The sequence below is a fragment of the Atractosteus spatula genome, chromosome 26, assembly GCF_055471065.1.
Source record: "Atractosteus spatula isolate fAtrSpa1 chromosome 26, fAtrSpa1.hap1, whole genome shotgun sequence".
In the NCBI taxonomy this organism is placed as follows: domain Eukaryota; kingdom Metazoa; phylum Chordata; class Actinopteri; order Semionotiformes; family Lepisosteidae; genus Atractosteus; species Atractosteus spatula.
Genome location: NC_142731.1, coordinates 5,485,925 through 5,551,445, shown reverse-complemented (window position 1 = coordinate 5,551,445; position 65,521 = coordinate 5,485,925). Strand labels below are relative to the sequence as shown.

At 44.4% G+C, this 65,521-nt stretch overlaps 1 protein-coding gene across 1 annotated transcript; it reads right to left on the bottom strand.

The window, feature by feature from the left end:
* Positions 1 to 13,237: 13,237 nt before the first annotated feature.
* On the bottom strand, positions 13,238 to 45,385 carry kcnh4a (potassium voltage-gated channel, subfamily H (eag-related), member 4a). Its single transcript, XM_088905950.1, has 17 exons — positions 45,322 to 45,385; positions 44,642 to 44,709; positions 43,250 to 43,580; positions 42,256 to 42,387; positions 41,512 to 41,642; positions 30,357 to 30,600; positions 29,545 to 29,702; positions 28,255 to 28,462; positions 25,370 to 25,564; positions 24,636 to 24,835; positions 23,542 to 23,791; positions 22,449 to 22,663; positions 20,249 to 20,287; positions 17,906 to 18,279; positions 17,023 to 17,255; positions 16,017 to 16,093; positions 13,238 to 14,395 (listed from the first exon to the last, which is right to left on the bottom strand). The coding sequence occupies exons 1-17, from the start codon at positions 45,383 to 45,385 to the stop codon at positions 13,238 to 13,240; spliced, it is 4,077 nt and encodes a 1,358-aa protein (XP_088762076.1).
* Positions 45,386 to 65,521: the final 20,136 nt, after the last annotated feature.

Genomic DNA, 65,521 nt, shown 5'->3' with positions numbered 1-65,521 from the left:
CTCACTTTATTCACTGTTGAAGAGCAGCTCCCACCTACGTGAAGCGCGGCAGCCCCTCTGCGCAGCAGATCAGGTGGGGGAGTGAGAAAATGCTGCAGTAATTGAATTAAGAAACAACATCAAGCAGGCCTGCTCAAGATAAGAGTGCAATTTTCATAGAGTAGGTGGAGCTCCACCTACTGGTCCGCGAACGACACCTGCAGCAGCAGCAGCCTGGATTTCCTCTCTCTGCTTCGACTCCAGGATCTGACAAAGCCAGACCACAAGGTGGTACTACAACCGCCGGCAAGGTAAAATAGGAATTTTTACTATCACAATCACAAAGTGGAACTGGCAGGCCAGTAGACCAAGAGCCTTTTTGATGATGGTGGTGGTCTTTTTCAGAGTCACTTAAAAGTACCTCTTTGGTACCTCTGTGAAACTCTGTTTTTAGGTCTAACTAAAGATGTCAGTTGCTCCCTTAAAAAAAAAACCAAAACGTAACATGAATCTAATGAAATTCTGGGATTTCAGAATGTTAAAATTTTGAAACAGGACTGGGATCGTCAACAAAAAAAAACACATGTTAAGACTGTGTTGGTTTCAGTAAAATCTAAAGCTGTGAGGCTGGAGCAGGCTTGTCATGGTCTGGCTTCTTGCCAGACTCCCGAATAATGATACTGTAGAAGATCTCAGTGTTGGCAAATACTTTCACACAAAACATGTAGTAATAATAATAATAATAATAATAATTACTTACACTTATATAGCGCTTTTCTGGACACTCCACTCAGAGCTCTTTACACGTAATGGGGATCCCCTGCACCACCACCAGTGTGCAGTGAGAGTTTTGGGAGTGAAGCAGCCCTCCTCCTTGCAGAATTTTTTTGAAAAAGGATTAAGATAAGATCACTTTATTAGCCACATACGATTTCTTGCAGTAGGAATTAATCTTTTTCACAGACCCCAGCTTGCTCTCCATGAGACACACAGACAGAGAGAGAAGCTGGGGGTCAGAGCGCAGGGTCAGCCATTTATACAGCACCCTTGGAGCAGTTGGGGTTCAGGGCCTTGCTCAGGGGCCCAACAGAGTAGGATTCCTCTGCCAGCTATGGGATTTGAACTGGCAACCTTTCAGCCACAGGCGCAGATCCTTAGCCACAGAGCCACCGCTCCGCCCATAAACAGGTGGATAAAAAAATAAATTGGATCCTTTTTCACATTCTTAATTCTGAATATCAGCTTCTTCCCTCTGGCAAATGTAGATCGAATAGATACAAATATTCATTTTTTCCCTTATCTATTAGACAGTAAGTATAAACCGATTAGGCTGTAACAGACTTCAGTATCTACAATACGTCATGACTATGCTGTAATAGTTTGTGTAATGTTAGATGTAAATCGACATGATGTGTAATTTTTTGTGATGTATTCAGACGTAAGCACTGCGTGTCCCCAAAAAGTCACCCCTAGGGGACAATACATTTAATCTGATCAACGGTTAATACGTCCCGGCTTGGTAACATCACACCAGATGTCTCTGCAAGGCTGTGTTCCCCTTATTGAACAGCAGAGGGCGTGCTACCATTACTAACCTCAGTCGATTGAGGCCTTACAATTACCCATTTTCAAAAACCGTTTTTGTACATTTTTACTAAAGCTGAACGATAGGAAGAAACTGGGAAGAGAAAATTCATTTAACAAAAGATAGTATTGTGTGTCAACAGTTGAAGCAATTAGTACCAGTTAAAGTGCAAAATTAGTACCAGTTAAAGTGTTTCAATTGTGCAGTAATTTTGCAGAAGGCTTTTCAAGAACCAAGGTCGCTGACCCCTCTTGATCTGAGGAGTATAAGACCACATGTAAATGCTGCATGAGTCTGTACAATCAGGGACATTTTCAGAGGGTTTCTAGGCATGAAAAGGTAGCAAACATGACACTACCTACCCTCCCAGCTCGGCGTGTGAAGGGCCATGCGGGTGAGGAAGATTACAATGTTATTGTGTGTGTAGCTGGACAAAGATGAGTGTAGATTCTGCCAGACCTTCATACTGCAAAAATTCAACAGCGAAAAATTAAAACAAATACCATGAGCCGGGCCCACCATGACACATCAGCAAAGAAATTCTATGCCTGCATTAAAAAATATCGCATGTGTGTTTAAATCCTTTAGAGGCAGTTAATGCATTCATCAGAATGGGGCAGAAAGGCTGTGGTCTCAGCTGAGGCCTGAGTTATGTGGCAGTGGTGCATTAGAGGGCAGTGTTCACCTAGGGACTGTGCCTCATGTTCTGCACAGATTGTCAGCCAGGGAATCGTTAAGGGCAGCTCCAGGATATGCCGGATGGTGTTGAGCAGCCCATTTATCACGGCCAGTGTGTGCAAGAGAAAGCTAACCTGCTCCACGATTTACTGCACACCTGCTAATACAACATTATGTTCTTTTGTAATCTGGGCTTTAGCCAGTAAGCACATGCCAACAGAGTGTCCTGTTCACCTCAAGCATGCAAATTCTGTCCGCAGCATCTCAGAATCTCAGAAAGCAGCTCCTTTTCTTAAATGAGCTTAAAATGAAAAAAATCTCTCCACGTCGTTGTAATGATTTTAAGAATTGATCATAAACAACTGCATCCCAGCAATTGTTCCTGTTGATTTGTTTCTGTGCAGCTTGTAGCATATGGACACACAGGGGTGTCAGTGTGGCTAATTGTGCTATATCGTCTGCTTTGGTGTAGAGTTTAGGTGAATACAAGTACTACACAGCCCCCATCATTTCCTGTGTTGTTTGTTGCAGCCCTATTAAACTGGACCCTATTACTGTCAGTCTGGCAGATGGTTCGAGTAACAGAGCAAAACGTCATTGCTCTCATGGCCATTCATCCATTTATGCAAAAAAAAGATTTCCATAATGAGCTCCAGAGTTCTATGTAACACAAATCTCCACTCATCTCACTTTTGAGAATTAGCACGCACAAAACTGTGTTAACAATGTGATACAACCAAGGCAGATTTGCTTGGTAATTCTGCACCTGTACACTTACCTCTATTTTCCTTTACATGTTTTTTACGACAAAACATAAATTCATTACAAATACTGCAATTCGCCAAAGGTGGTCACTGTGTGTGAATGTGTATTATCGCAAGTCATAGTGTTGTCGTAGTCCAGCATAGCCAAAAAAAAAACTTTAAGATGGGTGTAAGCAAACCTGGAGAAGAACAGTGAGCTCAACACACCAGCGCTTATCATTTGCCTGTACAGTGTGTTATTCAACTGCCACATTAAGCTCAATTTTCAAAGATCCCTGCATATCCACCTCCTCAACCTGGTTTGTCTAATCTGTTCCATGCATTGCTAATTTGCTGTGTAACAAAAAACATTTTTTACCATTACTGCAGAATTGGGCTTCTCAAATGTTTTGAGGTATGATCTTCTCTTCTGCCTCTCGGGATGAGATGTGGGAGAGATTGATTACAAAACTGCTTCAGTTTATGTGTTTTTTTTTTTTTTTGGTGCTTCATAAGGTATCATACCAGACAGACCAGGTTCCGTGGTTTTACTGCAGGCCAGAGGTGTCCCTCATCTAAAGCATTGCAGGCCTGCAAGTGGCCAGTAGCCTGCAGGGGGCGCTGTGATACTGAGAGCTCTGGCCAACTATGCCCACCCTACTCTTGGTGGTGCTCAGTCAATAATACGCCAGTGACATGACCCAGGCTTGAACGCATGATCAGAGAGTTCAACCCGCGCTTCTGGTGAGTGCCTTTAAGAGCTGAGCCACTGGGGAGGCCTCCCTAAATCTCTGGTCTACTGAGACCTCACTTACTCCGTCTCTTCTTTTCTGGCTCTTCTGGTTATTCGCAATCTCAGTCCCATCGGTCCCTGCTGTGGCGAGGTCATGCTACATGCGAGTCTGTGCTGTGGCAGCAAGGCCCCCAGAGGGTAGCCTGTGCCTGTGAGTGTGGTGGTGGTGTCGTCATGTGCTCAGGTGCTCCCTTGTTGGCTAATTGGCCATGTCAGACTGGTGCGGCGCAGGGGGTGGGAACAGAGGCGGGGGGCTGACACTTCGCTGGAAGACTGAGCTTCATTAGCCACATGGACTCCCTCAAGACTCTGCTCAACACCCATCTAAGGAAAGCAAAACACAAGCACAATGCACAGCACACAGCATTTTAGAGTGGTGTCTCCTCCATTGCAGGAGTTCAAGGGGAAATGATGAGACTTTTGGAGCCGAGATGCATGTAAGGGAGGGTGGGACAGGCAGAGATCGTCCAAGCTGACCTCCTTCTCACTGATCCCCTTTACTGTTGGTAGGTGAGGTTCTAAAGGATGCACTGTACCTGAGCAAAATCAGAAGACGCATCAGCCTGGAGTGTTTGTTCCTTTAGAGATCTTAGCATGTCACTGTAATTATATCCTAATTATAAGCCAAAGTCAAACCCTACAGTTCTGTTAGTATATGAAGTATACCTAAGACATGTAATTTATCAGTCAGGTAACAAAACACAATCTGCAAGTCTTAACTACGCACACTAATTTGAACTCTTTAGACAAATCGCACCCAGATAATTTTATAAGACAGAACATCTGAGATCCTGCAGTGCCAAAAATAAAATTTTGCAACAGCAGCAGGAAACCAAAGAAAGGCAGGTGATTGTGTGAGCACAGCGCTCACCTGCCCACACTCTGCTCCTCCACTTCCAATCAGAGCATGCCTGCCCTGGGGGACTGCAGAGATCGGCCGAAATGGATGATCTGTGTCATCTGCAGCTAAAAACACAGCCCCCAGGGGACGTGCGCAGCAGGATGCTTCCGTTTATAAACTGCTGCTGCAAAAGGTAGAAAAATGTTACGCAACTGCAGGGTTTTAGAAATGCAGTACAGAAGCTGCCTGCCATTGTGGTGCTACTTTTAATGCACCTTGCAGAATTAATTTAGGCATAGTTTCCTTACGTTAAGAAAGGTAGTATACCTGTTGTCTGAATCATGCAGTGACAAGTTTAGCTGACTGAAAGGGTTTGACATTTTTGGACATCTGGGCATCAGAATAAGCATTCTGGGTGGGGGTTTAAAACCTTCCTATATCATAGTATAGCCTCTTGCTTTCTGTTGTGTTTAAATGTACAGTAGGTTATGTCTTAGACGTGACATTTATGCCAACAGAAAAGGTTCAGTGGAGCTGTATTTGGATTATAAAAAGCCCTTGAAAATAACCATTTCAGAGCAGACAATTGAGTTTGTTCTGCTCTCTCGACGGCCAGCCAACTAACTTCTGCAGTGCACTGAACTGCACTGCGACATCCTACATCCCAGCACACTGCTCACATAGTCATTTAGAAAGCTTTCTCTCCCACTGCTCTACACATAATAGGATGAAAGACATTATGACAACACATGACAGCATCCAGACTGAAAGAATTAAATAATTGTAGACCCAGAACGATGATCCTGCATAACGGACCCCCATTTCGTTTTTAAAGACACACACAGCTGTCCAGGTAGACACACCTGCAGGAATCCCCCCAGCCCAGGAGCAACAGACTAACAAGACAGCGGCTCCACAGACATTACAGTAAATACAGCAAGGTCCCATTTTCCTTCTGGCTCAACCTCTGTATGTCACAGAGCTCTGCGACCTTTTCACAGGCTAAAATCAATCATCTTTTTTTCCGGAGCACAATTTTTCTTTTTACAGGAGGACCACTGGGACTGGTGTCAGAATAGTTCCCAGGGGTGGAGAGTAATATAGCCAGAGGACGCTGTCATTCTTCTGTCTGTTGTGTGTGACAGTACAGAGAAAGGGTTTTGTGTGAATTATTTCTGTAGCACGGAGCAACTGGCGATGACAGTCCTACTGTTACACAGATTGTTTATGTGCTGCAGTACGTCAGGTCAGCTTTACTGGAGATGTAATGAGCCCAGTGAGAGACTTGCTGGACATCGGGAACCAAGAAGACTATGTGGGTTTATCCCGAATCATTCTGATGCCCTTAGAGAACAACTCTGGAGGGTCAGCAAAGTTCGGCCTCATCAAAACCCACAGTAGATCCATGAATGTAACATGCTGAAGCTGACTTTTGGCCACCAGGTATTTCAGCAGTACTGCTGCAGTGCCCAAGATCGCTCCATTGCCACACTGAAGTCTGAAGCACTCTTATTTAACAGAGGGAGAGAAAATCTGCAAAGCAATGGAAACAGCTGATGCTTCTTAGTGTAAATTACAGGGAGCAGATGTTCACCCCCCCCCCCCCCCCAACTCTGCGGCTATGTAATTAAATCTGACATTCTCTCTCATTTTACCAAGGAGGCAGAAATTATAGATATGGAAATACTTTGCAGTTTGTACCGCTTGAGACCGATTGATGACAAATTGAGAACGGAGGTGTAGAGGGGGACTTCGGCAAACAATGGCTTGATCGGCAAGGGTCTCCCACCATTCCCAGTTCATGCTCCTCTGCTGTGGGGATTCGTGTATTAGACTTGTGCGCAAGAAGGGCAATTCCAGGCATCATGGTGTTGGAGTAGGCTGTGCTGTTACCTCCTGGCACTTTGTCTGGGCAGAGGTGTGAGTGTGGGGCTGGACTGCAGGCAGGGGGCATGGGGCAGAGGTGTGAGTGTGGGGCTGGACTGCAGGCAGGGGGCATGGGGCAGAGGTGTGAGTGTGGGGCTGGACTGCAGGCAGGGGGCATGGGGCAGAGGTGTGAGTGTGGAGCTGGGCTGCAGGCAGGAGGCTTAGGGCAGAGGTGTGAGTGTGGGGCTGGACTGCAGGCAGGGGGCTTAGGGCAGAGGTGTGAGTGTGGGGCTGGACTGCAGGCAGGAGGCTTAGGGCAGAGGTGTGAGTGTGGGGCTGGACTGCAGGCAGGAGGCTTAGGGCAGAGGTGTGAGTGTGGGGCTGGACTGCAGGCAGGGGGCATGGGGCAGAGGTGTGAGTGTGGGGCTGGACTGCAGGCAGGAGGCTTAGGGCAGAGGTGTGAGTGTGGGGCTGGACTGCAGGCAGGAGGCTTAGGGCAGAGGTGTGAGTGTGGGGCTGGACTGCAGGCAGGAGGCTTAGGGCAGAGGTGTGAGTGTGGGGCTGGACTGCAGGCAGGAGGCTTAGGGCAGAGGTGTGAGTGTGGGGCTGGACTGCAGGCAGGAGGCTTAGGGCAGAGGTGTGAGTGTGGGGCTGGACTGCAGGCAGGGGGCATGGGGCAGAGGTGTGAGTGTGGGGCTGGACTGCAGGCAGGAGGCTTAGGGCAGAGGTGTGAGTGTGGGGCTGGACTGCAGGCAGGAGGCTTAGGGCAGACGTGTGAGTGTGGGGCTGGACTGCAGGCAGGAGGCTTAGGGCAGAGGTGTGAGTGTGGGGCTGGACTGCAGGCAGGAGGCTTAGGGCAGAGGTGTGAGTGTGGGGCTGGACTGCAGGCAGGGGGCATGGGGCAGAGGTGTGAGTGTGGGGCTGGACTGCAGGCAGGAGGCTTAGGGCAGAGGTGTGAGTGTGGGGCTGGACTGCAGGCAGGAGGCTTAGGGCAGAGGTGTGAGTGTGGGGCTGGACTGCAGGCAGGAGGCTTAGGGCAGAGGTGTGAGTGTGGGGCTGGACTGCAGGCAGGGGGCATGGGGCAGAGGTGTGAGTGTGGGGCTGGACTGCAGGCAGGAGGCTTTGGACAGCAGTTTGAGTGTGGGGCTGGACTGCAGGCAGGAGGTTTTGGACAGCAGTTTGAGTGTGGGGCTGGACTGCTGGCAGGGGGCTTAGGGCAGAGGTACAAGTGTGGGGTTTGCCGAGGAAAAGAGAAACAAAATGGCTGACAGTTAAAATACGAGAGAGAGGGCTGGGACAGGCAGGGAAGAAAGCCAGGGGAAAAGTGTAGGCAGGACAGGGCTCAGACAGGTTCTCAGTCTTCAGATCTCAGGTTCCAAGTCACAGGACAGAGGTTTCTAGTCAATCCGGTTCGCTGGTAACTTGTCGGGACTGAGTCTAGCAGGAGCTCGGATGACAAAGCACCTTCCTTGTGGCGTTTCAGGAATTAAATAGCGAATCTGGACTTAACTAATTAGAGGACCGGGTGCTGGCTGGGCAGGGGGAAGAGGTGGCGGAATCAGAGCCCTGGGAGTAACCTGCTCACTGGTGGGAATGCCGCAGGGTCCTGTGGCAGCTGTGGGCTGCCAGCTGCTGTCCGTCTGGGTATGACGGAGCACAGACCATCAGCCCTGGGAAAAGGCTTGCCGACACTCCTCACGGGTCAGGCACGCGAGGCGCAACAGAGCAGCGTTGCAGGGGGACATGACGCTCGAGCAGCGGCACTGAAGGAGCTGCAGCCATCGGCCTGGAGGCGAGAGTATCGGGTCACATGGTGGGGGGAAAAAGCAACAGGCAGCAAGCAAGGTGGTGCTCAGGTGGCATTGTGATGGCACTGCCCACATCCACGCAACTTCCTGCGTCTTCCCAGGTTCCACAGACGGCTGGAAAAACCGACAGGGCTCTCTGTCCACTCTCTGCACTGCACTGTCCAGTCACAAAAACAGAGAAGCTCAGCTGACTAGATCCACTTGCGTAACACTATAGTCTCCACCATGTGGTACCAAACCCCAGGCTGCAGTCACAAAACTATGGTGCACCAGGCTACGCATTGCTAATTTTAAACCAAGGTCTTTGTTTTTAAAGGACGAAAAGCATTACAGAACATTCATACCTCCCACAGGGATTCCTGAATCAGCAGCCTGAAAGATTAATGTGATGCTTTAATACATAGGTGTCTTCAGTTACCCCTTTAAAGTATGAGTCAGGAGTTCCGCATGCATTTTAACGTGCACTTAACGTGTAACACGCGACATCAAAGTTACAAGTACCTGAAAATGATGAATTGTAATTAGAGGTTTTCATCTTCGAAGTTTACTTTGAAACAAATGAATTGTCTGGAAATTGGAAGGGATAACGAATCCTGTTTTTCCTTGATTGTGGCAGAAAAATTAGTGAGAGACAAATGTAAGTAACAAAGCAGAGTGTTTTTTTTTATTCAGACAGTTTGCTTACAAATTCATCAAATGACAATAAGGAAACAGTGGCCGTTGTATTTTCATGCTAATTGATCTTAAACCAATTTTCATTGTCGAAGTGCTGCTATTCAGCGCTGCCTGGAAATAGCTACCCTGCTGAAAAGAGATGATAAATTACCCCTAGACATTCTGGAGAAGCATCTATCCCAGCTGTAATATCTGCTTTGATTTGAACCAGGAAGAAAAGCTTTAATAGTCTGAAAATTTAAAGGGTTGTTGTTTCCCAACCCATCCAGAGATGACGCTGCTTGTATTCATGTGCAGTCAGATTCGTGACCATTCTGAATGGAGCCTCCATCTTTCACCCAATGGAAGTCTCTATGGAGCTGACAAATGGATCAGAAATACAAGCAAGCAACTGGAAAGCAGTCACAGTAGGTATCACAGTTGCATTCAGCAGGAAATACAAAATAACCACATATAGAAACAATCTTGCTATAAAAGTGCTTGTAGAAATGTGCCACCAAAAGAATACATTTAGGACAAAGCCTAAACCTGTTTCATCAAGGCTATAGGTTTGATTTTATGTTTGATGAATGTACTTTGGGGTGTACTTTAGGAACTTGTAGAATTCAGTAGCTACAGAAATGTACAGGAACTGATTAAGTATAGGTAAGCAACAAACCCAATTTCTTCAAAACAAAGAAGACGGGGCTGCTGTCTCCGTTCCTGACTTACACTGTTTTGGAAGAGGGGAGGAGGTGTGAACATTATATTTCTATGTCCATCCAAATCTCTTAGTACCTTTGCCAGAACCAACTTTGTGTCAGTTTTGAAAAGCACCTTGCATTGCACAAACCCTGTGTTTGTTCAGCATGGTTCATGGCCTGCAGAGCTGCCTTGTACACAAATTACAAAGTGTACGCTCTCCAAATTTCAATTAACTGTTAATTAACAAATGGGCCATTTGTAACCTTTCTTATGGTCCTATGTACTGTGCTGGGCTTCTTCATCCTGAAGTCGTCCAGGTTCTTTAGCAGTGTTCGTTGGGAAATAAAACATGTCTGTAGGGGTGAAAGCTCTGCCTATATTCAGATAGAAACAGACTGACTGAGCCATTATAAAGTGCTTTTCAATAAAGTCCAGGCTGTTTTCATTAATTCACTGCACGGTGGACAGTGTATCATTGTAGGTCAGCATGTCCCAGGATGACCACATGTCCTACTGTAGCACCACTCACGAGACGATGACCGCTGTGGAAGAGGTGGTGGATGGGAAAGTGACTAGCTCCTTTAACTCATGTGGTTTTAGGCATCTCTGAATTCAGAGTGACGCCTGTTTGTATTATAGACAAGAAAATCTCTTCCACTCATCTCTTCAATGAGGCTCCAATGGTGACATCACTGGTACCCACATGGTTAGAGCCTGTTCATACCATCATTGAGTGTTCACTCAACATTGCCTTCATATTTAGAAAGTTGAACATCAAAAATGGCCTAGATGACCAACAACCTAACTTGAGGTGAGCCAAATGACTTCTGGTTTGTAACCATCTTAAGTTCTTATGTAATGCAATCTGGAGTCCCTGAAGGAACAGGAGCCTTATCAGGCCAAACTTCTGGGTAGGCTCCAAATGCCTGGATGATAGCCAGCATCCACTGACTTTCAGAATGCAGCCATTACAAAGTGCATGTAAAAAACAGACAGGTATGCACCATTCCTTAATAGATGATTACAATTACACATAAATCAAATTACATACATTCCAGTATTTTCTATCCTATTGACCAGTTTCCCTGCCCAGTGAATTACAATTCACTGAATCTCAAATCCATGGTCATTCAAACGCTGAAATGATCCCTGTGTCTGCCTGTTGGAGTGTCTGCGCTAAGGAGCCCTGGATATTGGAAAATATTGTTTCTGACAACCTAAGGAAAATGTTCAATTGGGATTTTAATTTTTTCTGAGGCAAAAAACGTTTTAGAAAAATTGTATCTTTTTTCATCAATTGCAGTTTCAAATACAAAATTAAGCAACTGTATGCAAGTATTATATGGGCTTTGTATTTTAGTAATGTAATGGTGGCTTCTACTACATTAAAGCTATATATAGTTTGACAGGGTTACTCTATTGCCCTCTATTAAGAATGTAAATGTTTTTTTAAGTACTGTAAATGTTCAAGACAGCAGATATGAGTGTCGTTTTAAAATCATGTCCCGATAAACACAGGATTTTAAAACATCAGTTCTTCAACACACTGTATGTAATAATACGTGCTGTGCACTGACTAGACTTGCCCAGGGGAGAACAAAGCTTTGGGTCATTCTTGCTCCTAAACAATAAAAATGTTAATACTTTTCTACAGGAGATTAAAAAAGATAGGTATTCCGAGACACCTTGTGAGCTTGTTAAAATGAATGGGCTGACAGCTGAGCCCTGCAGATGTTATTAAGGAGTAGATTTTACATCTCTTAAAGCGAGAGAGACTCTTCTAATAAAGCCTAGACACTGCTCCATGAAATATCATCAGCACCCTTCAATTCTGTATATATTGAATTATTACACAATGTATACATAGCAATATGGGCTATTTAAAACCAAATACACCTACTGGCTGTTTCAGACAGATAAATTGGTTCAGCTTAAGGAGTAACTTACAAGCTAATAATTACTTGAAGGAGGTCACAGGTCAAAGACTTATCCTAGTTCAGTAACAGAAATAAGTTTGCATGCTACCATGCATAAACCTCACATGACCTTCTGCTTGCAGTATAAACTAGTCTGCAGAGATTCTTATCCTAAATCTTAAGTCATTCACAAGCATTAGTCAAAAGTATCTAATCCATTAATTCCCTAGCAATATAATCTAAAATAGAACAATGGCTTTTTACTTTGGGAATAGCTTGCAAGTATTTGTGGTTCAGGGATTTTTTTTGCAGGGTTGCGATAACCAAAAGAATGATTTAAAACATTTATCTTGTAGCAGCAAAACACATTCAAACAAATCCAAGCCGAAACGGACAGAATATAGCAAAAGCTGTATATTAGAAATAAACAGCAGCAAAACTGGGGAAAAGCGTGGTGCCTCAATATGGAATGACAAAGGATAACACAAACACTACAAAAAGCGGATTTGAAATTGTTCAAATCACAAAAAAGGAATGCTTGCAGATTACACAGCGTGCACCAAAATTACCTAAAAGTTATTAAATTGACTTACAGAAGCAATCTTCAAAGACTTATTTTGCAACCAGCTGTATATTTGACATTTGAGGCTACCATATCCCATATGGTTAACTGGCAACAAAACCTTGTCCCCAGTTTGCCTGCAAAGATGGTACAAACACATGCCAAGAAACATCTATTCAATAAAAAAAATGGTTATATCCCGAACATTCAGTGCATTGTTCGCGCTTCATAGAAAAGGTGTTTGATATATATTGGTTTAAAAAGATTGAAAAGGCATATCAGTTCTTTACAATACAGATAAAACTGGAGTTTCCAGTGCAGTTCCAAATATTCACTTATCATGCGTGTTGGTAAAACTCTTTAAACTATTACAGTGCCTTCAAGACATGTGCTTTCTTCGCAGGGCTGTGTTCAAATGTAAAATCATTTTAGTGTGCTGCCTTTTCCTTAGGAAAAATAATCAAAGTTCTTTACCACAAGTGAAGGTATGCCAGTATTAAACCTAAGCCTGCTCTAGCCTTTTCCTAAATCCAGAAAGCTATAGAATTCTAAAAGTTTTTGGAAACCTTCTCCTCTATTCCTTGTTTTGACACCTCTTGACACCAGGTTCATTAACCACAAAGACTGTGATCCGACCTTCCTTTACTTAGTACTGTAACTGCTTGTCTGTCAGGGTCATAGCAAATGTAATCAATGCAGCTACAGTATGTACTGTACATTTATACACTTGCAAAGACCTGGAGCATTACTACTTGGGTACATAGAAAACCCTGGAAGAGATCCATTTAGATGATCAGGAATACCTTCTTAGATGTTTCCTATTTCTTTAGTCTTTAGAGCTGGTTGTGTATGTCTGCTGTAGAAGAAAGACTCAGTGTGGATTTCATGCCCTTGCATAGAAAACTGCAATTCCATTAATCAAGGAATTGAGGTTATAATTTAATCAATACAGATGAGCGTAACAAGGAATGTGAACAACACAAATCCATCGGGAGAAAGCAAATTTCAGTGATCAGCCAGGATGGGGAAGCATCTTCGCACTCCCTCTTTCACTTTCTGGTCAGGTCCTCTACATTCCAGCCATGCTCCTTTCAAAGAACACGTGGCTTAGTCGGACATCTCTAAGCTCCAGAAGACTTCATTGTCCTGAGTCTGTGTTCCTATGCTGGATCTCCTGGATTCTGAGGCTTCCATGTCTATTCCTTCAGTGGCCCCTGACTTAGTGGACAGACATTCTAAACCAATGTGATCTGCACTCCCTGTGTCACAGAGGGGATGGCCAGAGTCTGAGGTCTCGGCCCCGGATACGTTCGAATCCTGAGAGCCCAAAGACGGTTTCCTGGAATTTTGGGAAGGTGCTGAGGCAGATGGGATGGGACCCCGTATTTCCATAGAGCCGACTTCAAGGACATGCAAGGGGCTGGAGCCAACCAGGTCGTTCTGCCTGGGACTAAGGGAGAGACACGCAAATTGTTCGTGCTTGGGGCCCGAGCTGGAATGCAGGTGGCTGGGGGACCCCGAGGTGTAATGATGAGTGTAACTGGGGGTAATCAGTGCCGAATGGACTGGAGTCGGGGTGTTGGACTTGGAGTAATTGTATTCAGGGTTGGGGGGCGCTGGCTGGCACAGGGTCGGGTGTGACTGGCTGAGATTCACCGAGGACCGCAGCTGTTGTCCGCTATGAGGTGAGGCACCACTGTAGCCAGCTTGGGGAGCTGTAGCAAATCCTGGAAAAACGGCACTAGGGTTCAGCAACGAAGGGCAGTTCTGGGGTTGTTGTGGAGCCGTGGTGCTTCCAGAGGCTTGGCACAAGTTCTGCTTGCCCTCTGCCCCTGGGTTCATAGTTCTGCCTGCATCTGCACAGCACCCCCCATGAAAACAGGCGGCCCGGGGACTGGAAGGAGGATGGAAGTGATCAACCAAGGGGAGGTAGTTCTCCATCTCCACCTGCTGCCCGCCCATGGTGGAACCGCGGCCGCCAGGGGCTCCACTGTAACTCCAAGGTTTGCCGTGGCTCAAGGGCTCCATGTTCACAGGCTCGTGATGCATGTGCATCCCCGCGGCCAGGCTGTACGGGACTCGGGGCTGCCACTCGCTGACTCCGATGCTGCTGCTGGAAGGAGGATTGGGGACCATTTGCACGCCGTAAGGGTACGAGGAGAGGGCTGAGGTGTAGTGCTGCACAGCCATGTGGGCCTGCAGGAAGTGCATCATGTGGTGGAGCTCCTTGGTGAGCTGGGAAACCTCCTGGTTGAGGTGGCTCATCTGCAAGGCATGGTCAAAAAAAGGTAAAGCATCAGGAATTATGAAACTAAGCAGGTGTGAGCCTGGCTAGTACCTGGAGGGGAGACCTCCTGGGACAGCTAAGGTTGCTGCCGGAAGAGGTGTTAAGGAGACCAGTAGTGAGCTTCACCTTGCAGTCTGTGTGGGTCCTAATGCCCCAGTATGGTGATGGGGACATTCTTTGGATCAGATTTTAAAACCAAGGTCCTGGCTCCCCATGGTCATTAAAAATCCCAGGGTGTTTCTTGAAAAGAGTAGGGTTGTTACCCCGGCATCCTGGACAAATTTCCCCCCAGGCCTTTACCAGTCATGGCCTCCTAATAATCACTCTGTTCTCCTCCCCACTGAGAGCTGATATGAGGTGAGCGGACTGGCAGATTGGTGGTGGAGGGGAGTCCCCAATACCTGTAAAGAGCGTGTGAGTGAAATGCCCAGCAGAGTTCTATATAAAGAATTATCTATCTGAGAAAGGGCCGTCTATTGACTTTTCCTTAAGGTGCCTCTGATGATAAATTCCAATCAATCTGCAATCCCCCCCCCCCCCATTCAAAGGTTGGAAACCGAGTCCAAAAAGCTCCCAGTCCAACTCTTCCCCATCCCCCTCTCCCCCAGGCTGGTGAAACACACCTCCTCTGTGCTGATTCTTAATTGCAGCAGCAGAGTCAGGTGTGCAAAGCCCTGCTGTCACACGGATTACAAATTACACAGAGCCTGTCCCATCTCTCCGCAGCTACAGACGTGGTCTCTTATTTTAGGCACACAGAACTCCCCAGAGGGAAACGGAAATACACTGGAACATAAATTCAAAAGGAATGAGGGGGATAGAGAGAGGAAAAAATAGCACTTATTTCACATTCCCTGATTCAGCAGATCACCTGGCTTGGCTGCTGTGCATTTGCATTGCAAGATGTTTTCATTCTCCCCATCCTAACAGAAAGTTTTGTCTCAGTTTAATTTTCTCTGCCCTAGTTTTTCATCTCCCCTCCAGTTCTGCTCCTGCATGCTCAGCATCCTCTTGGAAAACAGTTCCATTAGCAACCAAACCCAAGTGGTTTTCAAGTTTACAATAACGTTTCTTTGCATCATTCAGAACTAGAAGTCAGGAAAATACTGTGTGCATCCATCCATCCATTTTCTAACCACTTTATCCAACACAGGATCATGGGGGAGCCGGAGACTATCCCTTCAAGCAACAGGCAGAAGGCAGGAGACACCCTGCATTCTCACACTTACACCAGGACCAGTTTTCCCAGAAGCCAATTAACCTGCCATTATGTGTTTGGACTGTGGGAGAAAACTGCAGCACCTAGAGGAAGTATCATGCAAACACGGGGAGAACATACCAACTCCAGGCAGACAGCATCCCAGGTAGACCTGGGCCCCAGCGCTGCAAGGCAGCAATGCTAACCACTGCACCACTGTGTTGCCCTTGTGCATTCCTGCAACCCTTTCATTTTCAATGGGAATAAAAGCACTGAGGATGGAAAGGTGAAGAGGAGGTGTTAGCTTTTTCCCCATGGCTGTAGTGCTGCAGGACTGACTGGCTAAAGCCCAGCCTCCCCCCTCCCACACACACACACAGCTCTCTCTCGCTGCTCCTCACCTCCTGGTTGAGCCGGCTGATGCTCTGTCTCACCTCCTCCGTCTCCAGCAGCAGGGTGGCGCTCACGGGGCTGGCTTCTGCACAGTGGGAAGCAGACACGCAAGACGGTGAGAGGACGACACTGAGAAGGAACCTCTTCTCAGGGTCTGCTTGTCAGTGGGGAAAATCTGCTCCTCTCGCTTGCCAACGCATTGCACCCTTCCCACTGCCAGTTACAGGAACAGACTCCGTCACTGGCTGTCTGGTGTGAGGAGCACGAGACAGGCTCCGGAGCCACCTCCGGTTAACACTACGCCTGAGGTCTGCAATGGCCCGATATGATATTCAGCAGGGGCTACCCTACGTTTCAGCCATGCTGTGCGATATGATCATGGAAACTATTGGTGAGGCCCTGGAAAGGACAGGAGGACAAGTGCATTGGCATGAAACACTTTCCAGTGCCTTCATAGACTTGGATCATCACTAATAATTGACAACAATGTTAATTTTCTCCTGATTACCTGTACTGGTAGACTTGATTGCCATAGTGTTTTTAAAAAGCCACCCTTTTCAGTGATCTACGTAGTCTGTGTGCACTTACTGGTTAAATACATTACCTCTTAAAAGCGCTTTTCCCCAGAATCTTATTCATTTTCAAAAGTAATCCCTTACACGAGTACCTTGTATCTTTAATGGATTACTTTTTAAAAGTAGCTTTGCCCAATACTGAGGAGATCAGCACAGTGATTAGAGTTAAGGAATGCCTGTTTTCTCTTTCTACATTCTTTTTTCCACAAGAAAGCAATCAAGGAGGTTTTGTCCCTGAGAGAGAAGAATCTCAGCAGTTAGAGGAATGTCTTGCAGGTTCCCGCTGTCGATGGTTCTGGGCAGGGTCTGGGATCTTAAGGTCCAGATGGATTGAGCAGTTTTGTTGCCACAGTACTGCACATTTTGTTTCCTTCTTGGCCAGAAGGTTGTGTGATAAAGCGCTGCCAGAGAGAGTCACTGGCTGTCTGAAGCGACGAACCACGCCCACACACCCAGACCGCGGTTGGTCCCGAATTCAGATGGCCACGATCTGAAATTCTCTGGGCCCCAGGTACAGTATGGTGGAAGCAGAGGCTGCCCACGCCCACGTCCACCTCCACTATACCTTTAACAAAACTTTCCTCGCTGGCCTTTGCCTCGCTGTGCTGAACGTTAAAGTGAAACGTGTGTGCCTCTGACGTCCGTCCATTATCCTCAATTCCGTCGACGACTCTGAAAAGAAGATCAGGGACATCATAATTGAAGGAGAGCGTGCACAATTGAGGAGCCGTTATCTGATTCACCTGGCACGGACTTCAGGAAGGATGTGGGATCAGGAATTTGATTGAGTCTGCTGTTACATTATCGCTGCTATGAAATGGAAGTACTTCTTTTCTTACTTGTTGAAAATTGCAATTTGTGCTTAATTCACTGATATTGTATGCCCTCAAGCACTGCCAGTCTAGGCAAGCCTATTATCAAGACGTTGCACACTATAAAAGGTGCACAATTTTGCTTTCTGTAGGGGCTGTTAACTCTTCAGTGAGCTACATGCTCTATGTCAGCTTACTGCATTAACAAATGGAAGAATTGAAAAATAGTTTTATATGTCTCTTTTACAACAGATCACCATAGGACCAAACCACCTTTCAGAGAAATGGATTCATCAAGCTTATTCTGAGCTACTGCCCAGCAGACAGTATGTTTGGAAATGCGTCAGATCAGATCAGCTGAAGTTTGTTGAGAGCTGATGAGAGCTGAGAGCTTGTTTGTTGGAGTGCATTCAATTAGATGAAAATTATGGCATGTTTTCTGGAGAGAACAGTTTCTGGAGGTCTGTATGATTCCCTGGCCTCTTTGGTTTTGGTGGGGACCCCTCTCACCTGGGGCTGAGGTCAGGGGGGCCAAAGCAATTGAGCGAGGGGATGAGGAGCTTGGCAGGCTTGCGGCTGGCACAGGCCTCAGCGCTGGGGGCGGCGCACTGGGGCTCCTCTCTCTGGTGCTGTGGGGAGGGGCTCCTGCCCCGGCTGCCCCTAACCGGGGACCGGCAGCGCCGCAGGGCCGAAAACTGCCGCAGCTCGTCCCCCAGCAGGTTCCCCAGGGAGCCGCGGCGCACCGGGCTGCTCAGGCTGGGCAGCATGAGCTTCTTGCGGGACTTGGTGGCGGGCGAGAGGTGGAAATACTCCTCGGGCTCATCCTCATCCTCCACGATCAACGGCAGCTTGTGGTCAGAGGTAGAGACATTCTCCAGGCGGTTCTGGGAAAGAAAACAGCCCCATCAGACTCAAGCCCTGGCCACTGTGCAAACACAGGCATGGAAATATTGGTATGAAGGTAAACTAGATACAATGGGGACACCTGGCTAGTGTCAAGATTTCCAGCTTCATAGCAAGGCGATGTGTACTGAGAATTATTGGCTCTTCCATTTCATCTATCTATTCAAGCCCTACCTCCAATCGTGCCAAGACAATCATCCCAGACCCCTCTCATAAGGTGGGAGTTATGATTATTCATTTTACTTATTGCTTTATCCACTTGGATACATTTCCTGATTTTTGCTGTTTCCATAACCCCCAATTTGTAACGATATTGTTCTAAAAGAGCATCTTTAATTTCAGAAAGTGGTATTATTAAAAAGCAATTAACTACAGAACTGCCTTCTGTGATGGGAGAAAAAGGGTTGTTTTTGCAGAAGCAATAACTTCTTCAGTCCGTTTCCACACTTCACCTTCATGTAGGTGAGAAAGCACAGATAAGACTGCAGTGCATAGCACAGTAGTAGCATGTAGGACAAACGTGCAGCATGTATAACCCCTGAGGACAAAGAGTCTGGTATTAAGAGTGAGGAAAAAAAATCAGGAAGCACAAATTGTTACTGAGAACGTAAAGTAAGCACTGATAATTTCTTAGGCTCCTGAAGATTTGTTCGACAAGGCCTACGACCATATCTTCTCTCAAGTGGGACGGCGTTTTGAGCTCAATACAAAAAAAGAAAACCCAGTAAAGATGTTCTAGCTGTACAGCTCCTTTTCTCTTGATTTGGCACTTAATGGACTGTAATCCCCCACATCAATGGCCCACTCTTGTGAGACACTTCTTGTTATTGGCATAAGCCGGAAGGTAAAGTGCAGCACTTAGCTCCATTACTGCTATAAAGACATTCTTTGTAGGCTGAGTAATCTGATGCAAAGGCCCTTTCAGCCTGGAAACCCCCTGTGCTGGTGTGCTGACTGAAATAACTCCTGGTTAATTCTTTGTCATATGTTGGACTTGAGGTCCATTAGGCAACCTTTATAGGAAGAAAATCTGTACAGTCTGTTCTTAGTGTGTTCTGTCACAGGAGAGGAACCTTCAGCTTGGTGTCCATATGCAACTCAGCTTTAAAAATAAAAAGGCTGCGAAATGCTTCCTTTTGAAAGCAATGGCCCAGTCTGTCCACTTAGAAATCTCTGTGGTGCTATTTAAATAACTCCTATACCATAAAGTGTATGAGTGGTACTGTATATATAGATAAGAGAGAGGAAAGCATAACAAAGAACAAAGAAGCCATTGCATAAATGTCATAATGCAGAGAGGTATGTTAACACATGCTAAGGCCCATGACAAAGCATGGCACACCCACAGGTAAACTGCAAAATTACAGTACAGAGTTACTATGGCAAATTCTCATTAGATTGAATTCCAAAGGTAAAACCTTCCAATAAAAAACACCTGAAATTTTAAAATGATGCTTCAAGAGAAAAGAAAGCATCACCTGTACCGCAAGATTTTCCTGTCAGGTCTCTTTTCACTAGGTTAAAGTTTGAGCAAATATGTCACAAAATGTTTTGGAACTCATCTTGCAACCGTAAGTTGCAGTTGTCTTAGAGTAACAGTGAGGTGAGAATTGGGATTGGGCGTAGAGAAGCTGGGTTATTCCAAGGCACTTAATGCTTTTGAGCTTCTATTTTTTTTAAATGCAAGAATGAATATACCCAAGCTGAGAGACCTGAGATTACTTCACAACATGAAGATATGGGCTATCGAGTGGCACAAAAATGGTCTGAAGACAGGAGGGATTTGGGGACATGGTAATTTAATAATTTGTGTGTCTCCCAGCACTTATGGAAGCAGCTGTACTGACCGCATGTTGCAGAAGACAAGCCTACCAGCACTAGAAAGGAAAAAAATAATTGTGAAGTCTAAACTGGAATTTAATTGAAAAAAATTATTTAAAAAAACAGTACCTGAGAGAGTCTTGGAGATCGGGCAAATCTTGAGAGACCCTGAAAAACAAAAAAGTACCAGAAATAAAGGTCACATTGTGAATGTCTCAGGCATTAGTTATAAAAGATTGGTAAAACAAACAAGCAGTTGCACAAAATAAGGCAAAGGGGGGGCAGTTAAAAGGCCATTTTTCAACTACACAGCAATTACCGACATCATCAACTCTGGTACCTTGCTGTTGAGGTCCCATATATAAAACACTGAGCTCATCTTTCTTAAGTCCATTAAAGAACATTACCTGCATGGATGTAACCATCGTATGAAGTAATTATAGTTCTCAGAGCTGAGAAAGCTCGCTCAATTTTACATTTAGAAAAATAATTCTAAAATCAGCTGTTTTTAGCTCATTAAAAAATGAACTTGCATCACCCTTAAGGAAATGCAACTTTACAATAGTAACTGAGACAAAAACAATAAAAAATTGATGGATCTGTCATTCTCACAAGGAGAACATGATTTATTCAAGTAGGTAGTTGCTTAGATTGCAAAGGAACAGGTAAAGGCTTATTCCATGCTGAAAAGAAAAGAGACCCAACATTTCTCTTCAGACACACCTGAAGAAGGCTCCACAGCTGAAACGTTGCGTCTTTTTTCCTTTAGCTTTCAGCATGGAATAAACCTTTACCTGTTCCCATGATTTATTCAAGTATTCATAGGAACCGGGAGTTAAAATGCTAGATATTACCACATATTAATAATCAGGATAGGTGGAGGCTTGAATCGTTTCATTGCTTTATACAATGTCACACACTGATCTCTGCCAAATGAACACCCCAATGCAATGTGATTTCAGTGCACATTGCACTTGCTCTGTTCAGGATCCGACAGGAGGCAGGAGTGCTGTCTGAGAGGTGAATCACCCCTCCCCTCCCCACCCCACGGGCTGGGGGCCAGCACCCCTGGCATTGCACCTGGTCCTGAACTAGAGCCCAGTACCCACAATTAAAAGACCAGATTCCAGAGCCTAAAGATTGCACTTCTTAGCACTTTCAAAACCATTTAATTCATCTTGCGAGACAAGTTCAGTGCCTTTTCAGCTACCCATGCTTTCTCAAGTCCAAACACTGGGGGGTTATTGTGTACCTGTATGCTATAGAAAGTGAAAAATGATATAATCCACTCTTTGGATAAGGCTTATACTGTATATGAATGTTATTTGCACAAGCTGTCAGGTTGTGAACTATAAAATAATCATCAATCCGACAATCATCGTCAATTCATGGGAACACTTTCATAGTCAGACGAACATCTGGCAGATTAGCCACTTTGTAACCCTCTGTTGCAGCCATTTTCTCAGGAGACATGGGCTATTTATTCAAAACTTACTGAATGAAATAAATCAATTACAAGCACTCTCGATTTTTCATAAAGTTCTGCCCCTTCTGCAAAAAACAAGGCTTTTACGTACTTCCAACCCCCACACGGAAAGTAATATGTACTTTATCTGTGTCAGCCTATATAAAAGTGCTGTAAAGTCTGCCCAGCAGGTAGCACCATTGTGCTGCGATCTTTGAAACAGAATTTAGCTTACAAATTTCTATTGCAGTTTAGTAATGTCTTTACATTCTCTCCTGATTGGACGATTTTCTTTTTTGCTTCCCAGCCGCATCGCCTGCTGTCTTTCCCATATGCAGCTCTCCTCCAGGCAGGGTGTGCGTCACCGGGCGCGACCCAGCCCAGCGATTCAGCCCTCTGGTTTGCCCTCAGGAGACCCTCGGAGGGCGAGACTGGGGAAAACTCCCAAGAGTGCTCATTGACTTAATTTAAAGGAGTTAAAGGAACTTCATTATGGAGCTTCATCCAGCTCCCTCAGAAAACCCTTCAAACCCTGATGCATCACCTGTACCTTCAAACCCTGATGGATGAATGAATGGATTGATGGTTTGGGGAATGGATGGACAAACAGCATGATGAATGGATGAATAAATGGACAGATGACATGTTGAATAGATGGACAGACAGCATGATGAATGGATTAATAAATGGACAGATGACATGTTGAATGGATGGACAGACAGCATGATAAATGGATGGACAGATGTCTTGATGACTGACATGATCAGTTGACTAGATGGACAGATGGCTTGGGGAATGGATGGAGAAATGGATTGATGGATGTGTGGATCTCAGCCATGTGCAACAGGTCGAAGGAAGGCTCACCTCTGCCTTGCTGCCCTCCCGCAGGTTGTAGGTGAGGTTGTGGTGAATGTCGGCGGTGAACTTGCTGGCGTACTCTGGGTAGAGCTCCAGGACTTCACGCAGAGCCCGCAGGCTGATGTACTGCAGGTCGCAGTAGGTCAGTGCTTTCACATCTGCATTGGTCTTGATCACTTGCTCCTGGCCAGGCAGGTCTGCCCCAATCAAGTCACCTTTCCCTGTGGGGGGGGGGGAGCAGAACACAGGAGCTATAGCACACCCAAAACCAATAAGGTGTGCATTCCTTTTCATTGTGTCACCTAGTCTATATCACGTTTACCTGTAGTTTGATTTCTTAATGGACACAATTTCTGTTAATTCTGCATCGCCTCAATAGCAATTGCACAGTACAACATGCAAGGACATTAATCTGCTGGGACCTTCACATTCAGCTAAAATGGGAACAATACAACAAGTCATCATTTAAGATTGACGCTGGCTTTTAATTAAGTGGGAGAAGCATGGCGGGGTGCTTTTATCTGAAGGGTAAGTAATTAATATAAGTGTTATGTTATGCGTAGGGCCTAAGTGTTTAAGGTGCAGAATTAACTTAAGGTACTGCATTTGAAAAAACAAAACACAAACATGTTTCTTAATATGACTGGTTAAGTAACTGCATCAGACAAAAAAAAACGTGTAATTTTATGCTTATTGTATACTTTTGTTATTTTGGATTCCGCTTATAAAAATAACAGAAACTGACGCGATACAGCGATAATGTTATGCTCTTTAAAGCAACATAACACAACATAAGGAGTAGTGTTCTGTTTATTTCCACACACAACCAAAATGTAATCTTCCGAGTTCACAAATATTAAAACTCTTGCTGCTAGTGCTGAGCGATGACAGATGATAGCATCTGAAGTTCCCTGACAGTGGGGGCGTTTAACAACACAGTCATGTGCTCGGTGCATTGGAGGAAGCGACATGATCCTACCACCAGGTGGCACTACAGGACATTGGAAAAAAGAGGGAAGTGGTGCTTCAGCAGCCAGTCTGCTGTGTCCACATGACAGCCTTCCTGTCTTTGGTCCTAAACCTTTCAGGACCAACTCACCGAGGATGGCCAGGACCATGTTGTCCTTGAGCACCTCCAGAGAGCCGGAGCACACGAAGTAGTTGGCCTGCAGCGCGTCGCCGTGGCGGATGAGGTACTCCCCCGGGGCGCAGAAGGAGGTCTTGATGTGCAGGGAGAGCGAGCGCAGGCAGCCGCGGCTGGCGCTCTCGAACAGCGGCAGCTGCAGGATGTCCTTGTTCAGGTGCATGGCAATGTCGGCCCGCAGCTCGTCCGGGAAGTCGTGCAGAAGCTGGACACGGCCGGCCGGAGGGACAGGGGAGCAGAGGGGAGGGAGGAATAAAATGATAGTGTGTTCATGCACGACGGCTACCCCTCAGTCTCTAGTATCCCTGCAGTGTAGATTGTCCAAGTCAGGGGGTCTTTTAATTATTAGACCCACATTCTTGAGGAAGTGCCAGTGGGGTTGTTTGTCCCACACCCAATCTGCTGATTCCTTCACCCTCTGTCACCATGTTTTTGATATTGTCCAATTTTGTTCTTGCAGAGCGCAATAGTATGTGACCAAGCTGTTGGTTTTAGCACCTTACTGTTATAAACAAACACCAAAGTTGCTATGACATGATCAGAAGCTATTCGGCAGGGCTATACTGTCTATGACTGACTTGCTAAATACTCCAGTTCCATTTCCATATTCTGGCATACGTACATGCAAACACACAAACCAAGGACTTTCAAACCAACTACAGCAGATTGAATTATGCGTGACTCTCATCTTTGTTTCAGAAAACCTTTTCTGACTTTGCAAACTCCAGCCACAATCAAACGGGCCACAATGGCTATCAGTCCACACTCAAGGCTCTAGTCAGGGGATATATTATATACTACAGAAATGAAGCTGTATTGACCTTGGTGAGAATGAGTGTCAGTTGAAATAGGGTTTTATTGCTCATGTAATAAACAAATGTGATAAGTACCGCAGGGTGCTCAGTTAAAGCCGGGAGTTATGGAAGGAAGAGAGTGAGAGAATAGGCCTGTTTTGAGGTACTATTATGCATCATGTGGAATCAGAGAATCCATGGGGAGCCCCCTGATTGGTAGCGTAGGGGGAAAAGACGTCCCCCGCTTTCCCGTACCTCGTTGGCGTCGATGCCGTTGTTGACAGACCACGTGGTCTGGAAGTACTCCAGCATGCGCTGCTTGAGCTGCTGCGGCAGCCGGTGCACGCGGATGAAGTCCTTCAGGTCCTTCATGCGGGTGTGGTAGAGCGAGCGCCGCGAGTACATGCGCTGGATGATCGCCGTCACGTTGCCGAAGACCACCGCGTGCATCAGAGCTGGGGGTCAGAGGTCAGAGTTCAAGGAGGAGTTCGACGTCGGCTACTCATCTCAAATTTGTTCACATACAGCAGAAACGTTTACTCTTTTCCCTGTTACGCATATTTTTGCTTCTACAAAATCCATCACTTGTGTGCGATAGACGTCCTTGTTTCAGCCACCATATATTGCTTAACATAATTTGGAAATGATATAATAATAGGATTTTCTAATTGCTTTATCCAATACAGAGCCTATACAGGAGCTGGAGCCTATCCTGGCAAGCAACAGGCGAAAGGCAGGATACACCCTGGCCAGGATGTCAGTCCATCGCTGTGCACACACTCACACCAGGGCCAGTTTGTCTAGAAGCCAGTTAATCTACCAGTATACGTTTGGACTTTCGGAGGAAAAGCATGTGAACGCAGGGAGAACAGACAAACTCCACAGAGATAGCGATCAAGGGCCGTGACGCCCACCACTGCGCCACTGTGCCGCCCTGGAGTTTTTTTCATGCACGTCTCGATCAGCCAGGGGCAGTCCCTGTAACGCACCTCCGATGAGCATGGTGCAGATGGAGAAGATCTTCTCGGCGTCGGTGTTGGCGCAGACGTTTCCGAAGCCCACGCTGGTCAGGCTGCTCAGGGTGAAGTACAGCGAGGCGATGTAGGCGCTCCGAATGGACGGGCCTCCCAGGGTGCTGTTGATATAGGGAGTTTCCAGGCGCTTTCCCAATTCATGGAGCCATCCTAGAAAACATGTGTTAGCAGAGGCCAAGTCAGCGGGCGGTACCTTCGGCACTCTTGCCACTAATGGCACCCAAAGGGATTTTTAACGGGACGTGCAATAAGAGGCTGATAAGCCACAATGATATGGATTTAAAAACCATAAAAACTATACCCGTTTTGGATTTCTCTGCAGCACGCTAAATGAAAACTCTTTCATATGGGAAAAAAAGACTCACTTGGTTTATTCACTGCTTTGTTTTTTGCGGGGCAAGTGTATTGTTTTCATAGGCCAGCTTGCAATGCGGGCCGCCGGTTTCGCATTTCATACTGAAGTGTGAACTCGAACTTGGTGGACAAGACGGTGGTGGAAAGTTAGAAGGTTTGCTCATTTCAGCCCTTGTGGAGACCTGAATATGGAGTTGCTCAACATTACGTCCACTCTGTTTGTGCTCCGAGTGTGAGGATATAAATGATGTACTGCGATTAGCCACTCCTGTGAGATGGTGTGACTCAGAAGGAATTCGAGTAGCGCTGTGCAGCCTAAAACCCATGCATGGAAAAATTATACAGGAAGATATAGCTAAGGTGCCTATTAATTCCTCTTTTCTGAAAATGATTGACATCAAGAAAATATTGTCTGTGATAAACTGATGGTGCCCCTGATATTGTCAGAAAACAGAAGAGATTTGTAAAGATCATTGCAGAGCACACGGTGGATCCATGCCACATGGTAAAGTTTCATTGGATTATTCATCCGGAAAAGCTCTGTGCCAAGATTTTGAATTATGATCTTAACAATGTGATGACTACAGTGGTGAAAACAGTGAATTTTCTTGCTGCTTGATCTGCCTTAACACACAGGCAGTTTCAAACTCTGCCATGAGCCAGAGGTTAGAGCTAGCTAGCAAAAGGGAGAATGAGGGCGAGGATAAAAATAAATAGTAACATATTACTTTATTAATTTTGGATATTATTATATTTAATATTAAATTTTTATTAAATCAAAATGAACATACGACTATTTACAACATTAAAAAAGCAGAAATGGCACTCCAATCTGTAAAAACAAAGTGCATGAACTCATTCTCGGAACGCCCCTTCTGAAAGGTTGCTGACCCTTTGTCTAAATATGGGCCAGCTCAAAGAAAGTAAACTGTAATTACACTGTCTGACCACCAGGTGACAATATATGATATTAGAAAAAAGAGCTATGGCAAAGCAAAAGGAAAAGATGAGGTTATACTTTTAATTTGGGCAAATCAAGGATGTACCCTTCACAGCCAACAACCAGCGATGCGTGCACTGTAAGAGATCCACTCCACACGCTTGTTTTTTTAAATAATGTATTTTAACATTCAGATGCTGAGAGTGACTCATGGTTGTCAAACGCGCCCTTTAAGGAAGCTATCTGGCATTTTTTACGAGCCAAGATGGTAATGTAAATGCCAACATTTTTGTTTTTTTGCAGGGAAAAAAAATGTAGCATTTTTGTAGCAGATTGGGCTAAATCTTCAGCAAACGGCAAAGAAGGTAAGATGTGAGTAGCTGTTCAGCTGGTGTTTGAGATCACTTCTCATTAGACAGTTTGTTTAAGAGCCACACTGGCACATTGCCTTGCACATCTTTGCCAGAGTGTCAATGGATAAACCCAGCTGGGTACAGGTATAATTAAGCCCTTCTTAACGATGGATAAACATCCAGTGGGTTTAATTATTCTGTCTGACCTACATACCGATTGGAAAACAATACAAGATATCTGACAAGGCCCCCAGCACTTTGTATCTGAGTATGAGGAGATTACTTGTAATTGCAGAGTGCTGATGGTATGTAACAAGACTGTACAATTAGCAACTCTTTAGACTCGTGCAACAGCAAAGGTTAAGTCAATCACAGCTGGAGGAAAAGGGTACAACTCTCTTAACCTGCACTGAACTTCAAGAACCATGTGCAGTTATGCCATTGAATGAAAACTGACAACCCACACATTTAAATTTATAAACCCTGTAGGGCTGTGAAGAATTTACCAGTATCTTTCTGCCAGACAAAATCCGGATGCCCACCTTTTTGCTTGTCTTTTTCAAAAATAAATTCTTAAAATTGAAATGAAAAAACCAACACAAAGCACTATGAGACATTTCAATGTAATGCAATTCTATACGAGACATTTTGTTAGGATTAACGTAAGATCAGCGTAGTGAAGACATCTGCAAAAATTTCTCTTTAAGACAGCCAGAAATTGGTCACACTATTTATTAATGTCCAGAACAAAAAGAAATCAGAAAATATATCAACATCACTGTAAAAAGCACAAGTTAAATAAATATTGTCAATGTCCTCCGTGAGTGAAATTCATAGCATAATTGTCTCAAATGCAATAAGTCTCAGTGAGACTATAAATTTACTACCTTACCAGAAGTTGAGCTGTTTTGAACTGCAGAACTGAATGACTGCCTAGAAATGGGAGACACTGTCTATAGATAACATGCAGTATTTCGAAAATAATTATTAAATAAAATAATTACAATGATAAGGGCTCAGCTAGTAAAAGAGTCCTGCTCATCCTCATTCTCCCCATGCAGGGCAGAAGACGTAAAGATATTCAATGGAGGGAGATTCTGCCACTTTTGGGATATCTGACTCTGAAACAAAACTCTTAAAGAAATGAAAAAGACCAGCAAGGAATTGAGTGCCAGTGAGGGAAGTCTACTCACCGATGTCCCAGGTCGTGGGGTCGTGGTGCTCCATCTCCTTGCGACCAATCACGTACCAGATACAGGCCATCCAGTGGGCCAGCAGGGCGAACATGGACATGAGCAGCGTGAGCACCATGGCGCTGTACTGGGAATAGCGATCCAGCTTCTGCAGTAGCCGCAGCAAGCGCAGGAGCCGCACCGTCTTCAGCAGGTGGACCAGGGAAGTCTAGCAGGCAAGAGAGGAGCACACAGGACGCAGGTGGTGGGGGAACCATAATCCTCCTTACTCATATATGACACTCCACTCAAAGCGTTTTACTGGTAATGGAGACTCCCCTCCACCACCACCAGTGTGTACCACCCCACCTGCAAAATATGATGGCAGCCAGAGTGCACCAGTATGCTCACCAGGGGGTAGCACCCCTACGCCTGGGTAACACCCCTACTCTTTTCGAGAAACGCCCCAGGATTTTTAACAACCAAAGAGAGGCAGGACCTCGGTTTTACGTCTCATCCACAGGACTGCACCCTTTTCTACAGCACAGTATCCCCCTATACTGGGGCATTAGGACCACAGGGTGAGCGCCCCCTACTGGTCCAATTAACACCTCGTCTCCCATCCAGATACTGCCCACGCTCACACCTGCTGAGCTTCATTTCAGCAAGCGGATGTAGCGGTTTAGAGGCAAATATATAGCGAGAGGAAAAGCATGTATGGAAGTCCAAATCCATGTGTTTAAACAACTCTGGGTTTAAAATAGCGGGGGGGGGGGCATCTAAAGTTGGAAAAGGTGAAGAGCTGGAGAAAGAACACTTTAAAAGTACTTTTGCAAATCTGTGAATTCATGTGTCGCATAAATAGCAAAAAAATAAATCTCAGTACTAAAGGAAACTTTGATCCTTAAAGATATACAGAAAAACACGTCAGCAACAGTAAGCTGAGATTCAGATGGCGTTGACTTTTAACATGAAAAGAAACTGCTGAAATGCTAACTCTCCAATTTATAAAGGAAAGAGTCTGGATCTGCTGGAGCTCTTGAGAAATCTAACCATTCTCTGCGGCGAGTTACATCTCGAAAATGTGACAGCTTCAGTATCAGCGGCAGACAGACTACTCTTCCTTGAGTGTCTGGTTTGTCAATGTCTTCTATGGCATTGGTTTTAAAAAAGCTGCTGTGCAGGCTTTAACCCGAACCGTGCAAGACAAACTGAAGAGGAGACGAAGAGAACGACTAGACCGAGAGGAAGGGAAAGACTGACAAGAAGATGGTGGAGGACGCGTGCAGTTCTAGCTTGGCGAATACCTACCACAGTGATGTTAAAAGCGTACAGGAGGTCAAAGGGCAGGGCGGCGATGAGGTCCACAAAGAACCATGTGGCTGCGTAATGGATGCAGATGGATCGAGCATCATAGACCACCTGTCCAGACTGGCTCACGTAGGTAGTCCGGAAGTTCAGGATGATGTCTGCAGGAGAAAGGAACGATGATGATCGAAATTCCATCGCTTGCAGCTGAAGTCTTTGCCACATAACAGATAATGCTAGAAGTACAGTATATGTTTTTCCAGTTTGTCTGGAGTTCCTATTTCCTATTGCATCTACACAGTTGCCTTTTCTGCAGCAGCGAGATCCAAGACAAGGAAGGCTGGACCTGCCCTGAGCCTCAATCCACAGAATTTACTCTTTATTGTTTAGCTTTGTTAGCACAGCTGGCAGCTTGAAGTTCTTGAATTATATTTGTTGTAAGAAAGCAAGTCAGAGGGGCTGCACTTCTGTCACCTTGTCTGTTTCGATCAGGGGGTGAAACAAGCACATGGCTTGCAGTCACACTGTTACTGGCCTGACGGATACGAGCAGGTAGAGGAGTTAGCTCAGACAAGGTGGGTCAGACAAGTAGTTCAGAAATGGGGTGTCTGTGCTTGGCTGAGAAACCAATGGTGTGGAGCGGCCATCTTTGGGATTAACACTGCATCCCACCAAAAGTGTATGGGTTCAGTGCTGGTTGTGTCAGTTTTTGGGAAAGGAAGGTGTTGCAAAGGTGCAGCCCTCCAGTCACCCAGTCTCGCCGAGTTCGCCCTTCCTGTCTGGTCTCCAGCGCAGCGGAAACGGTCGCCGCTCACCCAGGATGAAGAGCATCTCCACGACGATGTCGCTGACGATGGTGCTGCGGGAGGCGGAGTCGGAGTCGTCGTAGGCGGTGAAGCACACGTTGTAGGGCACCGTGACGGCTACGTAGAACGTGGCCAGGAGGATCATCCAGTCCCACAGCGCCTTGAACATGCTGTAGTGGAGCAGGATGAAGCGCGACTTCTGGACTGTGGCCACCTTGTACTCTGGGACTGACGGCTTGTTCTCGAACACATTCTGGAGAAACACAGGGAGGAAGTGTGAGTGTAAGTGAAAATACAGGTCTGCATCTGACCTGTATCTGAGATATCCGGGAAGATCAATATGAGTCGAGCACACTGTGACCTGCCAGATCAAGATGGGGGATGCTGGGTAATCCCAAATTGGAATTTACTGGAACAAGGACATACCCCTACTCCTAACGCCCTGTACTCCAGGAGCTTTGGTGACCAAGATATTCAGACCTCTTTAATGTCTCATCTGAAGGACAGCACCTTTTCGAGTACAGTGGACCCAGTCCACATACGGAGACATTTTTCTGGAAGTTCTGGAGCTTCCGAAATCTAACCAGATCAGGTTACAGGGTGGTAATCCTCTCTGGCATGTATTAAACAAACCCCCAAAAAATCCTAGTTCTACAGGAATGACGATTAAAGTGGCACATTGCAGCTTAAAAAGACACCTCTTTACTGTCAGACTGAATTGTTGCATTCAACTAGCTTGGCAGGCTGGTGCAGTCAAGTGGGAGCTCTGTGTGTATTAAGGAGAACAAACAGGACGTCAGGTAATTTCACAGCACGCGAAGACTTGCATGGTGAGGAAGGAGAATGTTCACTAGAACCATGGTGAGAGCTCACTAGAAAAGGCTGTAATTACACAGTTGCTGGGAAGCAAAATACAGCACCATCTCAAGCTGAACCAAGGTGACAATTTATCTATGCAAGTACTTAGATTTACTACTAATAAGAAGCACCGAAAGATGAATGAAGGATAAATAGCCAGGTATTAATCATTGCATTTACTGGGTGATGCGTGGTGGCCCTTTTGCACCAGCTGTACCACTAGACAGTAGACCATGTAGAAATGGCTCCACCAACAATTAAAAGGGAACCTTATGTAAAACAGACTGCGCAAGAGCACGGCAGAATTTGCTAGGTCTCTGGGGTTAACAACCCTACTTGGAAAATTTTGATCCAGAGGGAAAAGCGCCACCTATTGGTTCACCAGGACCACTAACAGCGGCTGTCTGGTTTTCCCTAGAGGTCTTCCACCCCAGTGCTGATCAAGCCTAGCTCCGCTGAGCCTCCGTGACCTTACGAGATTGGGTACAAGGTGATATCATAGGTTACCCTCTATATCTTATCTCTTTCATTTCTTGTACCAGCTGTCCTCTTTCCTGCTGGGAGTCAGAAGACCACGATTAGACGGTTGCACTGGCCTTTTTTTTTTTTAGAGACATCAGCCGAGGGAGATAACCACCTACAGTACATAAAAAGAGCAGCAGGGTAGTTCGTTCCTATGAATCTGGGTTCAGAATGGCAGAAAATATCAGTTTCCTAGCTTTTAAAGCCTACGAGTTGATTAGCTTGCTGGCTCGGTGCAGCGTCGTTGTGGAAGAGAATTTGAACAATAATCCCGGACGCCTCCCCCAGAACAAACAGCCCGAGTAACAGAGTAATAGCCCAGTGAAAGTGAATTTTCATCCTATCCCACATCGTTTTCGCTGCTGATGTTGTTGTTAATGATCCTGCAAAGCCTGGGGGGAGTAATGCCTGCTCTCAAGCACACTCGAGGGACTTAAAACCTAGAACATGAGAAAAGTGGCACACACCGACAATCTCATGTGCTTCTGTCGCAATCCATATCCCTGACCTGCACCCCAGCCCTTAGCTGCTGTTCTGATGTGGATAAGGCTGATGGGGTTGACTGATCCCGAGATCTGGTACATTCCTTTCCCAAACCCAAGTCTTAGCATTATGCAATGCCCATATACAGAGAATGATCCCAGACCAGCACGGCTGCTCTTCTGCAACATTTCAGAGGGGTTAGTTAGACGGTTAGAAAAAGCCGGTTTTAAATTGGACCACGGCGCATTTAACGCGGGCAGCTAACCTGTGCCCTCCTGGCGACACTCTTCAAAGATGGAAAAAAAAGCCAGACTTGATCTTGTTCCCTCGTTAGGCTCCTCTCCGAATGCTGCAGCCCTGCTATACTGGGAGAGTTCAAACACCCGCTCTCTTGCTGTCCTGTAAGGTGCCAGACAGAAGCAGGCACCTTCTGAAAAGAGGTTACGGTCAGACAGAAGGCCAAGGGCTTCACACCACACGTTAACCAAGAATCACCGAGGAGTGAAATGACCTGTTTTTTTGGGCACTGTCAGGACTGCTCAGACATCTTACCTCCACACTTGTTGGCACTTTGACAGGTTGTGTGAAAGCACCAAGCTATTTTCCTGTGATATTTTCATGAGGAGCCCATCTCAGAGGGCACTGCGAGCAGTAATGTTGTAATAGCGTTAAGCAGAACATAATGAAATACAGCACAATTAAATATAGATAACCAATCAGTAAACTGCTAGTCCCAGAAATTAGTACATGAACTAATAAACTAAAAATAACTCATCACCAAGCATTGAAGCTTATGACTGCACTATATACGAAAATCTTCAGTAAGTCCAAAACACTATTATGTTACTTGTAACACATTATGGTTGCTAAGAAAAGTCAGTGAGTCAGTCAGAATGAATACTCCTGGCCTTAAGATGCAGCATGTCCAAGACAAAGTATGGTTGGGACTATTTGTGATCTTTCTCAACAAAAGTATTTGATACTGTTAACTTGCCATTGGCCACAGGTTATCTTTAATGAGCATTGTCTGATTTACGCATTCCTGGGCAGTACTCCCAAGTCAGCTCCAACTTTCTCAAATCTTCTCTCGGACCTGCACACAGTCATAGTTCACAATTACCTATTTTAGCCCTAGATTTGTAATTGATTGGTTTAGGCTGGGGGTGACTTTCCAGTTCTTGACCGGACTGGACAGATGTCACACCTAGGATCACACCTCCTCTGTCAGCCAGCTCTCCATAAGAACATGTGGAGCCTCACTTCTCTTTAACTGATGAGCTTCTTCAGCCTGCAGAAAATAACAGACTGGTGGACTCTAAAAAATCTAGTGTTCTTTTAGAATGACGTCATATTTCAGGCAGAAATGCGCTTATCTTTTAAACACCAAGCCTGACCCCTCCAGCCTTTCTGGTTATTAACTTGCCATGGTCTTTAATTGAGAAACATCTGTTTGGATGTGTACCATTGCAATTCTCGCTACTTGGCTTAGACTAGCATGGCCATATGGTCCCAGGAGCACTGAAACACTTAAAGACAAGGAGATTGTCCTTTGAACACAACTACAGATGAATGTTGGTCTAAGCTAAATACGCTCATTCCATTATCAAGCTGAGCAGGAAAACCCACTCAATGAAAAACAAAGTATTTTGTCTGTGTACCTGTTTATTAAAATTGATAGTTAACACCTGTTAATTAACAGCAATTCGCTCACGTCCACCTGTCCGCTCAGTCTGATCAACAGCTGGAATATAACATGTGCAATTCAGGAGAACAGTATCAACGTATCAAAGGTGTAAGTATGAACAAAGTATTTTGGTGAAGACATATTGGCCCGAAGTGGTCAATGATGGTTCTTTCGGATTACTTTTGACCCACATTCAGACATGCAATCTCTCAATACTTAACATTCTTCTGTCTTCCTTCCTCTGTTGTGTCACTGACCTTAATGAAGCACACTGAATAACGGTCCACCTGGGATTCATCCCAACCTCGGATTACAGCCCGGATCTCTTTCTCACCCCCCTTCCCACCTCTCTGAGGTGTATCACCCCCTCCTCTGAAATAAACAGGTGAATGAATTGTGCACATGTGAATTGTGCCCAGTTTTCTGGCAACGTGCAATTAGCATTCATATCAGCGAGCGTGCAATTTTGACTTAATCAGTGCCTGCCCTTGCAAAGCACTCCCTTATTGACTGTGCACCCCTCGTGAAGCCGGGCTGGGGGAGAGAAAGCTCTCCCAGCTCTTGCACGACACTGACAGAAGTGGAGGCTTGGCAATCATCCCAGCCTACTTCAGGATGCGGTGCAATTATGCTTTAAAAAATCCGTGCAATGAGACAATTACATCCAAACATTGCCTTTCATTATAATCTGAAGTAAATCAATTATGTAGAAGCACTAATTGCTAAAGACTGATTTGCTGGATTCAATTTCTTTGCGGCACAGTGGGAGAAAAAAAAGTAATTTACCCCGCTCCTCTGTCACGCACACGTGATAAGACACACAGACGAGAGACCCACAGTGAGGTGCTAATACCTTTAAATGGAGATCCCTGCCCGAAAAGCAAGCTAAAAGAGCTATTATGTTTTATTTAGAGACCGACTGAGAAACAGGGGAAAAATAACTTGCCATTTCGTGAGGTGTAATTTACTCCGTTCACAATTAGGCACTACTGAAAAGTAAACTGCTTAAAAATGCTGAATGTAAGTCCAGATGCACAGGTATCATTCACCCGACAGACAAGATAAATGCTTTCCTTTTCATCCACTGAACAGCACTGGATGACTGGCAAGGCCTACCTGCAGTATTAGAAAACATTCTAAATATATCTATGACCAATATTAATTTTTGCCCTTCCATTACATCACATTTGAAATTGATGGTGCAAACTGTGATGGCTTTACTGTGTCATCTTCACTATCACCTCCGATATTTCCACAGAGTTTAACTCCAGAACAGGCTGCTTGTGATTTTAGCTGGTGCTCAGTAATATAGCACTTCAAGCCCTGCTATGTTAAAATTACTCTCCAAACACACTAGACAAACAGTGGAATTATAGAGTTGACTGGGGACTGCCTTTGCTCACAGCAGAAACCTCCAGAACTACTGCACGGCAACCTCTGAAAGCCTGGCCAAGTGGAGCCCACCCTACCCTGACTGTGACCCAGAATCCCAGTCACAGTCAGCTAGTGACACAGCCCAGCCTCGAACTGGTAAAGTCTGTACTCCAGGGCTCAGGTTGTGCTATCCAAAAGCTGCTTTCATGGTTGGGCCATGCAGAAGGACCTAGATCTGTCTTTGAATTCAATTAATTCAGCACATGGATCTCTCCAAAATCACAAACTGGACCAGACTAGCGATCACAGCCCTGTAGGTTTTAATTCCTTCCCTTGCACATCGATGCACGGTGGACACACTTTTGCAACAATAACAATCTCAGGGTGCAGAACATTTCCCACAACAGGAGAAATGGTTTAATAGAAAATGGTTCATTCCTCATTGCAATTCACCAAAGCTTTCATCTTGAACATGTCATTAAAAAAAAGATTAAAGACCTGTCACAATGTGAGGTTTGCTTTTTAGAAAACTGTGTCATCTGAAGCCTCTGTTCTGTCGTTTCCTAAATGGAATTGAAAAGATGGGGAGGGGTGTGCGTGCTGTCAGGTTGGGGAATGTAGGTCACAACTTTGAAACCCGACTGAGGTGCTGTTGTTTGTTAATATGTACATGTACAAATTGGCATGACCATTTCATTTAACTGCCTACGATTTGCAGTTCAACAGCTGCAGCAGTGCTGAATGAGAAAGCACTCCCACAGCTTTGAACCCATAGGCTTCGCACAACGGTTACACAAATTATTTAATCTGATGTCAAATGTTTTTATGTCTGTCTTTCTCACTGAAATATGAGGCAGTCCTGGAAGTCACAATCAATCTGCGTCTAAGGTCTCGGGCCAAAGCTTTGACAAATCTACTTCTAAGCTATCTGTATGAATATATGTGTTTACTGTACAGTGTGTGTGTGTTATCAGACATGGAAGAAATGTAGCATGTCATAAAATAGCACTTGCATTCACCAGCTAAATGCTTGGATGATAGAATGGACTTTTCCAATAACTGGGAATCTATCTGAAGAGTTATATGAAGAAAAGTGTTCTTTTCTGGAATTAGGTCTATATCGGTTCAGGCTGTGTAGCAGTGATCCACAACAGAGCCCTCTCGATTTTGCTGCTCAAATAGTCCATTCATACATTTTCTAACGGCTTCATCCAGTACAGGGCTGCAGGAGACCCAGAGTCTATCCCAGCAAGCAATGGACTCAAGGCAGGTTCCACCCTGGCCGGGGAGTCAGTCCATCACAAGGCAGACAGACACAAACACGCCACTACGACTCTGGGCTTAGGAAACCCATGTGAACAGAGGGAAAACATACAGACAGATAGCACCTCAGGAACTGAACCCAGTTCCCCATCTCTGAGAAGCAGTAATGCTAACCACTGAGTCAATGTGCTGTCCCCTGCACTAGGAATGAATTAATTTAATCAATTATTGACATCATTGGTCCGGTTGACCATTTGCAGCTCCCCGTCTTTAGTCAATAAGAGGTACAAATTCTGCTGGGCTATGACTCTCCAGTAACAGGAGTGAAGATCTGTGTCTAGAAAGAGATCTGATTATAATAAATACAGTATATTATATCACAATAATACAGAACAGCGTTCGTAAAACCATGAGCTTCAGAGCCACAGAGACTTGTCTCAATCAATGCAATGATTTCCAGACCTCTCCTCTCACCCAGAGCCTCTGTCATTAGAGCATATTGCCTTGATTTGAATGGTAAGAAAGAGCAGTGAGGCTGACTTTATCCACTCAGAGCATCAATACTATAGATGCATTCATACAGTTAAATGCCTTATACACTCACAGTTAAATCAATCCCTGTGTCACTGAGCCGCCTATGTGGTTGCTTTCTTAATGCTGTGCTTACATTTGGTTTAACCCCTAGTGGTAGCTGACTCCGCTGTCTTTTCTCCTCAAAGCCCCAGCCATCTCCTTCCAGCTCTATTAGTGTTGTATTGTTCATCATGCACGCCAAACATCCCGTGTTGTTCATCATTGTACGTCTCTACAGGCCAGACCCAAACTTCATATGCCTAACGGGACTAGAACATTACTGCACACGCTGAGCAGTTCAATCTGGAATCTGGTTTTCTTGTTTTACAATCAATGCGTCATGATGTTTCTTTAACACTTACTCTAAAACCCTCTATAATGTGGTTTTGCAGGAATAATTACTGAATATTAGCATTATTAGCATATAAAATATTTTAGATATTTAAAAAAATGTATTCTTGACCTTAATAAGTCTTTTTAACTGTATGTATTTTCTGTATGTAGTTGCATAATAGCAGTCTCTCGTCATTGCAGAATACTCTGCAGTCTCGTTGGAGGCAGAAACGAAATCCTGAACCTAGATTCGTTTTTGGACTTGGCAGATCTCTAGCTGTAGGTGATCCTGCCATCTGTCCCATGGCGAGGAGGGTGTTGAGGGAAAGCAGACGGAGGAGGTGAAACTAAGTGAAATCCGGAGAAAGACAGGTGTCCTGGACCAAAATTCAGCCAAGCCTTATTGACAGAAGGGTCTCCTAAAAATAACCAATGAAATAGTACAAAATCAAAGCCCAAGGAAAAGGCATCATAACTCAGCTACTGAATCGTAACTCAGCTACTGAATGGCAGAAATGGATAAAATCAGAACAGATCAGGTCCAGTCGTGCACAGTCAGCAGAATTGCGTTCCTGTCGAGAAGGGATTCCTCTGCGTCTTACCCAGCCTTGGCAGCTGGGGCCAGTGGAAGTCTGCCCTAACCTTGGCAATTTATCACACTCATTCACACTTAATAGAGGCAGCAGGCTCCATTCCATCAGCTCCCTATGGATCCGAATTGCTGGCTTGCATAACTGGGGATAAAACGGAGGCTTGATTTGTGAAATGCATTTCTAAGGCTTTTGATTTTTTTTCCCCCCACAAACTTACAATGGCGAATTTGGGAAAAAGAGGTGAGACTTATTGATCTGAAGTACTCCTAGCTCATGTGGAGTGAAGGCATTTAAACTAAACTAAAGACTTGCCAGGAATAATTCTTTAGCAAGTGACACATTTTGCACGTCTAATGTGTTCCCAAAATGTAACGAGAAAAGAATTCCACATCTTGCATTTCTAAAACAAACATGAAGCGATGGATAAACTAATTCACATTAAAAACAACTGCGTAGGAATAGCCCCCACGTATGCTCTCTGTATGCTGTGTTGAATGAGTCCATCATCAAAATCAGTAGCACACATACGTATACAAACTCAGCACGCAGGCAAGATAATATATATGCAGTATTGATGAAACCTGGGGAAATGAAAATGCAGCAAAATGCAGCAGTTTGTGCATAGTATTTGCTGTTGAGGACAAATTTATAGAAGGGAAAATGAAGACTAGCTTTCAAAATGTGATCTGTTGCTTGAATGTGGCACCAGAGGATTCTCTGCTGCTGAACGCACAGCCAAGGGTGAGATCACCAGAGCCTGGTTCAAGAACACAACCCACACAGGGTCTTCTGTGTTCTTAATATGCTTCAGCAATATTCAGTGCTTTTTTTACTGTAGACTGTGGATGATTATATCTGACTAGATAAGTATGGTGGGTCCTCCATACCTGGTAGCACGGCATGGTAGGACCCACACACGTGACCTCTTTATTATACTGTAGGACACCTCCCTCCTATTTAGTGCAATCTGATCGATACACCAGTGGAGAACAAGGAAACCGGGCCTAAAGATGGACCAATCCTGGAGAAAAAAAAACTTCCCAACCAGACTGGGTTCAGAACCTGCTTTTCCCTAAATTTAGTACGGGAGAGATGGACTGCACCCCTCTATCCTCACCCTACATGCAACCTTTTAACCATTAACCATCAAGGTGATAAGCGATAAAAAAAAACTAATCCTCTTTTCCCTTATAACCTGCAGGAGAGCAAACCTGCTTCTTCCTGCAGCCCAATAGCAAATTCGAACCCAGTTTCCTGGTCTAACTGTAACTCTGGAACCCGAGTGACTCTACAACTAGCCCGTCTGGCTGTTTTTAGCTAGAAAAGACTGGACACAGAGATCTTTCCTGCCTTGAGCGATTGCCTGCGCTGCTTCTATTAGGGTCTCTGAGCTGCAAACCTGCAGCGCACAGACCAAGACACACGGCCACTCTGTTCCAGGACTGAAGGCAGGGCTGAATCTGCGTCTGTGCAGAAGATCTGTCTCGTAATAGGGCCCTGTGTGCTGGAGAGCCCTTCACCATGACCCTTCCTGCATTGTGCTTGTTATTTATATAAGCAGGCTAGTCTAGGGACTGGGTAATTATCCCTCTGTGTATCCCCCCCCTTCCCCTCACTCATCTACACCCTTGTACTCACTAAGACCCTTTAGGCTCTGTTGTAAGTGGGCGTTCCAGCTCCAATCTGCGATCGGCATCACACTCCAGTTAATGAAAAAGGTTATTCTAGTGAGTCATGTTCCAATTCAAGGGGGAATGGTGGGCCATGAGCCCTCTTGCTTGGCCTCAGCCTCTAAACCATTCAGAACCAAAAAAACACCCCACCAAAAATAATCATTGGGACAGATTTCCTGTGCCTTGATTTTCAAAAACAGGTAAAAGACTGACAAGAAAAAACAGTTTGAGTAAGCTTACCCCTTTTGCACTCGTCCAACTTATAAAAAGCCTTAACTTATTTAAAGATGATCTATTTTTGAAATACTGCTAAAAATGTTGCGTCTATGCCCTTTTAGTCCTTTCTTCAAAAGATGATGAATTTTGATTTCCGTTTTTAACTTTGATGTTCGCAGCCATTAGCAAAGCTCTCATCTGTGCTATTCTTGCCAAGATTGAGAAAGGTCCTTGATGTTCTGTACTTTTGATTCTTTAACTCAGACCATACTGATGGCAGATTTTTTTCTCTTGGAACAAAGACGGTGACTAGGACACTCTGCAAAGAAGCCTGCTGGAAATACATTGTTCTCTGCAATACGATCACCTAACAATATCATGCCTGATTCTGAAAGGGCTGAGTGTGGATCTGGGGAGAAAGACAATCTAATTCCTCCCAGACTTCCACGAGCTACATTCCACTGCCCTGCGCCTTAGCAACTGCCTCAGGTCTCATAGCAACAGCCAACTTTTCACTCTCACATCTCACAGGCCCAGAAGCTTGGTGCTTTGTCAAAAGTGTGGAGCGTGTGTGTGTGTATTGTGACACGTTGGAGGGGCTGGTCAAAACCGCCTGGCTCTTTTAGCCCAGTGGTGCTAGACAGGAAGTGAGACAACAGACCCAGGAAAGGTTTTTGGAGCTGTGGTTAAGGTGCTTTTATTTATAAAATCAAAGGAGTCCACAGACTAAAGAAAGTAAAACATGAAAACAAGACCTTCCTGACCTACTGACACTGTAAGAAAGACTCTCTTGTCTAAAGAACTGGATTGCCAATTAATTTACCTAGAATACTTAGGCAACTGTTTAACTTTTCTTTTTTCCAAGTTTATCTTCAACAATAAACTTTTCCAAGTTTATCTTCAACAAAGTTTTACGGCATAACTACAGTTTCAGCACGTTGCACCAACTCAAACTGCAGGTATGGTCTAAAATGTCCAGATATGCACAGCAACATATTGCTGTCATTGTCAGTGATTCAGAACAAGGCAACAAAACATGTGGTGAGGTGAAGCAGCCCTCTTACATTGTAAACATTGTTACATTGAGCTGGCTTGTGAATACGTCAATTCTAACCCAATGGAAATATTGCTCTCGACTTTGAGACAGTCTTGCCAACAGATACTACTTACCTGTTCACTCTGCAAGCAGATCACGTTGGAACATTTCTGCGGTGAAATATCTGCTGCACAACCCGTACTTATTCACTCGTACATCACAATACATGAGCCATTACAGGAACTATTGAGCAGGAAGGGCCCCACCATGTTGCAATTCTCGCTCTCACCCGTGGCGACACCAGGGGTGTGTGACAACATACAGTACTTTCACAAAGTTCCTGATTGTGTGATTAATTCGGAATTTGTGAAATTCTTCTAACCGGTCAGTGAATTTATGTCGTTTTCGAGATTTAATATCCAGTCTGTGAAACTGGGTCTGCAGCTGCCCTTTAAATCAAACTTCCACAGCTCGGGGCCCCTCACGGGCGCAGGGCTGGGAGTTACGGCACGTCTCCAGGGGCAGAGCAGTCTGAACACCCCCAGCCTCTACTCACATTGTTCAGCGTCACCTCACTCTTGCTCTTCTTGGAGAACTGGCTGGTCAGGTGAAACAGCACGGCGTGACCTCGCTTCCTGGCGGCCGTGAAGTGCGAGCTGCCACTTTTCTTATTCCTGCGCTTCTCCTCTGCAACAGCAACAAAGAACAGCAGGTCACCGCGCACGCCACGCTGCCGCGCTCATGGTGCCCGTCGCTGAAGACGGAAACGAGCTGACTGAGCCCGTTTGCAAAGGGTGATGGGTGAACGATGCACCGCCCGGGTCTCCTTGGTAGAGACCCATCCCAAAACCCACACTGCTATAACAACAGTAACTGCCAGGCCTTGGCACTGGGAGGGGAATAAATACCTATGCAATCAACGTTTTTTTTTAATTTCACCCATAAAAGCATTTCCATTCACGCATTCATGTTTCGAATAAAAAAATATTAACTTTGGAAAAAAACGTGCATGCATCATTTTTAATTCCACAGCTTGGGACATGACCGGAAGGCAATGTAGCACATTGCAAAGTAATCTACCGGTCATAACAGCACTGTCCACAAGGCTGCGGGAGTACAGTTTCTCAGCTGTTGGCCCAAGTGATTCAGTTCTAGCTGATGACTTCAGGATTGTACTGATTATGCCCCCTACAATGCAATCTGTGTGTTAAGCAATACAGACCCCAAGGAAAGACACCTGTGACCAATGAGCTGTCCCTGCAGCTCAAGTGCCCTGTTGTTTGCAATTCCTGGACGGTACCTTCTTTCCTGCCACTGTGGTGACCCTTCCCCCGAGTCTCCGTGATGTCTTTAAAGGAGAAGAGGAAAAGCACCACCTCCCCCTTCTCGTTCTTAATAGGCACGATGTCCAGCTGGCACCAGAAGGGGGTACCTGTAAAAAAATAGAGATGAAAAAAAAGCCCTTAAAAATCCAGGGGATTATTTTAATACAGAATCTCTTGCATACCTGGCTTTGTTCTTTTTCCTCATTGAAAAACATGATCTTGACGTGCTAAAAAGGCCTTTCTATTCCAGGCTTCAACCACCACTGTGATGCTCCCTTTGACTGCGCCACTGCAAGGGCTTCATTAACGTCTGCTCAGAACATGAGCCGTCGTGCCAGAAGCACAGTTTGAGGGGGCAGGTAAACCTTACGCCTCAAGGCACTGGGCTGAAATCCTGCCAGTTTATTTAAAGCTCTTCAGATGAGCTTTAGTCTTCTGCCACATACTTCCCAATTTAGAAGCAATGCAGCACATGATCAGCACCTTAGCACATCTGGATACATCTCAAAAACAGTCACTAGACTAAAGCTTCAGTAACAACTTCCTGTTACATCAAGCAGGGAAGCTCAACTGTTAGAGCATGAGACTCTTTAGCGCACGAGAAAGAGAACCTACTGTATCCTGAAGAAAACAAAAATAGATATAACACTTATCAACAAGGCTCTCAGGGCTTCTGGGAGATTGGCCCTGGTGTGAGTGTGTTCGTGTCTGTGCATGCCCTGTGATGGACTAGCATCCTGTTTAGGGTATACCACCCTATGCCTGCTGCTTGCTGGGATACGCTCCAGCTCCCTTGCAATCCTGAATTTGATTTGAATTGGATGGAAAATGGATGGATGGAGTTGTTTGATCCCATGAGCACACAGTAGGGAATGGAACAAAGATCTCAAGGGGTCAGGGGTCAGGGGTCTGGAGTCAAAGGTCAGGGGTCGGCCAAGGCGTGGCTGTTGGAGCGTGCAGGAGTCTCACCGTTCTTCTTGTAGAAGCGCACCTCGACCTGGTACTCCTGCCGGCTCTCCAGCGCCTTCTCCATCTGCTGGGACACGTGCTCGCTGGTCTCCGCCCCATGCAGGAAGCGGCAGCTGCAGGTCTTCTGCATGACCTCGGTCCGTGCGAAGCCCGTGAGCTCGCAGAAGCCGTCCGAGCAGTAAACGATCGGGAAGCCCCGGTGCACCTGGGCGTTCCCCAGCAAGAAGTTACTGTCTGTGAGCCGGAGAGGGAGGGACAGAGAGGGAAAAAGTATGGGATGAAAAAGAGGAAAACCATCGGTCACAAGGCAAGCATGCAGCTGGAGTCCGTGCTAGTCAGAGAGAGAGCCAGTAGTGACAAATGGGCTATATGCATATACTGAGAGTCTGCAAAGGTCTAGCAGTCAGGCTTTCTGAAGTCTGCCTAAAGAGCAAAGACATAAGGGAGAGTGGTGTAGAAAACTGAACATTTGGAAATTGAAAAATGCTTCCCACTGCTACACTGAACAGCCCCTGGCTGTTGGCTTTTATTGATTACAGTCATTGTTTTCTATGCAGTTGTGCAGGCAGTATAACCGCTTAGAATGCATGGGGTTGTACAGTATGATGGAGTGACCTATTAATACACCGTGTTACACAATACAGGGCAGGCAGCAGCATGGTGCTCCTGTACCGGGCTCAGCCTGAATTCGAGCTGCTGGATGATGCCAGCGCCGGGGCAAAGGGGCAGACCCACTGCCCCACTACCCACTACCCCACTACCCACTACCCCACTACCCCACTACCCCACTACCCACTGCCCCGAAAAAAAGCATGTGATTCCCTCCTCAGAGCAAAACATATGCCAAGGAACCCAGAATCACAACTCTTATCAGGTCCCATATAATCAGATTGTGAAAAGTAATGTGTGGAATAAGATAACATGAACAGGGCAGGGCTGCTTATTTCATTATTGGCTTGCTGAGCGTTAGAAGAGAACCAGATTTCACTGAGGAGAAGGGAGAAGGACTGTGCACCCCATTTAAAAACCACAGGGTACAATACTGGAAGCTTCAATATAAGGTCATTCAGGCCCCAAACACCACTTTTATTGCATTTTAGAACACACTAACTAATGAAGAAACATTAACAGTAGAGGGCCTGCAGCATTTATTTTGCTTGAATTGGGCATTTAATTTCAAAATCTGGTCCCCAAAGCTTTAAATAGCCCCTTCTGTTTTGAAAACAACAACAACAACAACAACAACCCCTTTCCCGTTTCTTAAAAAGAGACTCTGCCTCTTGTTTTCAAAATGTCAGACGGGGTTTGCAACTTCAAACGCCCAGCTTTCCCAATATGAATGAATATTGGATGCTGGCGGCCCTCCTCGTTAAGATGGGAGTAATTGTTTACTACAGCCCCGCACTTGGGGGAGCAATTAGCATCGCGCTCGCGAAGGGAGCGCTTGGTAGTGTCAGCACCTTTGAGAGAAACAGATTGAAGAAAACTCGGATTTCAGGCGCTTTCTGCCTTGTGTTTTCGGTGGTTTATTTTTAATTCAATAATCCCGAGGAAAGGAGGAGGAGGAGGGAAGGGGGGATTGTAGCGAGTTAAGAGAAGCGACTGTGAGCGGTTGCCAGCTCACAGTGCGAGGCGTTAATTAAACGTTTCTGCAAAGGAAGGGTGTTTGCGAATATGCCCTTAGACCTCTCCAGCGCTCTCATCTTCCGCTGCTGGTGCACCGATGACTCCTTTACCGCCACTCCTGTTACATAACCGTACCTCAGATTTGCTAGCATGTAATTAGTACCATTCTGCTTAAAAATCCTCTCCCCTCTCCCTGTTTCCGAGTGTGAACACTGTTTGGGCTGCATCTCGCTCTCTTGTCATCCCAGCCCTCGGCGATGCAAGATCCGCCCCTCTCAGCGTGCACAGGAGAAGGGTGTAGGCGGGACTCAGAATGGTCCCAGGACGCATCGAGAGTCATTACCCAAGCTACCCTCTTGCTCGAAGCCTGTGTTGAGCCGGTCTCCTGGGTGCGTAATGAAAGCCTCAAAAAATCTCTTGTCAGCAGTCACAAAACTGCTAATTGCCCAGAGCCTGCGAGGAGATGTCGTCGTTTGCCAGCAAAGTCAGACGCGGGGCGAAAGGCCTCATTTTTCGCATTGGGCTTCTAATATCAACTTTTCCTTGCATTAGGTTATCAGTGTTATTTTAAGAGAGAGGCTTCCAAAGCCAGTCCACTTTCTGTAAATTACTGATCAGACTGATCTTGCGCCCCCTGATTACAGTATCACCTGACCAATCACCATCTTGGAATCAGGTCAGGTGACTGAGGACAGCCCCTCATCCTCAACAGCATTCTGGGGAATGTGGTTCAGAAGAACCTCTTTCATATCATCCCATATGGGTTCATAGATGGCCGACACTAGTCCAAGATGTAAAGGAACAGTTCACAGTTCCAAACTGGGTTGTTAGCAAAACACTATGGGAAAGGCATTGCATGCATACAACCTGCCTTATACAGCCTACCACAACAGGACCAATCAGGTGAAGTTTAATTGTTAATTCGTGCCCTGTTTTTGAAGGTGCTCTGACGCTATCAGATAGGTTGGGTGATGAGGGAATTTTGCCGTCATCCCGTCTGTAAAATCAAAAGGAAGCTAACTAAGCAGAAACAGGACAGACAGCCAGAAGTGTGACTTGTCAGTCTGTTTCTGAAAAGGTTCTCTGAATAACCCCCATCCCAACACAAGCTGCACAGCGTTTCCAGAAAATGTGCCAAGGTATATGAATAATAGCTAAATTAGCTAAATATAGACCTCCCCAGCGCACAGGGCCACGATGGCTGTCAAATACGAGTTACAGGGGTTTTAACAGTGAGAAGAGCTGTCAGATGGGTTCTTAACCACAAAACTGTTCACTACTTAAACATAATGAACTGTCAGCTTTATTTTTTTATTTCTCCATTTAAAACAAAATACTTTATCGCATGCCAGTGTTAATGACACAGCAGGGAGTACCCTTTGGCCTGTGTCACAGGAATACCTGCCTTCCCAGTTTCATCGGGCTGACAGTGGTTTATTGATCTTGCAGCCAAACTAGGACAGTTTCTAATTGGCTGGCTGGGGCCACTGCCTGCCCTCACCTATAACCCCAAAAGATGAGTCAAACAGTCATTAATTCAGTGAGTCCCTGAGAGTAATTTGCACAACTTTTGGCTTCTGTCATTATTTCTCTCCCCTTTCAGCTTCATTCCTATCCCTGTTGGAGGTTTAATGCAGTGGTACTGGGCTTATGCAGAATATATATTTTTATAAATTACATACTGTATATACTGTAGCACTTTTCATCGTGAAGGAGGCCCATGTGTCTTTTTGTATAGGCGAGAACCAACAGTAATTCATCCTGTACTGAAATGCTCCAACCACATGTGTGATCCCAGCAGTCCCACTACACATGAGAGCAGGCAGGGAAGTAAGAAGTGGCTTCACCGATTGAATTAAGAGGCAATATTTTTTAGGTAGGCCAGTATATGCAAGACCATGGTGCAGATTAGCTAGGACTCTCTCAGCCTTAGCCTTACAAACAGTGCCAAGTGATCTTTAATAACTAGAAAGAGAGAACCTCACTTTAGTGCCTCATGTGAAGGACAGCAGCTCCTATAGTACAGTGTGCCTGGGTCATCATTTAGTCTCTGGGTTTTGCAAATTGCCACCCAGACAGAAGAGCACCACCTACTGGTCCCACAACACCAACAACAGGGGCAACCTGCATTTTATTCAGAGGTCTCCTAACTATCCACTAGTTAATGCCCAGGCACTGCCTTGCTTCACTTCAAAGAAAGAGGGAATTCTGCTGTCACATTCTGCTGAAATCTCTCCAAAACAAGTTCACGTTTTCCAGATATACACTAGTGCTGGGCTACTTACGTTTAGTACAACCTAATTGCTATACTGATCCCGATAATCATCAAATAATTAAAGAGTCAGTTGTAAAATAATTCAAAAAATGGATTGTCAGAGTCTGTAGCTGAATAGTTCCCCTCTAGATATTCATGGTGTCAGCTGAATTCTGATTGCTTGTATGGGTGCCGTAAATACAGTATAATACACAGGTCTTCATTGTAATCATCTTAGTAAATGCAAATCAGTAAATGCTGAAAGAGACATAGTAATTATTATGTGTGCAATTATTAGTAAACGCAAGGCACACATAATCCTAGTGTAAAAAAACGGCAAAAGCTGTACTGCATAGCAAGATAATCCCAAATTAAACAGCCAAGATGGTGCCAGGGAATATTGTTCTTGGAGAGGAGTTAATGAATAAACCTGCAACTCTTCTCTATCTCTACAGGCAAATAAAAATGACTCGATCGGGGGGTATTAAGAGGACCAGATGGACTATTAAGTTAGTCCCTGCTTAGGGCTCTAAAATTCCTGAATGGGGAAGGAAAATAAATGAGAGAGAATTGTCCATAAGCCTTAAGCCAACAGCCTCCCCAAACTCCTTCCTGCTTCTAAATAATTGCCTCAACTGGGGTGGCAGTGGACCCAGATTGCCCGAGTGGCAGTGGCTCACAGATTCACGCTTTGGGAAGGTACGGAAAAAACAAAAAGAGGAAAAGAAGATAGGATGCCCAAAAAAGTTGAGTAGCATAACTACCAGTGACAAATGCCAGCTCTGGAGGCTGAATGTGTAAGGCAGCCTGATGCAATACAATAGTCCACGGCATTACCTTGACAACAGCTGCTCTCCTCACCTCACACGCTGCAAGCCTGTGCCATCGTGCATGAATACGTGGTGAGAAAGTAGGCCTCCAGGACCAGAATTTATTTATTCATTTGTTTTGAATTAATATAAGTTGTAGTAGTTTCCTGTTGGGTACTCACAAAAGGGCTTGTCTTCATTTTCCCATTTGAGTTTTTGTTAGATAAATATAAATGGTCACACAGAGTATAGAAATGATCAGAGAACAAAAAAAGGGTGCGATATGGAAAGGGGCATGTACTGTATTTGCACGGGATTTAATTTGTAAAAATCCTGGAAAGGGGGTGGGATACATGCAGAGCACTGGAACAAAGAATCAGAAAGCACAAATTCTCCATTCCGGGAAACAGCAGCCAAATGTGAACATCATGTCCTACACATATATGATGCAGTCTTATAATTTACTCTTAAAACGCACATGCCAGTCAAGCAGCGTTCAATTCAGCTGTTAACATTTCTAATTTACTGCGTCCGTAAAACCACTGTAAAAAGTGATTTTCCTCACAGCAAAGTGAGGGAACGGACAACGTTAGCAGCCATTAAAAATGGTGACATAAGAAGAAATAACATTGAATTACCAGTACATAAATACAATTGAAGGTGCAGGGGAAGTAAGAACTGTGATAAAAAAATCCAAGTGATAAAAACTGTCCCCTTTGTGGTTCAGAAAAGCCAGATTTAGCAATCTCACAGCTGATTTCTATCCCATATTAATTTTTCTAAATATAAAGTGTTACATAACTTTTGGGGGACTGAGTTAAAACTCCAATTAAAGTTTCAGTCTCATGCCCTTTCCTTTTTCGTCAGTTTCATCATGTGCTCTAGGACTGATGAAGACGGACTCGAGGTGCTGAGCTGGCCTTTCACTCTGGAGCGGTGCAGCCGGGTGTCAGTCACATGTCACTATGTAAGCAAGCAGGACAGCCCTGGAGTGACCACACTGTACAAACAGACATGTGAGGAATTCATGGCTCTTAAGCCTCAGGGTTCATCTATCATTGAGCACAGAGGACAAGATGAGAAGATGACTAGAAAATTAAATTCGGAATTGTAGGATGACACAACAGTGATTCACGTTTGGGTATAACTAAAACACAGAAGTAAGACTTCTTTGTACAGAACAGGGAAGCCACCCCAATCCTAACCTTCTCATAATTCAGAAATGATATTTTCATAATCCTGGTTAGCATGCCTTCAAGGCTGTACCAGGGGTTGCAATTTTAATCCAGCGTCTTGCTCTCAAGGGTATGCTTTCAATCAAACCCTAAAAAGTGGCATTATGGGGGTCCATTTCAAGATAACCTTTTCTCCCTTCTTCCCAAGATGCAATAGCTACACAACACAGGCTTCACCCATGATGCTCACGACTAATTAATTAAGCACTAATTAACCAGATTATGAGTCCCTAAATGGGCTCGGTTAAGGAATGAGCAACTCAGCTGCAATGGAACCCAGAAGATACTGAGGTCACCCAGACCAAGATTGGGAAGTTCTGCTTAACTGGTTGAGACACTTAAGAATCCCCTGTTGTTGAACTGCTAATAAAAACCGGAATGGACTCCAAGGCTTCAGAGGTATCCAACCTGACTGCAAAGAACCACACTAGACACATCCAGCCGTGCTCCTTGCCTGTTGTGGCCAGGACATCTCAATGACAGAATGGTTCCCCATGAGATATATTTATCCCTCAGAAAACTGTCCTCCTAATCTAGTTTTTATGAGCTACTCTTTGAAAACCTGTCCCACTGGACTCATTTTCCCCATTTTCAAATTCCCCCCCTTGGCCTTTACTGTGGCCTCCAAATCGTCCACATCTACAGTATGATGGGCCTGCACTTGCCCTGCGATGGACTGGTGCCCTGTCCAGGGTGTACCCTGCCTTGCACTCGCTGCTTGCTGGGTATGCTCGGTTTCCCACAACACCGTATGGTATAAAGTGGTTTGGTAAATGACATGACAATGTATGCGTTTTCGCTTGGCAAATTAATTTTTTTCATTGTTACATTGCTGTGCTCTTTATTACATGCAGTATAGCAATGTCATTTTCCCTTGACTACGCTACTAATTGGTAACTTGGCACTGCATGCAGAAGAGCAGATATTTTTCCTGTGTTGATGTTATCCAATATACAGTACAAAGACAAAAAAGAGATGGCAACATTAAGAGATGGCAATGAAATAAATTATTAAAGGGGTATGTGAAAGGATGAAAATGTGACCCAAACGGATCAAATTTCAGTCGAACTCAATTAGTGCTGTCTGTTCATTTAATGAGCACTCATTTCTGGTATAGACCAGCTTAAGCTTCTTTTTAACTGAACTAAAAAGCCACTCTAATGACCGTGTCTCTCTCATCTGCAGAACCTTCAGCACAGAGAAAAGGTTGCCTTATGGAATGGGAAAGACTGTCAGGTGTGACCTGGATGCTGTTTAACCCTGCTTCTTCTGGAGATACACTACTGAAAAGGTGAGTGATCAGCAGACTACACTGACAGCCTGACTGACAAGAGGCTCCTCATTATTCCAGTTTCCTTGTGGAGTTCCATGTTTCAGAGATTCAAAGCTTGCAACAGCTACAATAAATGAGAGCACATCTGACAGAGAAAGTCAGAGTGCTTGTAAAATCAGGTTTTTAATCATTGCTTATAAAACTTTAAAATACAAACATGTTTTGACAAAAAACAGATTTTTTCTAACACTATGTGATTGAGGGGTGGCACTGTGGCACAGTTGTTAACATTGCGGCTGTGTAGTGCTGGGGCTCTGGGTTCAATTCCGGACCTGCTATCTGTATGGAGTTTGTACAGTATGTTGTGTGGGTTTCCTCTGTTTTTTTCTCCACAGCAAAAAAAAAATACCATGAGGCTAATTGGCTTCTGGGGAAAACTGGCCCTGGAGTGAATGTGCATCTGTCTGTCTAGCGATGGACTGGTGTCCTGTCCAGGGTGTACCCTGCCTTGTGCCCATTGCTTGCTGGGATAAGCTCCAGCTCCCCCTGTAACCCTGAATCAGAAGAAGCAATTTGAAAATGGATGGATGGATATACGAGTTTTTCTTTGATTTAACCTGAAATAAACACGCTGTGAATCTACCAAGGAGGCTTCCAATAAGGGGCCCGCCGACCACGACAGTCTAACGAAGCAAACGCAGGATGGTGCCCTTGTCCAGCCTGCTGTCAATTGAAAAGGCATCGCCTTTAAGATCACCTGCCAGAGATGGTGGCTTTTCTTCCTTCCTCCTGCTGGGAGAGCGGTTGTAGCGAGAGGTCACAACTGCGGCGATTCACGCCTCCTCCCACCACCTGCTCTCCCTCTAAATAACACGGAGCAGCCCGACTTCACAGCCAGCCCATATGGGCAAGGCTGCGCCACACGCCACAAACCGCACACCAGCCTCAGGAAGGACATCCATCTCGGCGCAAAGGCAAGATGTTCTGAGCTCGTCCGAAACCCAGGAGATCAGAGCTCTCCTGCGGTCAGTCCTGGGTGCTCCAGCACACAGGTGTTTTCTGTAGCACAGGGCACTACCAGCCTTTTGTGGTTCAACCACTTTCAGTAAGGATCCAAACTGTTTCTGATTGTTGGTGTGAGTGCCTTCAAAGGGACTGTCTCTATTCTGCATTCCAGGGAACAAACACATGCTGTAGCTACTTATTCAAATTCAGGCTGAAGAGGCATCGTTAGTAATCTTCAAATGCAGCATTTAATCGCATGACATGATAATCAAATGTTGTGGAAAAAATTAACCCTGTCTTTCTTTCGCAGGCAACTGTCAGCCTGTGAGGCAAGAGACATGTTCCTGTCTAGGGGTCTTCTGCCGTAGGACTGACTGGGTACTAATGGGTAAATAACAGGCTTGTAAATTTGAGAATTTTACAGGAACACAAAGTAAGCTGATTTAATATTGAATGTATATTCAGTGCTCAAATACATCCATTCTGCACGGTTTTTCTTATGAAAAATACTTTCTATATAAAATCTTTTTCCTCTTCCACTGTTTATTGGTATATTTCAACTGAAAATGCATCTCTTTCGGTTTGCGTGTCAGTCCTGGTGTGAAATTCTACAGGGTCAGGGTTCATTTAGATGTCCTCTATCTACTGCAAACTGTCAGTCCAGCCACACTCTGGCAGTTTCTTACAAGAAGTCACACAAAAACCAGAACAACAATATAAAAAATATCCAGGGAGATGTTCTCCTGGAGCAGCTGTAAAGACTGCATATATTCCATAACTTATGAAAATACATGAACAAGGATTTTAAAATAGTAAGTCATATCATAAAAAGAGGATAGGCCAAATCTTTCAGGACTTAGAGGTACATTCAATCAGAGGTTAAATAAATCACATCAATCTTGATCAATAACTAGTTCAATAAAATAAAACGTTTCAATGGAAACCAGAGTTGCAGAGCACCAGTATACAAAGTATTCATAACTCAGACATCCGAGACACACAGCTTGAAAGTGTGCATGTCTACTTACAAGTGGCCAGAATATCCTTGAAAGAGCAGAGTTAGTTTTCTCCAGACAGGTGTATAACATACTGTATGATGTACATGGTTTGTCGCTAAGGTGCTCAATCACATCGTTATAGGCAGCCAAACGGGTGTGTTCAAAATCAAGACAGGATCTGGTGGAAAATAAGTGTGGTTTGTTCAATTGATTTTTTTTTATTTTTGTGAATGTATCTGAAAGTAAACTGCCTTTAAGCTGGAGTTATTCCGCATGATTGTTTTTCAGTTTTTGTTTTTAATGGTCTGGCTTTTTGAAAGCTGAGGGTTATAATGATCTTTCGGTAACCTCTCTGTTTAAAATAACTGCTCCAGCACCACCAGTCAAACTGCTTTTAACATGTCGCTATGGAAACACAATGAACAGGAAATCAAATCTTAATTTCTCTATGTAGAAATGATCAATGCTGTCGTGTTAACAATAGGACTTATGGGTTTGTCATTTTATTTTTTTAGAATTTTCCCCCTCTGCGGCTTCTTAATTTCAGAGCTCAGGAAAGGATTACCTCCTTAGCATGTACAAACCTGACATGATTAGGGTTTGGTTGCTGTCTGTAGTAGGATGTCTGCTTTCAGTAACTCCAGATCACGTCTGACAAACCTAAATAAATGTCCAAGCTGCCCTCTCATCAGTTTTGGTTTGCCCTGGACATGATGCTTTGTGGATTTTCCAACAAGATATGCTTTACATTTAGTGGCTGTGGGCAACATTATTCTTTATATATTATTCTTTAATATGGCCAGATAGGCTATATTACTACACAAAACTACAGTATACTGTGTTTCCTGCATACTTGCTTTCACCTCTCAATAACTGACCTCTGCTACTATCATGTTACTCCAATCCTAACCTCTTTTTGACTAATGTTCTCCTTAGTTTTTCTTAAAGTTATGAGCTTAGCAAGAAAATATGTTCTGTCTTTATTTCCATCTTTAACTCCTTATTAGTTATAATAAGGAACCATAATGAAACATTCTATTATCTCTTCCTTAACGTAAAGTCTGAGCTGAATTGTGATTCAGTATTGCCTTTAGCATGTGTACATTTAATAAATTTCTAATTACAGCAGTCTGAAATGTTCAAGTTCACCCAGTCCAGTTAAGGCAGACATTGAACAGAGACTCCTTAGTATTGTTATATATCAAGTTACAACAATGGAGGAGAATTCAGATAACTTCTAATTTTGTGAGAATTGTTGTGCTCAGACCCCCTTACGTATGTTTATAAAAACAGTATTTAGTCTGGGGCAGGTATAAGCTCTTCAAAAATGGGAATACAAGAATAGGGTATTTTCCCATGTGCTTTAAAAATAAACCTATTCCAGCTGAGCTATATAAGGATGATGAAGGCAAACAAGACAATGACAATAATTGACCGTCTCAGTTTCCCCTCAGCCTTATGAACTGAAGAAAGAGCTGAAGAGATCAGACCAGCCTCAGTATGGACTCCTAACACTGGGTAAGAAACAGGCTCCAGCACCAAACCTGATAATGACAAAGATTTGAATGGTGGACAAAATTCTTTGCAAAAAGCAAATATTTAACGCCAGGTTTAAAACATTTTTTGGATGGCCTAATAATTATCAAAAATAAGTAGGCAGTGCTTGAATACACACTAAGTGAAGGGTGCCGAATGCAGATCTAATTTGGAGAGGTAATTAGCACCTTTTTACATATGCAAAATGTTATTTCAGCATTTGGAGGTGATAAACAGGTGCTCATATAACACATTCATCATCTTTGTAGGTTCTTCGAAAGAGCAGGTAAAAATTCTTCATATAAAGAACCACAGTAAAAATCCTGTATCTATCTTTGCTTAGGGTACTCTTTTTTACTTCCTGCTCCGTCCCTAAGCAGTCTTACCTGTGTGTGTGGTTGTGCGTCATTTTAATCTCTCTTAGCATATTGCAGGAAAAGACTGGAGAACCAGAAGATTTTTTTTTCCAAAAGCTACAAAGGTCCGAGGATGTGACCTTTTTTATTCCACATTTGCAATGGTCTCATCATTTGCATTGCAAACATCCCTAAAACCTCGAAATCACGCCCACGTTTGTGATTAAAGTGAAGCATGTTGTTGAGCTTTAGTAGCTAGAATTCATACATTAGCACCACATCCTCCAGGCAGGCGTAGAATCAGCATTTTTGACAATCAAATGCATACGCATCATAATGTGTTCTAATCCCACCAAGTTTCCTTCAAAAACAAAATTGAGCGCTAAACTTGTCATAGCAATTGAAACTGCTAACCACATTCATAATGCAATAGGCTGTGAATGCCTACATGCTCAAAACCGGCAGTCTGATGCGACACTAACAGAATTACGTTAAGTAACATAACAAGCTTAATTTATTTGTGTGATTTCTGCCGGCGTATACAGTACGTGCAAGGACCGCTGCTAATTTCTATCACTGTTTGAATATCTCTGGAGATCCGGTTGCCCGGGCAACCAGGAAAACTATTTTCAGCCTTTACAGAGTTCACCCCGCCTGCTCCTATTGTATGTTGCTCGCACAAAATTGAACAGCAACACTTAAAAATTGTCAAGGGCCATGCTAGTGCAGAGCTGGACCAACATCCCCAGCTCCTACAAGACCCCCTTCTGCAGCGCAATTATGCAACAGTAAGTGCTGTGAATTTGAACATCAGAACTGCTGTGACCTCAGTTTGTAATTACACACAGAAGGTCTCCTTTCTGATCCCCAGGGAAACATTATTACAAGAGAGTGCATGCAAGGTTTAAGAGTTTTGTGTTGGTTAAGTAAAGCTGCTTGAGATGCACAAAAAGAAACACATGATATATGAGAAAATACTGTATGCTCATGTCCACAAAAGAGAGTGAGTGGGGTGGGAGATGGTTTCAGCCTCTTTTCAGTTTGTTTTATGATCTGTTCTTGCACAACAGATTCAGCTTTGACAAATTCCCTCATTCCTCACCTAAAACTGCAACGTCCTTATTGTCTTAGTAACCCAAGTCTCTTTCTCAGCAGCTTTTTGTAGCCAGATCTGTAAGAGAATCCCAGTCTATTCAGGTTTTTGAAATCGTGCCATGTCATTTGAACATCACCTTACAGTGCCAAAAAAATGGGCTTTGCAAATAAAATTTCTCAAGGTATTATTACTGCTATGTTCACAGACATATTTACAATCAAACAGTCTAAAGCACCTTTGTTGGGTACAAGATGAAAAACTGGAATCTATCATTTGAATGGACAGGAAAAGTTTATTTTTTATATACACTCTAGCCTGTGTAACAGACCTATTGCAAGATGCAATAGCAAGATGATTCTTTCAGAAGCTTTGAGCTTTGATGGTCTTTAGAGGTTATACAGTCTGTCCTGAGCAGAAACCTGCATGTTTCTCTCTTCAAAGAGTGACTACAGGTGAAGTTCTTTAAACATGTAGCCTTTCAGTAATTTGACAAATTTACGGTTTTACAAATTGAGGAGTTTGTCCCTTTCAGTATCACTGAATCAGTTTATCCGTCATAAGACTTAATTCATGGCTTAAAAGATATTATTCTGTGATCATGATCAAAACTGTTCAAAAAGGGATTTGGGGGAAAAGAGAAGAAAAAAAAACCCTAAAGCTGGTCTTGACTATAAAAACCATTTACTGTATGTAAGAAATTACAGAAATGTGTCTCGTCTCCTTAGCAAAAAAAGGTGAATGAAATTTAACCTACAATATGAGGTCAGGCGCAGAGTCCTGAAGCAAAGACTGCAAATTCTAATTGGATACTTCCAGTATTTCAGCATCAAGTAAAATCACACTGAAGGTCAGGATTGCGATGTATAACAAATAAAGACAAATTATTTTTGGTTCCATTTTGCATGCAGTGTGAAAGATTCCCTCTTCCATCATTTTTTAAAAAAAGTTTTTGTTTTTTTACTTCATTCAAAAAGTGTTAGCTCTGCCTTTAGAGTCACATTTTTTTCACCCAGCCCTCCACAACATTTAGCATCTGTCTTCCCTAATCCTATTAACTGTCTAGCTTGAGACATTCAAATCCAATCCAAAATCACCCCCCCACCCCCCCAAAAAAAAATACACTATTGTTTCACAGTCCCACAAGCCTTCTACCCTCTTTTGGTCTGGGCAACAGAAAAGCACTTTACTCCTCATGATTCACACCGCTATTTTTATCAGTACAATATAACACCAATCTGGTTGCTTGGTAGCATACAGATTTTAATAAACTACAGTTGCAAAAATTAATTTAGCTTTTAATGTTCAAGGCACCGCTAGTCTTGTATAACTCACATCTTAGAAAAATAAAAGCAAAAAGATTACTAAACTTATCTGGACTCAGTGCATTTTGTTAAAAAATAAACATTGTAATGTAAAATAAAGCAGCATGAACTTCAGCTTGAATAGTGTCTGACCATTAGGCTACCAGCTGGCCCAATAATCAATTAAATACTTTTGAGACAGAATGGGTCTTTAAACTGTAGTGCTTCTTACTAACTGTGTGCAGAGTAACATTACAGAAGGATTTTCATGAATCCAATCATTTTAGTTTATTTGCAGTTGCCAGTATTGCAATATTGCATTATATCTCATCAATAAATGAATCTCTCAGAGCAAACCAGTAAAACTGACAGGCTCTCCAGTAAGTCTCAATGGTGGTAGGAATGGTGGCTGGTACCTGGTGGCTAGTAGGAATTAAGCAACAACATTCGTTTACAAAGCGTGGCAATTATCAAATAGAGCGGTCACCATACTTGTCACACATGATCTTTTTTACTAGACTAATGACTTTCTAATGACTAATGTCTTGACTGGAATCCTGTGGCACACAGGTCACTTTGTTTTGCAAAGCCTTGTTTCACCAATGTAAGGTCTTCCAGGGGAATTTCGAGGTCAAAGGTAATTCTGTGGCATTGATTAGATGGGAATCCTCCATCAGAGTCAGGAGAGGCACTCTGGGAGACTTCCAAAGAGAGAGCCACAGACAAAGTTGCAAGCCATGCTAAATTGCACCAAAATCATCAAGGAAATCATGCGACTATTTCACATTGGGTAGAACAATTAAGAAAATGCATGATGTGGGTCAATCTTCAAACTACTGGTTGGAGCCTTGAATTAGGATCCCAACATCAGACTGAAGACCAAAACGGAATGACTTTTACTACTGAGCCAGTAATACCAGATTTACTCTGTCATTTACTACAATCCATAGAACTTTCCTCTGCATGAGTCTTTGCATGCTATGTTTAAGCATAGCATGAGAAGATACAGTTGCATGACTGAATGAATTAACGATTTCCACTAAAATGGACCAGAAAAGATTTACATCAAAGGCACAAGCAGAACAGAAATGGCCCCAGTAAGGTATCCAAGGTCAATAGCTTCCTGGCATTTTAACGAGGAAGAGGAAGAGCACATTGCACATTGGCAATCACTCCACAATGCTGACACATACCCTTACGGTGTGGATTAGTGGAGTGTTTGATGTCACCGAACGCCAGCAGGTACTTGGCTTTGATGGCACCGGACGCTACCCTTCGGCTGAAAGCCAAGAGAGGGTTCATCCCAACTCTAACCCGAGTGCTGCTCAGACAACTATAGGCCACCACACACAGCTGCACTTTGATACCACCAGACCTTTGACCAAAACAAGGACCTGCGACATTTGTGTATCCTCTTTTCCCTAGAGTCCATCATGCATCTGCTGGATTCAAGACACGTGATGTTGGATCTGGGTGACCGGAGAACAATGAGCTGTGTTACTGATATCCCCTTTTACTGTTTTATCAGTTGTACTTGCGTTGCAAATCCCAGCTGGTGGATATAAGCGGTACATGCACATCTAGGAATGATGACAAGCACACCATGACTTTTACTATTGATGACACTGGACCAGGTTTGAAGAGGTTGGAACAGCAGTCAGATAAAACAGATACTTCTAGTGCTCCTAAGTTGTTCAGTGACCACCCAGTTGAGTCTGGGCTACAGTGATAGTCAGAGATGGAAAGGGAGAACCATGGGGTTTAGAGACAGATTGCTGGATGGGCTTGAGCTGCTTAAGAGGTCCTCAACACAGCTGCAAATTCATCTCCTGCCAGGATACCTTCCAGCTTGCAGGGCAGCCAGTGAGAAGAACATCATTCTTCCGGTCAACACTGCAGCTCCTATGGAGGTACGGAGGACTTTGTGAATGGAGAGATGGTGTGGGACAGCGAGAAACAAGCCCATTTAGGAGGAAAGCAGGGTTGTACTAGGACACTAGGTATCAGCAATTCCAGACTGGGGCGATTTAAGATAAAAGCAATGAACGATTCCAAATTTGAAAAAAAATCATTATTCTCTCCGAGAGAAATACAACAATTAGAATTCTTTATATAGACTATGCTCATTTTTGTGTTCTACTAGATCCCAGTGCAGATACCCCTCAGCCCCCCCATCTCTCACTTCCCACCTCCCAGTGGTTGTGAGGGTAACTCGAAGCAGGGGGGGCCATGCAGTCTTTAAACCCACAAGGCTGTTAGCTGTCCCCCAGTGTTTTAAACTGTATTATAGAGGCTGCAGTAGGTACCATAAAACCTGGTCATGATGCTCTGTCATTATTAGCACAAACGCCAGGAAATTAATTCAATTACAGAGCAATTGTGTTCATTCTGAACTAAAAGCTGTTCCTCTCCCCCCGGAGAAACAATGGTCCTTTACGATTGCCAGAGAAAAAACAGAACCCTTTGTGGGTTTTGTACGTCTGCTTTATTAGAGAACTAATGGTCCTGTCAAGCAGTTTGCCTCATTTGTGGGGGCAAGGTATTTTTAGATGTGAAGCTGAGATTGCATTACTAATCTGTTTTTTTTTTCATAAACAAAGGCATGGGATTAAGTTCAAGTGTTCAACCTGTTTGGGATTTGGAACTTTTTCTTAGGCTAAAATGCAAATAGTAAGAATAGTGTGAAGATAAACTTGATCTTCCCAGTTTTAAGGGCTCTTTTGCTTTGCCTACTGGGTTTTCTTCAGGAAGTACTGTAGTTTTCTTCTGCACGCTAACCCCCTACTTCATATTCCTGCATATTAGACAGGCAATAGATACTGCAATGACTGATCTTTCTGTAACAAAGCTACTCTGCAAATCTATGCCCACATTTAGAAAAGACAACATCAGCTCAAGATACAGAAGTATTGCTTGTGCATTTTGAGAGATAAAGTAAAATTCATATCTAAGCAAACAAGCAAATGAAAGTGCTTTGCTTATCTACATGTAACAAACCACTGATAGACTTCAAAACCCAAAGCGCACATTTTGTCTGCATGTGAAAGCTTGGTTTATAGAGATACTGTACTTAGTCTTGTTTTTAATCCAGCTCTTCTGAAGAATAGCTTGTCACATCTGAACGCCTAGAAAATCTTTGTAGGTTAATAGGTCTAATCATGTAGCACACAAATCCTTTCTAGCACAGAATGAAAGTAAAAATAAAACCTGTGAATTACAAATCAGATGGAAATTCCACACAAATATATAAGCCCAGAAACTGAAAGATAGTTTCTTACTTTTTTGCCCAAGATGCATTGTCATGAGCAGAAATAGCTTTGCCAATTTAATTAGTTTTTACAGCATTTTACAAGTAAGCAGAGAACAAATAGAAAAAGGAATTAAACAAAAGCATTTAAAGCCTAATAACGAGGAGGTGCAGAACCGCAGAATTAAAGCCATTTGCACCATTACCGATTGTGCGACTTGTGCTCAACATTAGATTCACTTCACAATCATTGTCTTCTAATCAGGTCATTAGATACGCTTGTTTTCACTCACATACATACTGTACTCATAGGCAAGTTACCACATTACCTCATTTTCAATCGTATCACCACCAAACCCGAAGAACAAAACTAGGTAACATTTTCTCAGAACCCGTAGTTTTGAAAATATAGGTTAAAAATAATTCAGTGGTACTGAAGAGAAACCAAACTGTTTAAGGTTTTAGTCAACACAGGAAGGCAGAATCTTCATATCCCAGGGAATCTAATTGGCAATTCTGTCTTGACATCCCAGGAGGTCACTTACAGGTTCAAAACAAGAGACGACTCCCAGCACAGCCCTGCAAACTGTTCAGTTTTGTTCCTCAGATTTGAAAATGGTGCTCTCAAACGTACAAGAACCTCCTGTATTTCCTGTTCTTCACAAGGCTCAGCTTGTGTTTCTTATTTTAGCAAATATTCCTAGGCTACTTTAGACTGAATTCAAGTTTTGTATAGATTGACAAAAGTCGGCTAATTACATTTCAGTGTACAGTATAAATTGCTTGTATAGCAAAAAAAAAAGATGCTTCTTACTATAATAAAAGGGTGCTTGGAGAATCGAGAAACTGAAATTCTAGATGGTACTAAACCTCTTCTGCAAAAGAATTATTCTACTATTGAAATTGAAACAAAGTGTACAAAATGTAGTGGAACTTTCTTTCCCATGCTGCAAAGATTAAATATACTGCAGTCTTATTTCTGGCTACTGTACTGGGAACATGCCACATTCTGACTGCCGGTCACTGTCAGCAGATTAAAAACCAAGTGGAAACTGTGAAAAATTAAAATCGAAAAAGTCCAAAAAAAGACAGATGATCAAAACTATGCAGAATTTAGCACAGTATTACAAAATATTAATCCCTGGGGTATTAGTCTGTCTGAACAGATGACTAGCTTTTGGGAAATCGTCATGAAGAGTTTGGTTTCACGTGAATATTTGACATTTTTCAGATAAAAGTAGCACAACACCTTGGGCCCTTGCGAAGTCATAAAGAGGAAAGGTACTTACGGGTTCCATCAAACCTGGTTGCTATGGTATCCAGAAAGGTGTTCTGAGGTGCCAATAGCCCCTTCATTACAGGCATGTTTCCCCTTGGTGAGAACAGCAGGTGAACGCCGCAGAATTACTCCATCCGAACAGCGGGCAACTCGGACCAGGGACTGCTGGGTTCGGGGGGAAGTGCGCGGCAGCACGCGGAAGGTGGCACATCACCTTCCAGCGCCACACACACGCACCTCACCTCATTCTCCTCACTCTTTCCCTTTCAGGGGGAACAGGAGGTTCCCGGGCTGTTTCATCAGAGTCCGGCTCAGGGGGGGCTGTGCAGCATCTTTCAGCGGAGTCTTGTCAACTTGGGCAGGGGAACCCTCTGTCTCCATGCTGCTTCATTCCTCAGGCATGGCTCTACTCCTTACTCTCTCTCTCGCTCATTGGGAAGCTGCTACAAAGAGCAAGTGCATTTTCTCAAGCTTTCCCTTTCTGCCTCTCTCTCTCTACTACACTCCCACTTTCATCCACTCATAATCCTATAGTTTTCCACCAATGAGGCAGGCTCAAACAGACACACACACACTTCTCTATAGAAACCTACCCCCAATAGGGTACAGCCAGGAGAATAAGAACTCTTGCATTTTAAACAACAATTATAAGAGCCAATGGTATATTATTGCAACTAGAATTTGTTAGCAGAGGATTTGCATGGAAAAGATTCTGACAGAATTACCTTGCATTTTCTCTTGGGACTGCAATTTTACAGTACCTACCAGAGAACCACTGTTCAGTGACAGTGAAGAGTTTCCAGAATTCAACAGTGAGTAATTTAGTGGCGTTTAGAATTTCCACAGCAAGATTTGCATCCAACCACAGACTTAGTCAACCAATGCTCCAGCAAAAGATTGTTTCGTACCTGTAACAAGTTTTTTTTACTATTATTAACCAAAAAAAGTCATTAAAGAGAACAACAACAAAAGCAAAACAAATATATAACAATTTAAATTCTCTAAACCCCCTAGTGCTAATCCCTCTAATCCCGAATTTTGGTAATCGGGCAAGAAAAACACGGATCAGAGTCGTGTTTTCTACTTGTGATTCTTCAGAAACAAGACAACCTTGAAAAAACGGTGGGTCACCTTACGTTGCGTCCGGGCGGTTTAGAAATAAAAACAAGATGCCAGATAAGCGCAAAAAAACAAACGAACAACGTTGTAATTATTCTCCGGAATTTATCAGAAGAAAAGGTTCGGTCGTCTCAATGGATCCCTGCTAGTGCAGGTCCTTATTTCTAACTACTCTATACTGTACCGGTGCCCTATCCCGTGTACCCCCGTGAGAATCTGTATCCCCCCCCGCACAGACACGCATGCCGGGGGGCTGGAGTGCGACAGTTTGAGCTGCAGTCTCACCGGGACCGAGCTGAGATACTGCGATAGAGAAAGAGAGGCACGGGGCGCGCTGGCGACTGATTCACGAACACTAGCCGGCACGGGCAGGGGACGCGGAGCCCCTTTCCCCCTGGAGCCGCTTTTCAGCAAAAGATCCCTCTGACTCTCCTACAGGCAGTTCCGTTTAATTAATTTTTAATCGGCCTCTTTGTACTGCCTCCTTGTATCGCTTTGTATAGTTTGTCAGCAGTGAGGGAAAATTCATAATACATAGCCCTCCTCCACCCGCATCCCCCAGACCCCCAGCTGAGTAATGACGGCTTTCTCTGTGCACAGGAGCTCAGGTGCGGGGTTAACTGAGGTTACTCTGTGCATCAGCGGGGTTGCTGCAGGTTTTCGACTAGTACTGTATATCGCAGGACACAAGAGCAACAAACTCCTTAAAACAAAACAGAGTTATCACTTGCGTCACACTAATTCATTTATCATCAGTGTTTCAGAGACAGGTCAGGAATAGACAGCCTTGGATCTTTCATTCCAGGTCCCTTACAGGACTTTTTTCCTTCTAAATGGAATAAATCCCGAATCCTTCCGAAACTTTTATTCGCAAAGTACAAGATATACAAGGAATTTCTCTTGCCACAGGCGTCGACATAAGTTCCGATAAGGTAAAACTAACAAAAAAGAAATCTACACATAAAAAACAATCTCAGTGATATGTACGATTTAAAAGTCTATACAGCTGAGTAATAAAATGTACAGTGGATATTGTGTATATTTACAGAAAATAATCGGTAGGGTGTGGCCGGTGAGAAGTGTCAGAGCGCCCTCTGGAGAGGTGGTGGAAACCACTCCTGGAATGGCGAGCCAGAGGTCGGCTCTGCACGACCTGCTCAGCGATCCAGCGGTCAAGGTCGAGGGGCCTGTGCTCCCCGAGCGATTCCAAGCCCTCCTTCAGCTCGGCACGCCGGCGCTGGCAAGAGTGACGCCCAGTCTTCGGCCGTGGCACGCGTTCCCAAGAGGATCTCTGGGTGGTGGGGGGGGGTTAGGGGTGCCAGTCTTTTTCCAGCAGCTGACGGACCTCCCAGGAGGTCCTTGGGGAGATCCTGTGTGCGTCCTACGCACACGGCCGAGGCGCCTCCGTCTCCGGCGAGCGAGGACGCAGCGCAGACGGCGGAGATGGAATTCTCTTGATATTCCAGATCCCAGAAGGGACAGGGGGAGAATCAGGGATTCTTCCATTGAGTCATCAATGGGGATTCTCTCCAAGAACAGAAACTCTGAGGTGGGGGGATAACGGGACAAAGCAGCCCAAGGCCTGGGAACCACCTTGTGCAGCTTAGCTGGAGAACTTCAGGAGGGAACAGATCCCGAAACATCACATTCAAGCTCTGTGTGGTGGGAACAGAACCAGGGGGCATAACAGGAAGCCAGCTGGAGGAAGATAACGTGGGCACCTCCTCACACATCAACAGATCAAAGTACAAAGTAATGATGACGATGGGGGCTTTGTTAGGATATGTCAAGGGTAGGTTTAATGAAGTTAAATAAAGTTTAAACAAACTTTTGTTTTAATTTCTGTGGTTTCAAAGATGTTATCACATACTTTTCAAAGGCTCCCCAGCGGTTGTCATTCGATTTCCACAAAAATGTCATTTAACATTTCCTGTTGAGCAATCGAGACCGTCATCGCAGGGACAATTAACAGACGACAGTCTGACTTGAGTTGTCCCGCACATTAAATTTTCCATCCTTTTAAATCCCCAGGGTCAACCAAGATGCACCAGTCAAGATACCCATTCTTTTTACACAAAATAAAAAAATGGCCATTTTGCTGGTGCATTACTCCTGAGGCATGCACATCTATCATAGCCAAGGACTGATTCACACCCCAGGAGCCCCACGCTGCCTTACAGGAGTTAGCAGTGATGTGAGGAGTGATGCATCTCTCCCTGACTCAATTGCAAGTTCACAGGGGCATAGTAAGTTCTGAGGAGCTGCTGCTAAAAGACAAGCTGGCATCACTCTGGCTGCCTCAAACACATCCAAATCCATTGCAGCTTAGCCAATGGTACACCAGAACGTCGCCACAGGCAACTCAAAGATGTCATACTTATAACTCAGAACATGCTACTGCTCTGCAGTTTTCTGTAGCCAAGCTCTTAATCAGCTAACACAGTAATTGATCTTAAATTGGACAGATGACTATGGTTACATGGAATCTAAAAATGAGTGAACTAGAGAACTCTGTACCATCTGAAGGGCTGTGTGCTTCAGGAATAGGGTGCACCAATCCCCTGTCTAAACTACGGACAGAACAGGACATTTTCCCCATCGTGAAACTGAGCAATCATCTGCCCGCGAGGAAAAACTCATCAAGTGACTTTCTCATCCTTCCATCAAATTACATCCTCCCACGGGGAAGCTTGGGAAACGATGCCGAGCTAAGACCTCCTGTGAGAGCCAGAATATCAGCTACTCATCTCTCTTCCCTGTTATCTCGGGGATGGTTAAGAAGATTCCATAAAGACTTTTTGGCACGCTGCTGACACATGCAACAGATGTACTGCCATTATGCAGCACTGATTACATCGCTAAATGCCAGAACACGGAACCTTGCAGAAGTATTCACTCTTATTTTATTACACCCTCCACCGCCCCCCACCTCAGGTTACACAAGACTCAGCATGTGGCAGTTTGACCAGAAAAGCTTCCAGAGATCCCAAAATAAAACCTTTTAAATTTACAGACATTTTACATTAGATGTGTAAGTAGCCAGTAGTGTGGTAGGTTGCTTCTGCGGAGAAAATGCAAGAAGCAAACGTACTGCTGTCAACTCCAGCTTTCAGTAGGGCTCCGTTATACACTTCAATT

Excerpts from the sequence above, each read along its gene's own strand:
- kcnh4a (XM_088905950.1), bottom strand. The coding sequence starts at position 45,385 with ATGAGGCCTTTCGCCCCGCGTCTGACTTTGCTGGCAAACGACGACATC. Across the intron at positions 29,703-30,356 it reads GGAGATGCTCTTCATCCTGG|ACATCATCCTGAACTTCCGG; the intron begins GTGAGCGGCGAC and ends TTTCTCCTGCAG. Across the intron at positions 28,463-29,544 it reads ACGCTTTTAACATCACTGTG|ACTTCCCTGGTCCACCTGCT; the intron begins GTAGGTATTCGC and ends CTTGCCTGCTAG.